General features: G+C 35.3%; 3 protein-coding genes across 3 annotated transcripts; 1 reads left to right on the forward strand and 2 right to left on the reverse strand.

The window, feature by feature from the left end:
* Window positions 1-6,652: 6,652 nt before the first annotated feature.
* LOC101085895 (olfactory receptor 4K15-like) lies at window positions 6,653-7,627 on the reverse strand. The gene has a single exon (XM_006932705.4). The coding sequence runs from the start codon at window positions 7,622-7,624 to the stop codon at window positions 6,653-6,655; it is 972 nt and encodes a 323-aa protein (XP_006932767.2). The 5' UTR covers window positions 7,625-7,627.
* A 28,246-nt stretch (window positions 7,628-35,873) lies between these two features.
* On the reverse strand, window positions 35,874-36,824 carry LOC101086151 (olfactory receptor 4K2). Its single transcript, XM_023256232.2, has one exon. It carries the CDS (start codon window positions 36,822-36,824, stop codon window positions 35,874-35,876), a length of 951 nt encoding a protein of 316 aa, XP_023112000.2.
* Window positions 36,825-54,360: 17,536 nt separating this feature from the next.
* Window positions 54,361-55,867, forward strand: LOC101098543 (olfactory receptor 4K3). Its single transcript, XM_003987370.3, has one exon. It carries the CDS (start codon window positions 54,479-54,481, stop codon window positions 55,424-55,426), a length of 948 nt encoding a protein of 315 aa, XP_003987419.3. The 5' UTR covers window positions 54,361-54,478; the 3' UTR covers window positions 55,427-55,867.
* Window positions 55,868-60,948: the final 5,081 nt, after the last annotated feature.

Consider the following 60,948-nt stretch of genomic DNA (forward strand, 5'->3'; position numbering starts at 1 on the left):
GGTAAAGACTCTCAAGGAACGAGCTCTGGGGTAATCTAAGAGGTCAGAGAAAGGAGGAGGGATCCAAAAGAGATTCAGAAAGCACTTCCAAAAATATATAAAGGAAGCCAGTGTTCTAAAGGCCAAGTGAAGAGTGTTTCAACAGGGAGAGTGTGAGCAGGTGTATCAAATATTGTACAACTGTGATAGATCAATTAGGATGAGGATTGGGAATTGATCTCTGGATATAGCAATAGAGAAGTCACTAGTAACCTTGAAAGAAGCAGTTTTAGTGGAATGTGGAGATAAAAGCCTTACTGAAGTAGGCGCAAGAGAGAAAAAGAAGAGAACTATTGGAGGTAGCATGAACAAGTCTTCAGAGGTTTCCCCATAAATATTTTGTTTATGGACAAGGACAAAGTTGAGAAGTGGATCAAGAGCTAGAGAAGAATTGATAACAAAAGGTTTTTCTTTTTGGCTGTTTCTTTTTATTTAAAAAATTAACTGTAAATGGTGAAAAAGTTCAAGAAGGAAAGCAAAATTGATTACATAAAAGTGAGGGAAAAAATAGTTGAAACCTTGAAGCCCATGAAAGAAAACGATGAATTAAAAAAATCATCTGGGTTGTTTTTGTTTTGTAACAAATGCAGAAGACAATGAAAGTTACGGAGATGCTGAAAAAAATCATGTATATGAAGGAACTATCAAATTATGTTAGCCTAAAGAAAGACTAAAGAAAATCTTCAACACCTGCCCAAATATGTAATGACCTAATCAATGATTATAAATTTTAAAATTTATTCTGGGAAGCTACTCTAAGACTGGTTCTTCTATATGAGAATTTTAGTTAATTTAAAATTTATCATTGTCAGTGACCTAAAGTAATAAGTAGGTATTTAACATGTATAATTTGAATTAAAATCTTACATCTCTTGGAAAAAGTTGATGAGGAAAATATAATTCTGAGTGCTCTTTGGGCATTTGCAATATAAGTCATGATCCTAACTTGTGTTTGATACACAGAATCCATTGAATATACTTTCAAATTAATAGATGTAGAATACAATAATGAACAATTAATGGGTTTTTTTCCATTATGGTTAAATTCTTATTTTCTCATCTCCTTTAGTTTACTTATCATAATTGAATGAGTAAATAATTTAGTAAAAGAGGACATTATATTGTAGAAGTACATGTATAGAAAATTAAATACTTTTCTGTAAGAGAAAATCAGACCTCAATAAATAGATTGTCATATTCCAGAGTGGAGAAACTGAATATTATATAAACAAAATTCACGAATAGTTTCAAATAATTATGCAATCCAAACTGAGCCACACTATGATACTGTGCGAAGTATATGAGGTATATTGACAATTTGTTTCCAAAATTAATTAATTTACTTATTTATTTATGTAAAATATGTTTATTGGAGTGTTGGTGTGTAACAAAACAATAGGGGGACCTCAAAATACAACAGCAGAAAGTTATTTAAATTAGGAATCCCATTACAATTTTGTAACAACTCTGAGGTTATGCTATGCTCGCCACAAGCATAGCTACCATTTTTACCATGCGACACTATTTCAATATCATTGACTGTATTCTCTATGCTGTACCTTTTATTCCTGTGACTTATCTGTTCTATAACTGTAAGCCTTTATTTCTCACTTCCCCTTACCCATTTTGCTCATGCCTCCATCTTTTCCCTATGGCAACCATCAGATTGTTTTTGTATTTATAGGTCTGATCATACACTTTGTTTCCTTATTCATTTGTTTTTTTATATTCCACATAGAAGTGAAATTGTATGTTGTTCATCTTTCTCTCACTTATTTACTTAATATTATACTCTCTAGGTCTATCCGTGTTGTCACAAATGGCAAAAATCTCATCTTTTTATGGCTGAATAATATTCCATTGTGTATATACCGTATCTTCTTTATTCATCTATCAATGAGCACTTTGGTTGCTTCCTTATCTTGACTATTTTAAATAATGCTGCATTTAACATAGGGGCGCACATATTTTTTCAAATTAGTGGTTTTGTTTTCTTTAGGTGAATAGCTACTGGCAGAATTATTGGATCATATAGTATTTCTATTTTTTTATGTTTTTGAGGAACCTTAATACTGTTTTTCACAGTATATTAACTTACATTCCCACCAACAGTGCACCAGGGTTCCTTTTTTTCCACATCCTCACCAACACTTTTTATTTCTTTCCTTTTGATGCTAGCCATTCTTACAGATGTAAGATGATTTCTCATTGTGGTTTTGATTTGCATTTGCCTGAAGATTAGTGATATCAAGCATCTTTTCATGTATCTATTGGTCATCTGTATATCTTCTTTGGAAAAATGCCTATTCAGGACCTCTGCCCATTTTTCAGATTGTTTGGGGGATCTTTGGTGCTGAGTTGTATAAGTTCTTTATATATTTTGGATATTAATCCCTTTTCAGATACTTTTAAATTAGGACTTTTAAATATCTGAGAAAATGTTTATGATATAAGGTATGGAATACACCAGTATACTTACAATATTAAACCTGAGTGACCACAGTTGACTCCAGTGTTGCTGCAGAAATGAGGTGTTTAGGCCAGTTGTCACCTGTCTGTTGCTGTTACCTGGCTGTGTAGCCTGGGTAGGGACCTGGCTCAGTGTTCCTGCTGCCTTTATCCCCTTGGCCACCTCCATCTGTGCTGGTAAACCCCCATCTGCTCCTGATCAGCTCAACTGTACTTTTCTTATTCACAATGTGAGCTATACTTCATACTCTAAATGACAGAGTTCCAAAATGTCATGCCCAGCATCCTAGTCCAGGATTTAAGGTTTTTCCAAAACCAGAGGAATACACATTCATTGGAATATATGTTCAGTGCATCTGATTTAAGTTCCTGTGATGGGTTCATGGCAAACTTTAATAATTTTCCAAAGATTCATTGTCTGCCCTGTACTTTTTGAACAGAAGGGCTCAGTTTATTATGCATGTTGTTTCCTGCTACTTTACTTGAAGCGTGCAGTGGTATGGATGATCCTGATTTGGGTGTTTACAAAAGAAACCCTTGTATTGTGAAATGAGCAGAATAATTGGCATAAAGCCTCAAGAAGAACCAAGGATAATATGTGATTTTAAGGAAGAACACAGGGGTTGCCTGGGTGGCTCAGTCAGTTAAGGATCTGACTCTGGCTCAGCTCATTATCTCACAGTTTGTGAGTTCAAGCCCCGTGTTAGACTCTGTGCTGACAGCTCAGAGCCTGGAGCCTGCTTTGGATTCTGTGTTCTCCTCTCTCTTTGCCCCTCCCCTGCTCATGCTCTATCTCTCAAAAAATAAATAATAAAAAATGTTTTAAATAAAAATTTTAAAGAGGAAGAACACAAGGCAACTCCAATAACTTTTCCTTACTATGGAGTTATAGAGTTAATACAGTTTTCACAGTATGACAGAAAAGATACTGCATGTGGCATATCCATAGCAGTCATTGCTGTCTGGGTAATCTTTGATTACAATGATAATACCAAGAAAGAAGCAACAGTACGGCACAACCTAAAAATGACAGTGACAGTGTCCCATGATGAAGTTCTTGGGACAGGATACACTCACAGTCCCAGTGACTGCATAGCATGAGTAGTATACCTCCCCAGAGTAAATGTTAGACTGTATTTTTTTTTTATCAGTTGAGGCTACCATTCTAGAGTGAGACCATCTTGGAGGAAGTTGGGGTGGTACATGACACTGGGGCAACAAAATATGTTTCCACTTCATAATGTTTAGTGATCTCCAAAGTAACTACATTTGCATTTCCTGCCTTCCCTTTAGACTGGTGTGCCCCAAAAATACCCGATACAGAGCATGTATGATGGGAGTCTCGTTCTGTTTTCACAGGGTCTTATTGTCAGATGTCTAAAGCTTCGTGTGCTCCCATATTTTGATGTCAACACAATTTTACAAATAAAATGGTAAGAAGAATAAATGGTACCAGACCAACATCAAGTGATTTTATAAAGCTGTACAAAAATGTGTGTGAAGACTCTTAAGTTCTGTATGAGGGGCAGAAAAGATGAAGGTGAATTTTAAAAGTATTACCTTGAGGGGCACCTGGGTGTCTCAGTCAGTTAAGTATCCTACTCTTTTATAAAAGAGTATATAAAAAATTTATACATAAAATATATTGATATATATATATTTATATATATATAAATTATATATAAAATTTATTGTCAAATTGGTTTCATGCAACACCCAGTGCTCATCCCAAAAGGTGCCCTCCTCAATGCCCATCGCCGACTTTCCCCTCTCCCCCACACCCCATCAACCCTCAGTTTGTTCTCAGTATTTAAGAGTCTCTTATGTTTTGCCTCCTTCCCTCCCTGTAACTTTTCCCCCCTTCCCCTCCCCACTGGTCTTCTGTTAAGTTTCTCAGGATCCACATATGAGTGAAACCATATGGTATCTGTCTTTCTCTGCCTGACTTATTTCGTTTAGCATAATACTCTCCAGTTCCATCCATGTTGCTACAAAGGGCCATATTTCATTCTTTCTGATTGCCACGTAGTACTCCATTGTGTCTATAAACCACAATTGCTTTATCCATTCATCAGTTGATGGACATTTAGGCTCTTTCCATAATTTGGCTATTGTTGAGAGTGCTGCTATAAACATTGGGGTACAAGTGCCCCTATGCATCAGCACTCTTGTATCCCTTGGGTAAATTCCTAGCAGTGTTATTGCTGGGTCATAGGGTAGATCTATTTTTAACTTTTTGAGCAACTTCCACACTGTTTTCCAGAGCAGCTGCACCAGTTTGCATTCCCACCAACAGTGCAAGAGGGCTCCCATTTCTCCACATCCTCTCCAGCATCTATAGTCTCCTGATTTGTTCATTTTAGTCACTCTGACTGGCATGAGGTGGTATCTCAGTGTGGTTTTGATTTGTATTTCCCTGATGAGGAATGACGTTGAGCATCTTTTCATGTGCCTGTTGGCCATCTGGATTTCTTCTTTAGAAAAGGGTCTATTCATGTCTTCTGCCCATTTCTTCACTGGATTATTTGTTTTTCAGGTGTGGAGTTTGGTGAGTTCTTTATACATTTTGGATACTAGCCCTTTGTTCGAAATGTCGTTTGCAAATATCTTTTCCCATTCAGTCAGTTGCCTTTTAGTTTTGTTGATTGTTTCCTTTGCAGTACAGAAGCTTTTTATCTTCATGAGGTCCCAATAGTTCATTTTTTGCTTTTAATTTCCTTGACTTTGGAGCTGTGTCAAGTAAGAAATTGCTACGGCTGAGGTCAGAGAGGTTTTTTTCCTGCTTTCTCCTCTAGGGTTTTGATGGTTTCCTGTCTCACATTCAGGTCCTTTATCCATTTTGAGTTTATTTTTGTGACTGATATAAGTGGTCTAGTTTCATTCTTCTGCATGTTGCTGTCTGTTAAAGCACCATTTGTTAAAGAGACTATCTTTTTTCCATTGGATATTGTTTCCTGCTTTGTCAAAGATTAGTTGGCCATACGTTTGTGGGTCCATTTCTGGGTTCTCTATTCTATTCCATTGGTCTATGTGTCTGTTTTTGTGCCAATACCATGCTGTCTTGATGATTACAGCTTTGTAGTAGAGGCTAAAGTCTGGGATTGTGATGCCTCCTGCTTTGGTGGTCTTCTTCAATATTACTGTGGCTATTCGGGGCCTTTTGTGGGTCCATACAAATTTTAGGATTGCTTGTTCTAGCTTTGAGAAGAATGCTGGTGCAATTTTGATTAGAATTGCATTGAATGTGTAGATTGCTAAGAGTATCCTGCCCTTAATCTTGTCTCAGGTCATGATCTCATGATTCATGAGTTTGAGCCCTGTGTCAGGCTTGGCACTGGCAGTGTAGAGCTGCTTGAGACTCTCTGTCTGTCTCTCTCTCTCTCTGCCCCTCCCCTGCTCGCTCGCTCGCTCTCTCTCTCTCTCTCTCTCTCTCTCAAAATAACTAAAAGTTAAAAAAGAGTATCACCTTGAATTTTTGTGAAATTATTTTTAATGCTAAATGGATTTTTTTTGATGGATTGCACGAACTTTTTTATGTTAAATGTGTGAAAACAGGAATACTCATAGGATTGTTTTTACTACTGGAACTAGATTAGAGATTACTTGGAATATTTTAGACCATAAAAGAAACAGCATTTTTTGGGCACCTGGGTGGCTCAGTCAGTTAAGCATCCAACTCTTGATTTCGGCTCAGGTTATGATCTCACTGTTCGTAAGTTCAAGCTCCACTTCAGGCCCCATGCTGACAGTGTGGAGCCTGCCTGGGATTTTCTGCCTCCCTCTCTCTCTTTCCCTTTTTCTCTCTCTCTCCCTCTCTCTCAGTAATAAATCAACATTTTTAAAAAGAAACAACATTGTTTTGTTTATCCAATATGGATATCCACTGAAATTTTTATGAAATTATTTTCATAAAATTTAAATTACATAATAATCTGTGAAACATCCTGTCACTGATTTTAGGTAGCATATATAGGCAATTTATTAGATTAGAAACTGCATAATCATGTGAGATATCTTTACTATAACTATATAACAAAGAACATACATTACATTTATCATTTCAAACAAATAAGGTAACTTTTAAAACAATGGTAACAACAAGAGAAAAATAAGTCAATGTTTTCTCAAGTTTCTTCTTGTCTGCTCAATTCAGCAAATCTAGTCTTGTGAGAGACAGGTGGGAAAGCAGCCTGTAACTCACATACCTGGTCTTCAGCTTGTGCATTGCTGATTTCACCTCTTTGTTTCTCAATGTGTAGATAATGGGGTTCAATATAGGTGTGAAGACCGTAGAGAATACAGAAAGGACTTTATCCACTGGGAAGTTGCTGAAAGGCCAGGCATAGATGAAGATACAGGGCCCGAAAAAGAGGGTCACTACAGTGACGTGGGCAGTCAGAATACTGCGGGCCTTGGCCCTGCCCACTGAGGAATGATGTTGTACAGTGATTAGGATGACTGTGTAAGAGATCAGCAAGAGTAAGAATGAAGTCACCCCCATGAGACCACTGTCCAAAAGCATCAACAGTTCAGGAACATAAGTGTCTGTGCAAGCAAGTTTAATGACCACGGTAAGGTCACAGTAATAACTGTCCACTATGTTTGGGCCACAGAAAGGCAAGTTTATAGTGAAAGCTAACTGGCTCAGGGAGTGCATGATCCCAATGACCCAAGAGCCTACCACCAGGCCTGTACACTTGTACAAGTTCATGATGGTTGTATAATGGAGAGGTTTGCATATGGCTACATACCTGTCATAAGCCATGGCTACAAGAAGCACCATCTCACCACCAGCAAAGACATGGAGCAAGAATATCTGGGCCATGCAGCCCTCAAAGGAGATAGTCTTAGATTCATAAAGGAAGTCATGAATCATCTTGGGGGTTGCATAAGTGGCTAGAAATATATCAAGAACAGAAAGGTTACCAAGCATGATGTACATGGGTGTGTGCAGGGCAGGTTCAGAAATCACAGTGAGGACAATGAGGAGGTTGCCGAGTACAATGGCAATATACAAGAAGTTAAACAACACAAAGAAGAAATACTGGAGCTTCCATGAACTACAGAGTCCCAGCAACACAAACTCAGCCACCCTAGAATAATTTCCTTGATCCATGGTCTCAGGCTACAAGAGAAGTACCTACAGAGAGAAACATTAATAGATTATTATCAACAGCAAGAAAAGTAGACCACAATACTGAAGGGTTTGTCTCAACATTAAAATGATTTAGAGCTAGTCCTATTAGGAAATAGTTTATCTGTAATTTTGACAGATATTTCTTCTGTCAGTTGTCCTTACTAATGAAGGAAAGCTATGAGGTGCAAAGGTAGTAAATCAACAACTCCATTTCATATATTTGTGGGTTAAATCTGATGCTAAGCAAATAACAGATCAGTATTACAAAACCACCTTCCTTCCTAGTACTACCTTCCTTGCCCTGCTTCTGTTCATTATCCACTTGGGATTACCAACAAGCAGCTTCGAGTCTTAGAGAATTCTCAAGAGACCAAGTTTGCATTTACTTATCTTTTTCACTGTGGCTTTTAATATGGTTCTCCTTTGCCTCTGTCCTTTGTCTACTATTTAATCTCAACAACTACACCATTAAAAGTGTTTAATACATATTTTCTCTGAAGTTGTGATAGCTGTTTTGAAGTCAACTTCCTTGAAGCTAACATTGTATTATATGAAAATAAGTAAACAGAGATGGCAAATACATCAGAACAGAACATTGATATATAAGGTAATTATAGCAATGAAATGCAAAGATCTGATTTAGTTAAGGTAGTTGAAAAGTAGACCACTTGAAGGCCAACTATAACATGTTATTTTTCACTGCAGAAAACTTCCAAAGGAAGTAATTATATCCAAGATATAGAATTTGTAGGCTTTGATTAGGATTTCTCTAACTTACTAAAATAAGGTATATTATTTGAAAAATATTCAACAACACCATACTTTCTCATTAGGCAAAAATTGAGATAATTAACAATAAGAAATAATAAATAATACACAATTGAGATAATAACTTGCTGATAGATTATAAAATAATCAATTCTGCTTCTGTTCTGTCTGCAACTTCTTTGGAAGAATGGAGAAAACACTTCCAAAGATACAGGAAAGGATTTGAGATTCATTTTTTTTTAATTTGTGTTTAGAAACACAAGAATATTTTAACTGAAAGGAAGACAATTTTTTTATATATTTTTAAGAAAGAAGACTCTCACTTTTCAATTTTTGTGTTATAATTAAAAATGATAAGTGTCAATCTCTGTAAAAAAAAACTGGTAAAAAAAAGTGATGTCAGTGAGAAAAACTATTTAACTTGAAAGTGTTTTTACATGCAGTACGTGAGCATCAAACTTTTCACAACAATCTGGTGAGGAGGAAGTCTTTGTCCTTAGTTTTCATATAAGGAAATTGAGACTCAGAAAGGTTAATGATCAATATTATACAACTAGCAAGTAACAAATCCAGAAACTCATTCCAGTTCTTCAAAGTTCTTTTCACAGTCCCTGATAGTAGAATCTCTAATGAAACCTTAAGAGTATGGTTTAAGAATAGACAAGTGGAATTATCAAGATTGGAAAATGAGAAATTAGTTTAAGAAGTTGATGCAAAACCCTATTAAATATTTCTAAATGTACCATAAATGCACTTTGTGATAACAGCACTTTCTAGTTACAAAGATAGGAGGGGGATATGTATTTTGTTTTCCAAAATGGTTAATGCTTTTTGCTTAAAGGGATAAATTCTAGCTTAAAATTTATTAACCTGGAAAACCTTATTCCCTGGTAATATTTTCTAACTGGGTTATTGCTCTATTGAACTTTACAGAGATTCTCCCCCAAAGAGCATGAAAAAAAAACAGTCAAGTGAATGAAGAATGAATGCTGTGACAACATAACTAAAATGGAACCATTCCAAAGAATATTTAGATCAATAATTATCACTTGGAGTGAGAAGGGGCATCTTCCCTGGACCATTCTCTTGTGGGGAAGGGAATTCATATTCAAAAGGATAAAGTATGGGTTTAAGAAAAGATTGGGAGTAAAACTCTTCTTGACCATATTTTTTTAATTTTTTAGTCAGTCACCTATGAAATGACAACTTTATTTTAGTGAAAGTGAATGAGAAATAGATATGGGAGACAGGAGAAGAAAAATGTCAGAAATCTTCACAGAGAGTGACACTGCATCCTTCTACTGAATGCCAATTTTGTCTAGGTGCTGGACTGGGCTGGGATGAACTAGGATAAATATAAAGTGATGTTAGTATGTTTTTGTAGAGTCTCCTTTACTCCATTTTTGGAAGAAAAAAAAAACTTAGAACCAAAACTATCAGCTCAAATGTTACAGAACTTGATCCTTAAACCATTTTCCATTATACCCAAGTGAAATTTTCTGTACCACATTAACATGGATGTAAATATTTTGCAGTCAGGGCGAAGAAATTTTCACAAAACTGTAAGTCCAAATATTATAAGCCGTTGCTCTAAGTTTCTCTCTGTAGTTAAAGGTCATATTAATATTTTCCAAAGAGAAAATCCCAAGCAAATGGATCAAGAAAATTGTTGATATAAAATAAAGAAAACATACCTGATTTAATATCTGAAGATTTTTAAGGATGTTGAAATAAGTGTTGGCTAGTTTCGAATCAAATTCTCTTATAAGAGAGCTGTATGAAATGTGTACATATTTTTGAGCTGAGCTATCATAACTATAATAAATATTGACTTAGGCAGACTTCCTCTCAGCTCTCTGTTTCACCCTTTTTCCTTTTATCATTTCTCTATTTCATTCTAGACTGGGGATTGAACTGGGACTATGGGAGGATAGATGTGTCCCATGGTAAATGTTTTTGTCATTAGATATTCACTAGCTTGTTGAACAGGGAAAATGGCATAAGTCCGAGAACCAAACCACTTTTTACCTTTCTCTCAACAACAACACAGGCATTTCCCCTGTGTCTTTCTTATTAGCAATTAAATGCACTATGTTCTAATGGTTTTAGGGAAATTTTGACATGTAGGGATTTCTGAAATACTTCATCAAGAATTGAATTTTTAGTGATACTCCCCACCTTAGTGGGAAAAATAGAAAAACTCAGAGAATATCTAATCCCCCAAAATGGGGATGTATAATGAATTCCTCTTTTAATCTTTCTGTTAAACACCATTAATAGAGTATTCAGCGTGGATATATTTGTATTCTTAGCATAAATTCTACTTAATTATGATGTGTTATATGAGAATATCATAGCCTGTGTTTGATATGCTAATTTTTATGTAGGATTATTGCATATAGTTTTACAAGTGACATTGGCCTGTAGTATTTTGGAGTTATTTGTGCTACCACATCCAGTTTGGTATTGAGACAACGATAGGTTCATAAAATAAGTTGGAGTAGTCAGAAAAGTCTTTTTATACCCTAGTCTTATCTGTTCTTTGAAGGATTGGAAGACATTGTACATAAACTTGAGTTTGTCTTGTGACATTGTAGATTAACTTTTTTATTTTTTTCCTCTGAGACTGAAATGTTTTTATTTTAATATATCATAGGAAAACATTAAACAGCAGATGCATGGCTATTTTCATTTGATGTTCTCCAGATTTTTCCTTGTCTATCTTATAATTGGTGTTTTAGGATATTTGAGTATTTGTTAGAAGCAGAATTGGACAGATACAGCCCTACAAAACGGATATGTCCTCCCCTGAAAAAAGTTGGATGAAAATCTTCACAACAAATTGAAATAGACAGATAACAGGGACAAAATTTAGTTTCCACATGCTAAACATAATACATGAAATCTCTTCATGTTTGCAGTATCTGCGAATGTAATCAAGGTATAATCTTTGGCTGGTGTTATATGCCTGTATTTTTTTTCAATGGTACACCAGAAAAGGACTGGCATTCTACTTCTACCATAGTTAAAGTTCACCCTATTAATTTCTACAACATGTTCTCTGGAAGTAGGAGGAAAACGAGAAAGAGGATCAGATCTTTCTATGAAACTGGTATTTGGTGCCATATGTAAGCCTGACTAATTGGTCTTCTAGAAGCTGTAAAATAGGACATTCTGTGAAAGGTAAGCATGGCAACTGATTATCATGAGTATAGCCATCAAGCCAGCAGGGTCTTGAGCTCTCTTTGAAGCTTATTGTGCTGGGCTGCCCCAGAAGATGTCTGCATTACTCTTTTTGCTCAAGTTGTTGTGTAGCACAGGACTGCACTAGGATTAATCTGTTTACAAGAAGAAATTAAAACTACATTTTATTTTTACATGTAGGGGCTCTACTGAATAACACGCATCTGAATTTTAAGTTGCAAAGGTGTCTGAAAAGTTAATTTTTCATGTGTACCTTTTTTTGAATATTTTGGTTCAAGAAAGAATATTTTAAGCTTTTAAAGTACTTCAGCTCTTAATGTAACTGTACCCATCTGCATTGAAAATCATAACCAATATGGCTGCAGTACACTTCTTAGTAGTATCCAGCACCACTTGCAGAGAGATTCTTTAACATTTTAATTGTACTTGGGTATAGGACTCTAGTGTACTTGGGTGTACTGCATAGCAATATGCAAAAACAAGTAGAAGAGGCATTATATTGATGTTTGTCTGATAATATCACGTCTGTGTTAATGGAAGGTTTTGTCATGTATGAAACTTGTGTTTTTATATATAAGTGAATATGGTTACATTAGTGTTGTAATGCTTAACTTTAGCTATAAAGTTATAGCACATGAGGGACTTCTGATTTATTGCAGTGTGCAGTCCTAGTTTTTACTTGCATTAAAGCATTCTGTTTAGTTTTCAATTCTATGTGCCTTAGTTCTCAGTTAGATCTTCAGATGTGTACAGATAGTTCATATTTATGTGTTGCATGTAATCATGCTACTTAGCATTAATGCTTTTTTGTATTATATAAACAACAAAAGCTATGTACAGAGGGAAACTTTTACTTGTTTGAATTGGTGTTTTCAAAATCCTTGGGTAATACCCAGTAGTGAAATTACTGGATTGTGTGGTAATTCTATTTTTAATTCTTGAGAAACTTTCATACTATTTCCCACAGTGGCTGCACCGATATGTATTCCTACCGACAGTGGCATGAGATGTTTCTTTTTCTCTACATCCTTGCCAACACTGTTGTTTCTTGTGTTTTTTATTGTAGGCTTTCTGACAGGTGTGAGGTGGTATCTCATTGTGGTTTTGATTTGCATTCTCCTGATATTTAGTGATGTTGAGCATGTTTTCTTATGTCTGTTGGCCATCTGATCATTTTCCTTGGAGAAATGTCTATTCATGTCTTCTGCCCATTTTTAATTGTATTATTTGATTTCTTGTGTATTGAGTTTAAGAAGTTCTTTATATATTTTGGAAACTAACCCTTTTTCAGATAAGTCATTTGCAAATAACTTCTCCCACTCAGCAGCTTGTCTTTCAGTTTTGTTGGTTGCTTCCTTTGCTCTGCAGAAACTTTTTATTTTGATATAGACCCAATAGTTTTTTTTAATTTTAATTTCCCTTGCCTCCGAAGTCATATCTAGGATACTGCTGTTACACCCAGTAAGAGAAATTACTCTCTGTGCTCTCTTCTGGAACCGTTATGATTTCAGGTCTCATATTTAGGTCTTCAATCTATTTTGAGTTTGTTTTTGTGTATGGTGTGAGAAAGTGGTCCAGTTTCCTTTTTTTGCACCTAGGTGTCCAGTTTCCCACCACCATTTGCCAAAGAGACAATCGTTTTCCCATTGCATATTCTTGCCTCCTTTGTCATAGATTAATTGACCATATAATTGTGAGTTTATTTATGGGTTCTCTATTATGTTCCATTTCTATGTGTCTATTTTTGTGCCAGTACCATAGCATTTTGATTATTGCAGCTTTGTAGTATATCTTGAAATACAGGATTATGATACCTCCAATTTTGTTCTTTTTCAAGATTGCTCTTGCTATTCAGGATCTTCGGTGGTTTCATACACATTTTTGGATTGTTCTAATTTTTTGAAAAATGCTGTTGGTACTTTGATAGGGATTGAATTAAATCTGTAGATTGCTTTGGGTAGTATCGGTGTATAAACAATATTTGTTCTCCCACTCCATGAGTATGGAATAGCTTTCCATTGGTTTCATCTTCAATTTCTTTTATCAGTATTTTGTAGTTGTCACAGAACAGGTCTTTCATCTCCTTGGTTAAATTTATTCATATGTATTTCATTCTTTTTGATGCCATTGTGAATGGAATTGTGATTTTAATTTCTCTTTCTGCTACTTCATTTTAAGTGTATAGAAATACAACAGACTTCTGTATATTGATTTTGTATCCTGTGACTTTACTGAATTTATTTAACAGTTGTAGAAGCTTTCTGGGTTTTATGTGTATAATATCATGTCATGTGCAAATAGTGAAAATTTACTTCTTTATTACCTATAATGATGTCTCTTATTTCTTTTTCTTGTCTGATTGTTGTAGCTAGAACTTCTAGTATTATGTTGAATAAAAGTGGTGAGAGTGTACATCCTTATCTTGTTCCTGACCTTAGAGGAAAAGTTCATAGCATTTAATTATTGAGTATGATATTAGCTGTGGGTTTTCATTATAGCCTTTATTATGTTGAGGTATGTTCCCTCTAAACCTACTTTGTTGAGGGCTTTTATCATGAATGGATGTTGTAATTTGTCCAATGCTTTTTCTGAATCTATTGAAATGATCATTTGGTTTTTATTCTTTCTCTTATTGATGTAATGTATCACATTGCTTGATTTGCAAACCACCCTTACATCACAGGAATAAATCCCCATTGATTGCAGTGAATGTTTTTTTTTCTTTTTGATATATTGTTGGTTGTTTGCTAATATTTTGTTGAGGATTTTTGCATCTATGTTCATCAAAGATATTGGCCTGTAGTTTTCTTTTCTTGTAGTGTCTTTATCTAGATTGGTATCAGGGTAATGCTGGTGCCCTACAATGAATTTGGAAGCTTTCCTTCTGTTTTTTGGAATAGTTTGAGAAGAATAGATATTAACTCTTCTCCAAATGTTTGGTAGAAATCACCTGTGAATCCATCTGGTCCTGGCCATTTGTATGTTGGGAGTTTTTTGATTACTGATTCAGTTTCATTAGATAACCAGTCAGTTCAAATTTTCTGTTTCTTCCTGATTCATTCGGTTATATGTTTCTAGGAATTTTTTCATTTCTTCTAGGTTGTCCCATTTGTTGGCATAAAATTTTTCATAACAATCCCTGTAATCCTTTGTATTTCTGTTTGGTGAGTCGCTGTTCATCTCTTATTTCTGATTTTGATTGAGTCCTCCCCACCCCTCAATGAGTCTGGATAAAGGTTTATCAATTTTGTTGATGTTATCAAATAACCTACTCCTGGTTTCATTGATCTGTTCTATTGTTTTTAAATTTTTTTTTAATTTATTTCTTCTCTAATCTTTATTATTTCCTCGCTGCCAGTGTTTTAGGGTTTTGTTGTTCTTTTTCTAGCTGTTTGCTATAAACTTTCCTCTTAGAACAGCTTTTGCTGTATCCCAAAGACTTTTACCATTGTGTTTTGATTTTCATTTGTTTCCTTGTATTTTTTTTAATTTCCTTTTTGATTTCTTGGTTGACTTGTTCATTGTTTGGTAGTATGTTTTTTAACGTCCATGTATTTGTGTCCTTTCCAGATTTTTTCTTGTGTTGATTTCTAGTCTCCAAGCATTGTGATTCAAAAGGATGTATGGTATGACTTCAGTCTTCTTAAATTCATTAAGCTTTGTTTTGTGGCCTAACTTGATCTATTCTGGAGAATGTTCCATGTGCACATGAAAAGAATGTGTATTCTGCTCTTTAAGGATGGAATGTTCTGAATGTAAAATCATTCTGATCCAATGTGTCATTCAAAGCCACTGTTTCCTTGTTGATTATCTGTTTAGAAAGTCCCCTTTATAATTGTATTACTATTGATTACTTTCTTTATGTTTGTTATTAGCTGCTGTATGTATTTGGTTACTCCTATTTTGGGCACATAACTGTTTACAATTGTTATATCGTCTTGTTAAATTGTTCTTTTTATGATTACACACTGTCCTCCTTTGTCTTTTGTTACAGTCTTTGTTTTAAAGTCTATTTTTTCTGATATAAATATTGCTACCCCAGCATCGTTTTCACTTCCATATGCATGATAAACGCTTTTCCATCTCTTCACATTCAATCTGTATGTCTTTAGGTCTGAAATTAGTCTCTTGTAGGAAGAATATATATGGGTCTTGGTTCTTTATCCATTCTGTCACTCTGTGTCTTTCAGTTGGAGTATTTAGTCCATTTACATACAAAATCCATTTATATACAAAGTAATTTAAGAGTTCTCTTGTTCCTTCTCTTGCTCTCTTTCATAATTTGTTTGGTCTCTTTAATGATATACTTGGATTCCTTTTCCTTTCATTTTTGTATATATATTACTGGTTTTTGCTTTGTGGTTGCCATTAGGTTTATATATAACATCTTATGCATTTAGCCATCTGTATTAAGTTGATGGTCACTTAAGTTTGAGCCCATTCTAAAAGCACTAAATTTTCACTCCTTTCCCTGCATGTTTTAGGCATATGGTGTCATACTTTACATCCTTTTATATTGTGAATCCCTTGAATAGTTTTTATAGATATACTTAATTTTACTGCTTTTGTGCTTCTTATTTTTATTCCTGCTTATAATCTTTTCTTTCCACTCAAAGAGTCCTCTTAAACATTTCTTGTGAGACTAATTTAGTGGTGATGAATTCCTTTAGCATTTTTATCTTTTCCCTTTATCTCTCCTTCCATTCTGAAAGACAGTCTTGCTGGATAGAATATTCTTGATCATAGATTTTTTTTTCTTTCAACACTTTGAATATATCATATTCACTACCTTCTGGCCTGAAAAATTTCTGCTGAAAAATCAGTTTATAGCCTTATAGGTTTTTCCTTGTATGTAACCGTTTTCTTTTCTCTTGCTGCTTTCACATTCTCTCTTTATCACTACTTATTGCCATTTTAATTACTGTATATCTTGATGTGGACCTCCTTGGGTTGATATTGTTGCGGGCTCTCTGGGCCTCCTGGATCTGATATCTATTTTCTTCCCCAAATTAGGGAAGTTTTAAGGAATTATTTCTTCAAATAACTTTTCTGGCCCATTTTCTCTTTTCCTTCCTCTATAACTTGAATGTTTTTATGCTCGATGGTGTTGCTGAGTTCCCTTAATCTATTTTCCTTTTTTAATTTTTTTTCTCTCTCCTGGTTAACTTGATCACTGTCTGTAACTCTTTCCTCCAGCTTGCTGATCCATTCTTCTGCTTATTGATCGTTTCTAGTGTATTTTTAACTTCAGTTATTGAGTTCTTCATCTCTGATTTCTTATTTATGTTTTTTTATCTCTTTGTTGAGGGTCTCACTGAGACCACTCTTTTCTCAAGTCCAGTGAATATCTTTATGGCCATTACTTTAAATTCTCTATCAGGCATATTACTTCTCTCCATTTCATTTAACTCCCTTGCTGTGATTTTTGTCCTGCTCTTTCATTTGAAACATATTCCTCTGTCTCCTCATTTTGTCCAACTCTCTGTATCTGCTTCTATGTGTTAGGAAAGTTAGCTACATCTCTAGCTCTTGAAGACAGTGGCTTTATGAAAAAGAGGTCCTCTGGTGCCCTGCAGTACAGTGTTCTCTGTTCACCAGAACCTGGCACTTCATGGGTATCTCCTGTGTGTGTTTCATGTGCCTTACTGTTGTGGCTGAGCCATGCTTGCCTTCAGTCCAGTCATCTGCAGTTGTTCCCTTTGCTTGTTGTGGGAAAGTTTGGTCCCTTTGTTGTTAGTGGGCCAGTCTGGGGCCACCTTGGGCTTGAGTTGAGTCTGACCAGGTGTTTGCCAGAAATGTAATAGCACTGAACTTCGGGGTACTTTACCTGTGTTGTCTGTTGAGAAGCTTTCATTGAGAAGCTTTTGTTGGTGGGTGGGGCCTATAGTCAGACCTCATATCAGCCCCCAGGCCACTACTGAGCTGGTAGGTGTGGTTTTAACTCTCTCTTGGGGCAAGTATCACCTTGGGGTGTTGCTGGCCCCTGTGAATGTTGTTTGCATATCGCCAGGCTTGTGGCACTGTTTTGGATGGATTTTTGTCAAGGGTCTGCTGTAGTGGGCAAGTCTGCATGAAACCACCGTGTGGCGGGACACTCAGTGACAACAAGATCTGTATTGGTGCTCTGGAAGGGACCTTCTGCCACTCTGGCGAACTTCAGCTGTGACTGGGCACGAGGGGGTGGGTCTGCAAAAGAGCATAGGGGTGGAGAGTGCTGTTAGCAAGCTAGGTGGAGAGTATTTGCACTGCACTGCTCTCCAAAGGTGTTGTGTATCTAGGCTGGAAGGAAATGATACTTGCCACTTCTTTTGTTCTTGGGAACATCTCCAAAGATTCCTGTGCCTCCAGCACACACTCTCAGATTAGTAAACAAGTCCCCCCATATGTCCCATTTTTTCCTTCCTTCCTTCCTTCCTTCCTTCCTTCCTTCCTTCCTTCCTTCCTTCCTTCCTTCCTTCCTTCCTTCCTTCCTTCCTTCCTTCCTTCCGAAAGAGACAGCAGTGTGGGGAGGGGCAGAGGGAGAGGGGAGAGATAGAATCCCAAGCTGGCTCTACACTGTCAGCACAGAGCCTGATGTGGGGCTCAAACTTATGAAACCATGAGATCATGACCTGAGCTAAAACCAAGAGTTAGAAGCTTAACCCACTGAACCACCCAGGTGCCCCTATACCCCAGTTTTTCAAATGGCTGCTGCTTTGCTGTATCTCATTGGGGCTGAATGTTGTGCTGTCTCTTTAAGGATGGGGACTCGATTTCCTGTCAGAGCTGAACCCGTTGATTTTTAAAGTCTTAAGTGTTAAGCCACACTGAGTGTAAGAACTTGCAAGGTTTGGGGCGCCTGGGTGGCTCAGTCGGTTGAGCGGCCGACTTCAGCTCAGGTCACGATCTCGCGGTCCATGAGTTTGAGCCCCGCGTCGGGCTCTGTGCCGACAGCTCAGAGCCTGGAGCCTGTTTCAGATTCTGTGTCTCCCTCTCTCTGACCCTCCCCCGTTCATTCTCTGTCTCTCTCTGTCTCAAAAATAAATAAACATTAAAAAAAAAAAGCATTTAAAAAAAAAAAAGAACTTGCAAGGTTAGGCCCCTCTGGTTTTCATAGCCATATGTTATGAGGACTCATCTTCCCAGTGCAGATTTCCTGTGCTTGGGGTGCCTGGTGTGGGGTCTGCTCCCCTCCCCTCCTGTGCCCATGGTGTCCCTCCTTCCCACAGACAGCTCCAGGGGTCAATTTGACTCTCTGCCATTCTTATCCTCTTTGATGTGGCCTCTTCTCTACATTTAGTTGTGGAGAGTTGGTTCTACTAGTCTTTGGATTCTTCTCTGGCTTATTTACTCTGATATCAGTGGGATGAGGTGAACCTAAGCTCCTCCTACTCCACCATCTTCCCCAGAAGTCTCTTTTTCAATGTATGTTATTATAGTTATTGTTGATTTCAGTTTTCTTTCTCTTATTAAGCAAGTTTGGCAATTTATTCTTTCTTAGGAAATAAACAAATTCATCTGGATGAACGTGTCTTCTGCTTTTACATAGCATTCTTTAATTGATCTCCTCAACATATGAACTTATGGCCATTTTTCTAATCTTCAATGATAACTTCTATGGTTCCCTTTTTACTTTGACAAATACTTGTCCTATTAGTAGTATTACCTTCCAAGAGCTGTATTTCTGGTTTCACTGGTAAATACATTATTTGTTTTTATTTCGAGAGCTCCTCTTTTGAAAACAGAACTATACTGAAATACATTCTCCAATATATCATATTAGTAAAAATTCAAAATTTCATACTGTACTGTCTTATAGGCTATGAGGGACTTATGTATTGCAAATGGTAATGCAAAATGTAGCAATTGTTATAGCAATACATTTATCAATGGCTAGAGAATTATATATACAATTGACTCTTGTACTTAGCAATTTTACTTATATGAATAGGGAAAAAGATGATTATACATTTGTTGATAACTGTTGAAGCTGGGTAATAAATGCATAGGGGGAACATGTGAGCATTTCCTCATCTTTTGTATAAATTTTTTAAATCTAAATAAGTTTAAAAATCACTTCTGATTTCAACAGTAGTTATAATGTCTTCATATTATATAGCTTATTTTGTAGTTTTATTATAAGCTATCAAATCAAATGCCTGGTTAATATGAAGTCATTTATTAACAATATATTACTGCATTCATTCACTCAATAGTTGTTGAACACTAATTATTTCCCAGTTACTAAAGTAGGAGGTAAGAATGCATTTGGAGTACATGGTCAAATAGTTCCCAACTTCAAAATATATATTCTAAGATAGAAAGCAGATACCTTGACAAATAAAGTAAAATTGGCAAGTAAAATTACCATAGAGAGTTAGGGAGTGGTATGAGTAAATTATGGAAGGCTTTAAGCTTATATAAAAAATTTATGGAAGGTATTGGCTAGCACATAATAGATGAATCAGAGTTATCCAGGTTAGTGGATGTTCATATTTCTAGATGGGGATATTTTTAAATCAGGAAAAAAGAAAAAGCACTAGAAATCTAAAAAGCACTGAAATCTAAAGTATATGGGATTTATCTAGATAGGAAATATTACATAGTGTCAAACTTCCTTTAAGAACAATAAAAAGCCATTTGGTGGGGGAAAGCAGTTAATTATTAAAAGGAGTTTTATGGGGCACCTGGGTGGCTCAATCGGTGAAGCATCTGACCTCAGCTCAGGTCATGATCCCATGGTTTGTGGGTTTGAGCCCACATTGGGCTCTGTGTTGACAGCTCAGAGCCTGGGTCCTGCTTCAGATTCTTTGTCTCCCTTTCTCTCTGCCCCTCACCTGCCTGCATTCTGTCTCTGTCTCTCAAAAACGAATAAAAATTAAAAAAAAATTTTTTAATAGTAAAAAAAGTAAAAGGAGTATTATGTCAAGATTTGTAGTTTAGAAGCTTCTCTGTCTGGAGTATACAAAATCAGTTCTAGAAAGCAAGACCTACTTACGCAGAGGAGAGTAGGGATAACTCAAAAAATTAAAATTGAAAACCAACAAAGAAATTAGAATAGCATGCTAGAGGGGCACCTGGGTGGCTCAGTTGGTTGAACGTCTGACTTCGGCTCAGGTCGTGATCTCACAGATCACGAGTTCCAGCCCCGCATCAGGCTCTGTGCTGACAGCTCTGAGCCTGGATCCTGCTTCGGATTCCGTGTCTCCCCCACCCCACCCTCTCTCTCTGCCCCTCTCCCACTTGCGCTCTGTCTCTCTCAAAAAATGAATAAACGTTAAAGAAATTAAAAAAAAAAAAAAGAATAGCATGCTAGAAAATATCTATTTCACAAGAAAGAAAGTAGTAGAAAAAGTAACAACAACAACACTTAGGACAAATAGAAATCAAACTTGTAGATGTAAATCCCATCATTTCAATAATTACATTAAATGCAATGAAACTGAATAGCACAAACAAAATGAAGCAATTATCAGATGAGAAAAAAAAATCCAGTTTTATGCTGGCAACAGAAGACACACTTCAGATTCCACATCCAGCTTTTCTTCTCAATTCCCAGTCCTGCTGACATATATCGATTTCAGATTCACCACCAGATTTTGAAGCAACAACCTTTCCCAGTATTCTCCTCTAGTTCTCATTATTGTGTAAAATCTAACCTTTATAATACATCCCTTACTCCATCTCACTCTTGTGGTTCAAAGTCCCTTATTAAATCCTAACTGATATATACACCATGTTCAAAACCAAAATTGTCCCAAGCCTCCCCTTCTTCTAGTATCCTCATTGGGTTTTGATATTAAGTGTACGCTAAATTTATAGAAAAAGTGAAAGAAATTTTCATTATTTTCTGCTCTTTATAATTTTTATCCTCATACTGTTTTATCTTTAGGGTTTTTCCCCTTAATTTCTTATATAGAATGCCAAACATTATTTTTTCTTACATTTTAAAATACTTACTGATTTATTTATTATTTACTTATTTATTTATCCTGCTCCACTACCTACTAACCATACAACCTACCCAACCAAAGTTTGTACCCCCCAGCATCACTGTGTAAGATTTAATAAATTAATGCTGCCCAAATGACAAGCCTCCAAGCTTTTATGCCTGTAAAAGAGGGAATCATCCCCCTCTTGCTCACCTACACTCCATGGTCCTTGCAAGGATCTAATGATACTGATAGGTAGATGAAAACACTTTCATACTCCATAGTGCTGTTACAAGAAAGATTATCATTATGATGACAGGAACGGGGGATGACTAGTGGGCATTTTGGCCATCCTGGGTTCCTTCCATCTTCATAGAAGCACGCAGATTTCATTTAAGAGTTTATTTCTTCCTCACTGGATACTGTCTTGGTGGGATGGTGAGCTCAAGTAAACATCTTTGTACTACACAAGCCAGCAGCAAAAGGAGCTTTCTGGGACCCTCCTATATTGAAATAAAAAAAAAAAATGAGAATATTGATATGTCATGGAGGATGTACCTGATTGGTCATTCTCATGTCACATTTTATCTCAGTATAGTTAACACACGATGTTACATTGGTTTCAGATGTACAACACAGAGATTCAATTTATGTAATACCTACCTGATACTATGTTCACCTATTTGTCACTATTTGTGGCTATTCAATGTTATTGTAATATTATTGACTATATGCCCTATGCTGTGCCTCTTATTCCTATGACCTACTTCATTCCATAACTGGAAGCTTGTATCTCCCACTCTCCTTCACCCATTTTTCTCATCCCTGCACTCTCTTCCCTCTGACAACCACTCATCTTTTTTCCATATTTATTGGTTTAATTCTGCTTTTTGTTTATTCATTTGTTTTGTTTCTTATATTACGCATATGAATGAGATCATATGGTATTTGTGCTTCTCAGTCTAATTTCACTTAGCATAAACCCTCTAGGTCCATCCATGTTGTCACAAATGGCAAGATCTCATCCTTTTTCATGGCTGCATAATATTCCTGCTGGGTTGGGTGTGGGTGTGTACAAACCACATATTCCTTATCCATCCACGTATCAGTGGACTCTTAGGTGGATTCCATGTCTTGGCTATTATAAATAATGTTGCAAAAAACATAGGGGTGGGTGTATCCTTTCAAATTAGTGCTTTTATTTTCATTGGGTAAATACCCAGTGGTAGAATTATTGGATCATATGGTATTTCTATTTTTAATATTTTGAGGAAACTCAAAACTGTTTTCCACAGTAGTTGAACCAGTTTTATTTTCCACTGACAGTATGCAAATGTTCCTTTCTCTCCATATCCTTGCCAACACTTGTTATTTCCTTTTTATTGTAGCCATTCTGACAGGTGTAAATTAATATCTCATTGTGGTTTTGTTTCCCTGATGATGAGTGATACTGAGCATTTTATCATGTGTCTGTTGGCCATCTGTATTTCTTCTGTGGAAAAGTGAGTCTTTAGGTCTTTTGCCCATTTTTTTAATCAGATTTTTTTGGTGTTGAGTTGTATGAGTTCTTTACCTATTTTGGATACTAACCCTTATCAGACATATCATTTGCAAATACCTTCTCCCATTCAATAGGTTGCTTTTTTGTTTTGTTTATAGTTTCCTTCACCATGAAAATGCTTTTTATTCTGATGTAGTCCCAACAGTTTATTTTTGCTTTTGTTTCTCTTGCCTGGGATGACATATCTAGAAAAATGTTGCTGTGACAGATGTCAGAGAAATTGCTACCTATGTTTTCTTCTGGGAATTTTATGCTTTCAGGTCTCATATTTAGGTCTTTAATCCATTTCAAGTTTGTTTTTGTTTGTGGTCTTAAAAAGTGGTCCATTCATTGTTTTGAATGTAGCTGTCCAGTTTTCTCAGAACCATTTATTGAAGAGTCTGTCTTTTCCTCATTGTATATTCTTGTCTCCTTTGTCATAGATTAACCATATAAGTAATGGTTTATTTCTGGGCTCTCTATTCTGTTGATCCTCATGTCTATTTTTGTGCCAGTACTGTACTGTTTTGATTACTGCAGCTTTGTAGTATATTTTGAAATCTGGAGTGTTTTAGCTCCAGTTTTGTTCTTTTTCAAGATTGACTTGGCTATTTGGGGTCTTTGGTAGTTCCATACAAGTTTTATGATTATCAGTTCTAGTTTTGTGAAAAAATACTGTTGGTATTTATATAGGGATTGTATTGACTCTGTAGATTACTTCGGGTACTATGGACATTTTAAAAAATAGGTGTTCTCCCAATCCATGAGCATGGAATATCTTTCCTTTGTGTCATTTTCAATTTCTTTCATCAGTGTTTTACAGTTTTCAGAGTACAGATCTCTCAACCATTTGGTCAAGTTATTTCTAGGTATGTTATTATTTTGTACGATTGTAAATGAGGTTGTTTTCCTAATCTCTTTTTCTGGTACTTCATTATTAATGTATAGAACCACAACTTGATTTCTGGGTATTAATTTTGCATTACTTTCCTGAATTCATTTATCAGTTCTAGTAGTTTTTTGGTGGAATTTTTAGGTTTTTTGTATATAGATCTGCAAATAGTAACAATTTAACTTCTTCCTTACCAATATGGTTGCCTCATTTCTTTTTATTGTCAGTTTGCTGTGGCTAGGACTTCCAGTACTATGTTGAGTACAAGTGGTAAGAGTAGACATCCTTGTCTTGTTCCTGATCTTAAGAACAAGTTCTCAATTTTTCCACATTGAGTATGATGTTAACCATGGGCTTTACATTATGGCTCTTATTATGTTGAAGCACAAATCCACTCTAAATCCACTTTGCTGAGAGGTTTTATGAACAGATATTGAAACTTGGTAAATGCTTTTTTTTAATCTGCTAAGATGATCATGATTTTTACCTTTTATTTTGTTGATATAGTTTATCTCATTGAATGATTTGAAAATATTGAACCATCCTTGTATACCCAGAATAAATCCCATGTGATTGTGGTGAATGATCCTTTTAATGTATTGATGAATGTGATTTATAATGTTTTATTGAGGACTTTTGCACCTCTATTCATCAGGAATATTGGCCTGTAGTTTTCGTTTGTTTGTTTTTTGTTTTGTTTTTTTTGTTTTTGTGTCTGTGTCTGGTTTGGTATCAGAGTAATGCTGGCCCCATAAAATATATTTGGAAGCTTTCCTTTCTGTTTTTTTTTTTTTTTTTGTAATATTTTCAGGAGAATGGGTATTAACTCTTCTTTAAGTGTTTGGTAGAATTGGGGACACCTACATGGCTCAGTCAGTTAAGTGTCCACCTTCAGCTCAGGTCATGATCTTGCAGTTTGTGATTTCCAGCCCCACATCAAACTCTGCTGACAGCTTAGAGCCCAGAGTCTGCTTTGGAGTCTATGTCTCCCTCTCTGTCTCTCCCTCACTCATGCTCTGTCTCTCTTTCTCAAAACTAAACATTAAAATTTTTTTAAAAAATTAATAAATGAGTAAATGGTAAAATTTACCTGTGAATTCATCTGGTCTCAGAATTTTGCTTTTGGTAGTTTTTTAATGATTTAATTTGTAAATAGTAATTGGTATAGTCATGTTTTCTATTTCTACCTGATTCAGTTTTGGAAGCTTGCATGTTTCTAGGAATTTATCCATTTTTTATAGGTTGTCCAATTTGTTAGCATAGGGTTTTTGTGGTATTGTCTTACAATATTATGTATTGATGTGGTGTCAGTCATTACTTCTGATCTTTCACTTCTGAGGGTTTTTTTTGGGGGGGAGACCTCTTTTTTCTTAATTAGTCTAGCTAAGACTTTTTATCAGTTTTATTTATCTTTCAAAAGAATCTGTTCTTGGTTTCACTGGTTTATTTTTGTTTTGTCTCTCATTTATATCCACTCTGATCTTTATTATTCCTGTTTATATTCATCTTGGGCTTTGTTTTCTTTTCCTAGTCCATTAGATGTAATGTTAGGTTGTTTAAGATTTTCCTTGTTTCATGAAGGAGACCTGTATCGCTATATTGTCCCCTCTTAGAACAGCTTTTGCTGTGTCTCAAAAATTTTGGACCATTGTGTTTTCATTTTTATTTTTCCTCCTTGTATTTTTTTCATTAATCCATTGCTTGTTTAGTAGCACATTGTTTAGTATCCACATATTTGTGGGTTTTTTTTTCCAGTTGCTGTGTTTGATTTCTATTTTCATATGTTGTGTTTGGAAAAGATGCAGGGTATGATTTTAAATTTACTGAAACTTTCTTTGTGGCCTAATGTGTAAAACATTCTGTAGAATATTCCATGTGCGCTTGAAAAGAATGTGTATTCTGTTGTTTTAGAATGGAATGTTCTGTATATATCTGCTGTTTTGATCTGGCTTAATGTATCGTTCAAATACACTGTGCCCTTATTGATTATCTGCCTGGATCATCTATCCATTGGTATAAATGGAGTTTTAGGGTCCTCCACTACTATTGTATTACCAACAATTTCTCTTTTTATGGCCATTTATATTTGTTTTATGTATTTAGATGCTCTAATGTTGGGTGCATAGATATTTACAATGGTTATGTCCTCTTGTTGGATTGACCTTTTCATCTTTATATTGTATCCTTCTTTGTCTCTGGTTACAGTCCTTATTTTAAAGTCTATTTTGTCTGATATAAGTATTGCTACCCTGGCTTTTTTTTTCACTTGCATTTGCATGATACATGTTTTTCCAACCCTTTACTTTCAGTCTCTGTGTGTCTTTAGGTCTAAGATGAGTCTCTTGATGGTAGAATATAGATGGGTCTTGGTTTTTTTTAATTCATTCTGTCACTGTTTGTCTTTTGATTGGAGCATTTAGTTCGTTTATGTTCAAAGTAATTATCGATAGATATGTACTTAGTACCATTTTGTTACCTGTTTTCCAGTTGTTTTTGTAGTTCTTTACTGTTCCTTCTTCTCTTGTTCTCTTTCATTGTTACTGATGAGTTGCTGTAGTGTTATGTTTTGCTTTCTTTATTTTTTCATATCTATTATAGATTTTGAGTTTGTGGTTACCATGAGGTTCATAACATCCTAAGTATATAGCCAAATATATGTGTTGATAATCATTTAAGTTTAAACATATTCTTTAAAAAAAAATTTTTTTTACTCCATCCTCTACATTTTATATAAATGCTGTCATATTTTACATCTTTTTATTTATAGTTTTCTGACATCTAATTATGGCCATTCACTTTCCACTTAAAGAAGCCTCTTTAATGTTTCTTGTAAGGCCAGTTTAGTGGTGATAAACTCTAACTTTTGTCTGGGAAACTCTTTATCTCTTCTTCAATTCTGAATGATAACCTTGCTTAGTAGAATATTCTTGGTGTAGGTGTTTCATTTTTCCTTTCAGCCCTTTGAATATATAATGCCATTCCCTTCTAGCCTACAGATTGCTGCTGAAAAATCATCTGAGAGCCATATATGGTTTCCTGTATACAGAACTTTTTGCTTCTCTCTTGTTGCTTTTAAAATTCTCTTTATCTTTAACATTTGACCTTTTAATTATTATGTGTTAATCTCTATACCGCCTTGGGTTCATTTTGTTTGGAACTCTCTGTACTTCTTGAACCTGAATATTTATTTCCTTCCCGAGGTTGGCAAAGTTTTCAGCTATTATTTCTTCAAATAAGTTTTCTGTCATTTTCTCTCTCTTCTTCTGAGACCCCTATATTGTGAATATTTGTTTTCTTGATGTTGTCCAAGAAATCTCTTAACCTATCTTAATGTTTTCTTTTCCTTTTTGGCGTGTGCTTTACTAATGAGATTTAGGTAAAATAGACCCTCAGAAAGGGTAGCCTCTGTTCCCCTTGAGCTACTTCGCAATATATTAAAGTAAGAAATAGCCATGTAATCTCTTTGCATCATAATTATTTTAGTTGTTGCACTGCAAAATTCTCTTTCTTCATGTGTTAAAGCCTGTGTGATATGAGAGATGGGGATCGCAGATCCAAAAGGACTATAGGATTCAAATGGGAACTCTATTTTATAACAATCAGGACACATATAAATCTATACCTTTCTTGAAAACAATTAGAAACCTTAAATAGGTATACTGATGATAACTCATTTGCATGCTCCTCTTGAAGAACATCTTCATTTAGGTAGAGTTAAGATTTTTAAGTGTCCCTACAATCTCACAAATGCAATGGAATCCTGTTTGGTTTAGAGAGGCCACTAATAACTACCAGGATGGGGTGTTAATGCCCCATTGGGTTAAAAGATTAGTCCCAAACTCCTAACTTGTAGTGTTCTCAGGTAATACAGAAGAATATAGGTTTTTCAGGCTTCAGCACGCTTACAAAAAGAGTCATAATTTAAATTTAACATACTCAAATAAATAAAGGGATAGCTAAGGAATTTACAGCAAAACTTCCTTCAGAGTTTAAAGAACCAGAGAAACTATGGTCAACATGCCAGAGTTTATAGAGTTTGGTTCTCAAGAAATAATCCTGAGGAATCCAATAGGAAACATGCTTTTGACAAGAAAAATGACTACAGACAGTGAGTACAGGCTGTGGCATTGAATAACAATAGCTGCTATTATTCCAAAAAGAGAGGAAGATATCAGTGTCCTCCACATGGAAGAACATAATACCATCCCTAGTCTGTCTTATAAAAGGTGCCAAACTAGATATGATTAAATCTCTGGATTTGTAATTTGCGGAAAATATGAAGGACAGAGGTACATGTTGAAATGTACTATATGCATGCAATCATGCATTCCAGATCAGGGAGCACCCTGCCCAGTAAATAGATGTGATTATTCAGAAGATAAATTATACAGAAATGTAAGAGATGATGAGAAGGATACTTGTATGTTAAAAGTAAAGGAAGAGGGGCACCTTGGTGGCTCAGCCAGTTAAGTGTCCGACTTCAGGTCAGGTTGTGATCTCATGGTCCATGAGTTTGAGTTCTATGTCCAGCTCTGTGCTTACAGCTTCGTATTCCGTTTCTCCCTCTCTCTCTCTCACCCTCTCCTGCTCACTCTCTACCTCTCTCTCTCTCTCATATAAATAAACATTTAAACATTTTTTTAAAAGAAAAGTAAAGAAAGAAAATGTGGGCAAGATGAAATTTGAGTGTCTCAGGATGCATACTTGGGTATACATGAATATATAAAACTGTAAAGAAATGCAAAGAATTTATTACTATAAAAGGAAAGTGGTTAATTTTGGAAGGGAGAGAGAGAAAGATGTGTATTTGAGATGAACAAATGCAAGAGCTTCAGGAGTGACTGGCAAAGTTCTATTCTGTGACTCGAGATGTGTTTATAATGGTGTTTGCCTTCTATTTCATTACATTGTACGTTCTGTGCGTTTTTACCTTGGCTTTACTCTACAATAGAAAGGCTATAATAATGAAAAATAAATGTTAATATAATAGATATTAGTGATGGCTCAGCCTCTAATCTGTACTCCTTTAGGATTTTTTCCACTGCATAAAAAACTTGATATCTGAGAAGTGCTCTTTTTTAGCCAAGGTTTTCTTTGCAAATTATGTTCCACCAATTAGATGCACCAACAAGAGCTTCAGAAGTTGGATTGAGGCAGAGGGTATGTACTGATGTAATTGCTGCTGGTGAGCAAGATGATAAGATGTGAGGGAGAAGCAATTGCATGAGCCAGACCTATATTCCAGTGACTGTGCACAGCCACAAGGGGACTAAGGATAGTGAGGCAGTAGTAATAGAATCAAGATTCTTTGACCTTAAGAGCTTACTACTGGGGTCTATTCTGGACCCAAGCAACTCTAGTAGGGGCCCCCAGAGTGCTACTTTTTTAGTTCTTTGGATGATTTTATGAGCATCCAAAGCACTGTATTAAATCTGCTTAATATATCCAGTGGTTTCTGTTTTCATTACTGAAGGCAACCCATATAATTATACTCTGATAGGAGAAATAATTAAAAGTAAATACATAATTATGTAAAATCAAATTTCTATTTTAAATGCTATTTCTAGCACTAGCATTTCAGTCTAAAATACATTTTCCCCTTTAAATTTCCTCTAGTGGGTGTGGATTGAGGAAACTGAGAAAATCTAGCTTTTATTGATGGCTTTAGAGTCCTAGCAAAGTTACAAGGCAAAAAAAACAAAGATAGGCAAATTAATAATAGGCTAGCAATTAGTAGTCAAAGAACAGCTACTAAGAAAAAAACCTGAAACCTCCAGCCTTAAGAATTTTCTTTAATAAAAAAGTAAATTTTAAAGAGATAATAAAATGTAAATAGGTATACATCTCCTTATGTTGGCAGTATAAATTACCAGAGTAAAAATAAATATGCAAACATGATATTTTAGTACATGCTAGATGTTGGGATGTATGTATGTATTTAACAAAAAATAATAAAGAAAAAGATTAAATGTCAATTAAATTATACTGACAACCACAAAGACAGAATAATGAACCCATAATCTCAATCACAGTCCTGTCTCATTTGGATGTTAGGCCTTCTGACTCCAGCTTAAGTTGTGCATATTTACCTCTTAGGTATAACTAATAGCACTAGAAATAATTGACAACAAAAAAACTATTCTGACCTTTATAAAATTAATCATCCTAACAGCATATACTGAAAGAATGTCAAATTGCTCAGTGTATTTCAGTGTACTCTGAGAGTATATGCAAAAAGCTCACATGAATTAGGTTTCTATGGTTGTTTTTTTCACCTAGTTTTCAATCTGCTTAGATGCATCCAAAAATCTCCATGCAAAATAGTAATAGGGAATAAATGGGGAGAGAAGAGAGTTTATTCAGTTCTCTTGCCAACTTTGCTTTAACTGTTTTGTGTAAAAGCTCCTTTGAAACTAGTTCTCAGTTTATTTTTGTGTATGGTATAAGAAAGTCATGTAGTTTCATTGTTCTGCATGTTGCTGTCCAGTTCTCCCAGCACCATTTGCTAAAGAGGCTGTCTTTTTCCATTGGATACTCTTTCCTGCTTTGTCAAAGATTAGTTGGCCATACATTTGTGGGTCCAGTTCTGGGTTCTCTATTCTATTCCATGGGTCTATGTGTCTGTTTTTGTGCCAGTACCATACTGTCTTGATAATTACAGCTTTGTAGTAGAGGCTAAAGTCTGGGATTGTGATGCTCCCATTCTGCTTTTCTTTTTCAACATTACTTTGGCTATTTGGGGTCTTTTTTGGTTCCATACAAATCTTAGGATTATTTGTTCTAGCTTTGAGAAGAATGGCAGTGCAATTTTGATTGGGATTGCATTGCATGTGTAAATTGCTTTGGGTAGTATTGACATTTTAACAATATTTATTCTTCCAATCCATGAGCATGGAATGCTTTTCCATTTCTTTGTGTCTTCTTCAATTTCCTTCATAAATTTTCTATAGTTTTCAGCACACAGATCTTTTACATCTTTGGCTAGGTTTATTCCTAGGTATTTTATGGTTCTTGGTGCAATTGTAAAAGGGACTGATGTCTTGATTTCTCTTTATATTGCTTCATTAGTGGTATATAGAAATGCAACGGATTTCTGTACATTGATTTTGTATCCTGCAGTTTTTGTATCCTGTGCCTGAATTTATGCTCAACATCACTCATCATCAGGTAAATACAAATCAAAACCACACTGAGATGCCACCTCACACCAGTCAGCGTGGCTAAAATGAACAACTCAGAAAATAACAGTTGCTGGTGAGGATGTGGAGAAATGGGAACCCTCTTACACTGTTGGTGGGAAGGCAAACTGGTGCAGCCACTCTGGAAAACAGTGTAGAGGTTCCTCAAAAAATTAAAAAGTAGAACTACCCTATGACCAAGCAACAGCACTACTGGGAATTTATCCATAAGATATAGGAGTGCTGATGCATAGGGGTACACATACCCCAATGTTTATAGCGGCATTTCCAACAATAGCCATATTATGGAAAGAGCCTAAATGTCCACCAGCTGATGAATGGATAAAGATGTGGTTTATATATACAATACTACTGTATATATATTAATATATATATTACTACTGTATATATATTAATATATATAATACTACTGTGTATATATTAATATATATATAATACTACTTGGCAATGAGAAAGAATTAAACCCTGCTCTTTGCAGCAACATGGATGGAACTGGAGGGTATTATTCTAAGTGAAATAAGTCAGAGAAAGACAGATACCATGTGTTTTCACTCATATGTGGAACTTGAGAAACTTAACAAAAGACCATGGGGGAGTAGAAGGGGGAAAAATAGTTACGGAGAGGGAGGTAGGCAAACCAGAAGAAACTCTTAAATACACAGAACAAACTGAGGGTTTAAGGTGGGGGGAAGGGAAAATAGGTGATGAGCATTGAGGAGGGCACTTGTTGGGATGATCACTAGGTGTTGTATGTAAGCAGTGAATCACAGGAATCTACCCCCAAAACCAAGAGCACACTGTATACACTGTATGTTAGCCAACTTGACAATAAATTATATTAAAAACAAAAAACAAAAAAAATTTTCATTGGTCATTGTTTAAATTTGAAAACACTTCTATGAAGAGTCTGATATATCCAAATGATACTGTCTACACCAAGAACTTCTTCCATTTGGCAGTAGAGTCCAGTGATCACATTATCCCAGGACCCTATCAGTTTAGAAAAATACTTCTCATAAGACTGTCCATATCATAAAAAATTTTCCTTGTCTAAGAAACTATTTACTAATCTATGCACCTATCTATGTCTGCACCTTAATAATGTGGAGGTTCAAATATCATCATTCTTATTCTGACCAAAATTGTAGTGAAAATCCATTCTACAATTAGTAAATCATTTTAATAGTTACTCATTGTAAAGAAGTCATCACATACTAATTAACAATTCAGAATTTTCCTTGATTCATTAAAAATTATGAGCAATGCGGAAAACGGTCTCTGGAGGCTGGAATAAGTATAAGAACCAATGTAGTTTTCTAGGGGAATTTACTGTTTTAAAAAATATTTTTTTAATTTTTTAAATGATAAAGTGAAAAACAGAAAGTGGAAGTTACTTTTAATTTTCCTAATTAATCCTGATACACATTTTTTATTCACTCATACACAAATACAGAAAATTTATAAAATAAAACTTTAATTTTCAAATTAAACATGTCAATTATTAGCTCAGGAGAGTATCAAGTCCCTTAAACAAAATACCCAAAGTTGATGAGAAGAGTATTACAATAACATTTGTTGAACATTTGTTATGTGCTTTATATAAATGAGTTCCTTTATTTTTCAAATAACTCTGCAGTGTAAGTGATATTATTATATCCTTTAACAGGTGTAGAAACAGGTTAAGTGTCTTGCCCAAGTTTACACTACTAATAAACAGTAGAACTGGCCTTTAGCAATGGTAAAAACATACCTGAGTCTAAGACGTTTACCCCTACACTCGGGGTGGATCCAGGTTCAATAGGGTCTAACGTCTGTATAATCTAAGGGGACTTCTTTAAGAAAAAAAAGAGTCAAAACTGTGACTAAAAACTTGTTAGGGTCCATTCCAGGACCTTGGAGGAAACCCATACAAAGAAGAGGGTCTAAAATGGGCTTCAATATAACACTACATAGTATTCTGAAATTTTCCTCAAATATTTTTGGAAATGTACATTATGTACAGTTTTTATTGCCATTACATATATTCAATTCCATCACATACTACAATTTATATTTTATCATTTCATCCAAACCTAATTTTGAATTTTTTTATCTGCAATTGATTACTCTGCTTAATTTTATAAGACAGCTTTTTAAATTTTTTGAAGGCTCATAAGTTTGTCATTGCCCAGCTTTCCAAACACCTAAAGAAAGAGTGAGTGCTTATCAATGAAGTCTTCTTAATTATCGTAATAGTAATACTCTTTCAGTTGTGTTATTGGAAATTAAGACCACTTAAAGCCACCTTCGACCTGGTATGTTTACATGTTTATATTAGCTGGCTTCTGTTCATCTAGAATGCTTTGAAAGTATTTTTAGATTTGGACGCCCTAGTGGCAAATGGCACCATCTTTACTACTGCATAGGGAGCCTGTGTCCTGTCACTGTACTTACCCTTGTATAAAAGAGTGTCAGCAGCATGATGAGGAGACAAGGTGATAAAATAATCCACCTGTAGCTCCTAATTAAGATTTATGTAATACATAGAGCTAACTTGTACATTTATTCTTTACACTGAACCACAAGGGAAGGTAGTTGTAGTTGCCTTTATTTATGGAAGTCCTTCAGAGGCTGTGGTCCTTTTCATTCTCAGCTGCAGAATCTTACTATAATTCCAACTAATCAGTCTCATTATTGACTTGTTTTGCAGAGTTGTCTGCTGATCAGTTGTACCTTTAAGGGTTTTGGCAAATGTCCTTGAGTTTTATAATTCTCCACACAAGTACTGAAGATTGATGACATTCTTTTGAAAAGGCTCAACACTTTAATCTTGCAAAAACCATTTCATTACAAAATATACTCCCTATTCAAATAAATATATTATGTGAAAGAATTATTTGGGGCATTAACAAAATACCAGTTAGAAAATTTCTACATAAATTAATTCATTGATCCTGAACACATTTGCGTATTTTCACACGTAAGTGAAAGTTCACACACCACATGCACACACACCCTAAATTGGCCCATTTGTATTCCCATTTCAAATAGAATTATGCTATTATTTGGTGGATGTAAACACATTTCAGATTAGTGTTAATACTATAGACATTTTTACCCAACAGTTTCAACCATTCCTAGGGTTTTAACACAATATCACACATTTTTAACTGTAAATTTTTTCCCCATTGGGAAAATCACTAGGTGTTATATGTAAGTGATGAATCATAGGATTCCACTCCTGAAACCAATATTACACTATATGTTAACTAACTTTAAATTTTTTAAAAAATGAAGAAAAGAAACACACTCTGATGAAGAAAAAACACATTTCTGCTGGCATTTGGCTTAAAATTAACAGTTAGGAATATCCTTTTCTTAACTTCTCTCTCATCAGTGATAATTAGTGCATATGTAATTCTTGGTTATTATTTACTCAATAATGCCAGAAAAGAACAACTTGATATTTATCAAATACTGTGGTTGTAACAGATAATTTCTTGTACATAAAAGTTGGATAATATGCTGAACACTATAAATATCATTTACCCAGTTTCAAATAGCAATTAGTTCTTTCATGTGTGCCATAAATTTAAACAAGATGATTTGCAAAGCAAGGTACGCAGAATTCTTTCTTCTGGTTTTCAATTATTGCAATTCCAGTAACAACCAGCAGGTGGTAGAGATACCTTGTGTACCTTAAAGCTAATATTGAACCTATTTAACACTTAAAAAAAAAAAAAAACACCATTTGTATAAAGAAACATACTTATTACATTGACAGTGTATTACTAAGCCCATATTTCTTATTTTTTCAACCATATATTAAAAGGAAAAAGTAATTTAACTAAACTGTAAACCAGTCCAGTACTTTAAAATGAAATCATAGGTTGTCCATAAACTGTTATTATAAACTGTATCTCTTATTTTAATTCCAGTTTTAACTTCTCAGCCATTAAACTGACATAGTACCTGTATGAAACAAAATGTACTGCTTTGAAACTCATTTGTAATATTTTCTAATTTGTGGAATACTTCAGCCTCTTTATTCATAATGTATTATCAGAAGTTATCATGGCTGTATATCTTTGCTTATTAGCTAAAAGTGAGTGGTGGAGACTCTTCTACTTATAGCATTTTCTTTGGACCTCATCAGCATTTGTAATGAAATATATCTAGGGTTTTCTTCAATTAGAAGAGATTACAAATTGTTTTAAATGTTAAGTAGGAATGACCCAGGTATATATGGAAAAATCACTGCTTGTCAGAGCATAATCCTATAGCAGTATGGAGTTTCTAAGGCTTATAGAAATCTTACTAATTTGACATACTTTAGGGACAATTCTCTGAGTAACTCGGTAACGAGTTGTATATAAATGTCATTACCTTCTAGTTCCCTTTTAACCTATATTTCCTCTTCTCATTTTTTGTTCATCTTTTCCATTGAATAGATTGTTAATGTTGAATTTCCTAACTGGAGCAGGAACTCTTGGCATTTTTATAGATAGTCTTTGCTTCTGGAAGAAATTGTTCCTGTCAACTTGCTTTTGTGAAATATAACATGTATTTTAAACATATGACTAAGAGTAGTTTTAATATTTATGATTTGATTGCAATTTGATTTGATTACAATTTGAGGGGAACTCGAGAAATAAGAGCCTAGTCATAATTCTGGTTACATAAAAACTGTGCCATGTAATGCCTGGGAAGTTAAAACTAGAACTAGAATTTAAAATTAAAAATAATGCCAAGGAGTTGTCTTGTTAGGATTTAGAAGCCTATTTTTCAGTTTCTTCATGGCTGTCTTCACTTCTTGATTCCTTAAAGTATAAATTACTGGGTTCAGAATGGGAGTAAAGATGGTATAAAACACAGACAGGATCTTGTCTGTAAGAAAACTGCTTAGTGGCCACATATAGATGAAGATGCATGGCCCAAAGAACATGAATACAACAATGAAATGAGCTGTGCAGGTAGAAAGGGCCTTAGATGATCCTTTTGAAGAATGATGCTTGATAGTAACAAAGACAATAACATAAGAATTGAATAAAAGAATAAAGCAGGACAATGCAATTATGCCACTTGTTGAGATCATAAACAGGCCCAGAACATAAGTATCTACACAAGCTAGCTGGAACACCACAGGAAGGTCACAGAAAAAGCTGTCTACTTCATTGGGACCACAGAATGGTAATGTGAGAGCAAATATGACCTGGCTCATTGAATGCATGACTCCCACAACCCAGGAAGCCACCACAAGGGCAGCGCACACCCAGGGTCTTATGACTGAAGTGTAGTGGAGAGGCTTGCATATTGCAATATACCTATCAAGGGACATGGCCATAAGTAAAATTATCTCAGTACCAGTAAAAAGGTGTAGGAAAAATATCTGGGTGATACAACCATCAAAGGAGATGGTTTTGTGTCCAGTGAGGTAGTCTGCAATCATCTTAGGGGTGGCAAAGGAAGCAAGGGACATATCAATGATGGAAAGGTTGGTAAGTAGAAAATACATAGGAGAGTGTAGGTGAGAGTCAGCCATAACCGTGATGACTATGAGACTGTTACCAACCATTGTTGCCACATAAAACAATGAAAACACTATGAAGAAAAACAGCTGTAGTTCCCAGGAATTAGAGAGTCCAAGCAAAACAAATTCAGAAACAGACTTATTGGCCACATCCATTGTCCTGATTGATAGGTGGAAACCTGTATCAAAGGAAAAAAGAGACAGAAAATACAATTCTATTTAAACAAAAGCTCTAAGAATCCACTTTCAAAGATGTTGTTTCCTCTATGAAAACTTATCTTTGCTATTCTTTCCATCTTCATTTGTATGTTAGTTTGAAAGATAATTATAGGGTATTAGAGATTATAGTGAAATAAAGCTTAAGTCATAGATATTGAAAATAATATCTGTTATTTGGTACTATATAGCAATCAAATTGAGAATATGTCATTATAATGTATCTACTTAACTACATATTTGTCCATCTATTCATCTATATAATCCTAAGGATAATAGCTAACATTAAGGAAGCACCTGCTCTGGGATGGCTGCGTGTTATACACACGCACGTGCATGCACACACACACAGAAGTCATTTAGAATTCATCACTAAGAATACCCTTACTGAAAGAATATATAAAAATTATATATATATATATTGCATTATAGACAGGCTTCAGTGAACAGTTGCAGAACGCTTGTAAATTTGCAGAGAAGATTTTCAACATAATCACAGATATCAGTTGAACCCATCACAAAGAAAATTAGTTTTGCTGATCTTTATCAAATGGAAGAAGACTGCTTTATTATCAGGTTTACTACAATATAGCCATACAGCCCAGAGAAAAGCATTTACCTTTTCTTCACAATTTCTTTTCTGTTAAAATACGAATCTCTTCCTCCTACAAGTATTTATAGTTCTATGATTTAAAAATGTACCTTTATCTCCTAAAGACTACTATATCACATCCTTTTTATGGGAAAGAGCTCCAAGATTAAGCTCTTTAAGCCCTCCCCTGTTGAATTGTCCTTTCATATATGCTAATATATGTAAACTATTTTATTGATCTCAGCTCCATGAAATCAGGGTTAGGAGATGGAAGTAGGAAGGGCAGAGATTTAAAATCTTTCAGTAGAAATAATTTTGTAAAACACTTAAACTTACCAGATCTACAGCAGAATCAGGGCTTGAGATTATTCAGTGTTAGGTAGGCTCTGACAGAGAACATATAGGAGGTAATTTTATATATAAATAAATGACCTAGTTGATCATTAGTTGTTTAGCAGCTGTAGATAAAATGGATATTGTAGAAACTTGGGGCTTGACCAAGAAAACATCTTGCAATGGGATTCATTAAATAGCAAAGATGGTATTATTTGGCTCACAACAAGAATATATGTCAAAAGTCCTATGGGAATTTACAATGATTATTTTCATCTGGACCAGAGAGATTCATGGAATGGAAGTTAGAACAGTCATCATTTAAGAGTTAGCTAGAAATATCAAACCAGTGAGCTTTAATAAGCACCTCTGAATAAGCATGTTCTACAGGCAGTGGAGAATAAAACCCAAAAACATTCACCTCTGCTTCAAGTCATTTATTATTTCTTTGGATATATTGAATACCTATAAATAAAAAATTAGTGAAAAAAATACAGTCAAATAAATCTAATGTTCACACAATTCTCAGAGATCATTAGTGAACTGAATTTTAAATAAAATTTATAGAATTTTAATCAAGAAAGTGGTCTTGCAGGGACAGGGAAATGATGCATTTTGCTATTTATATGTATTTGAATATTTTTCACTTCTTACTATTTTTTTACTGTTTTGAGTCAAAAACTTATACACAAGTATTCAGAGCTGTACTATTTACAACAGCCAAAAGGTAGAAAAACCAATCAACTGATAAATGAATGAACAAAATGTGCTAGAGCGATGCAATGGATTATTATTTAGCCATAAAATGAAATGACATATGAAGACTGATAAAATTACAGCATAGTTGAATCTTAAAAACATTTTAAGTGAAAATAGTTAGATATGTCTACCTTTTAGTGTGTGTGTGTGTGTGTGTGTGTGTGTGTGTGTGTGTGTGTGTGAAAGAACAAAATCACAGCAAAAGAGCTTAATTAAATGGAGATGAGTGATATGCCTGATAAAGATTTCAAAGTAATGGCCTTAAGTATATTCACTAGACTTGAGAAAAGTGTGGAGAATCTCACTGAAATCTTCAACTAAGAGAAAGAAAATATTAAAAACAATCAGAGATGAAATTCAATAACTCAAAAATACACTAAAAGGAATAACTAGTAAACAAGGGGAAGCAGAGGAATGAATCCGTGAGCTGGTAGATACAGTAACGAAAAGCACCCAAGCACAACAGCAAAAAGAAAAAGAACAATAAAAAAAATGAAAATATGTCAGAGGAACTCAGCAATGTCATTCACATTATAGGGATCCCAAAAGGAGAAGAGAGAGAAAAAGGGCAGAAAATTTATTTCAAGAAATAATAGCTGAAAACTTCCCTTATATATATGGAGAAAGCAAACATCCAAATCCAGGAAGCATAAAGAGCCACCTAAAAAATCAACCCAAGGAGGTCCACACCAAGAAACATAATAAGTAAAATGGCAAGAAGTAGTGATAAAGAGAGAATCTTAAAAGCAACAAGAGGGGAGGGGAAAAAAAAGTAGTTTCATACAAGGGAAACTCCATAAGGCTATCAACTGATTTTTCAGCAGGAATTTTTCAAAGTGCTGAAAGGTAAAACATACAGCCAAGAATACTCTATCCAGTAGGCTATCATTCAGAATAGAAGGAGAGACAAAGGGTTTTCTAGGCAAATAAAAGTTAAAGGAATTCATGACCACTAAACCAGCCCTACAAGAAATGTCAAAAGGGACCTTTTGAGTGGAAAGACCATAAGTAAGAGTAAGCAAAGCGGGAAGCACAAAAGCAGAAAAAATATATCTGTAAAAATAAGTCAATAAGGGACTCACAAAATGAAAGAATGTAAAGGACACCATATACCTAAAATGTGGCAGGCGGGAGGGAGAGAAGAATGGATACAAGCTTAAGTGACCATCAATTTAATATAGATGGCCCTATGCAGAAGATGTTGTATATAAAATTGATGCTAGTTACAAATCCAAAACTAGTAATAGATATGCAAAAAATAAAAAGAAAGGAATCCAAGTCTATGACTAAAGAAAGCCAAGTTTTCATGAGAGAAGAGAACAAGGGAATAACGTAAGAGAAGAACTATAAAAACAACCATAAAACAAGTAACAAAATAACTATAAATACATACCTATCAATAATTACTTTAAATGTAAACGGCCTCAGTGCTCCAGTCAAAAGAAAGAGGGTGATGAAATGGATTAAAAAAAATCCATATACTGCCTGCAGAGGTTCATTTCAGAACTAAAGACACATGCAGATTGAAAAGGAAGTTGAAGTAGCAATACTTATATCAAACAAAATAGACTTTAAAACAAGAGACAAAGACAAGAGACAAAGAAGGACACTATATAATCATTAAGAGGACAATACAAGAAGATATAACAGTTGTAAATATTTATACATCCAAAATTAAATCACCCAAATACATAAAACAGTTAATAAAGATAAAGAAGCTAATTGATAGTAATACAATAATAGTTGAGGACTGCAACATCCCACTTATATCAATGAACAGATTATCCACACAGAAAATCAACAAGGAAACAGTAGCTTTGAATGACACATTGGACTAGATGGATTTAACAGATATATTCAGAATATCCCATCCTAAAGCAGCAGAATACACATTCTTTTCAAGGGCACACAGAATATTATCCAGAATAGATCACAAAACAAGTCTACAAAACAAGTCTCAATGAATTCACAAAGACTGAAGTTATATCATGCATTTTTTTTTACCATGAATCTTTCTGACCACTAGCTATGAAACTAGAAATCAACAAGACAAAATCTGGAAAGACCACAAATTCATGAAGGTTAAATAACATGCTACTAAACAATGAATGGGTCACCCAAGAAATCATAGAAGAACTCAAAAAACATATGGAAACAAATGAGAATGAAAACACATTGGTCCAAAACTTTGGGATACAGCAAAAGCAGTTCTAAGAGGGAAGTTTATAGTAATATAGGCCAACCACAAGAAGCAAGAAAAATCTCAAATAAACAACCTAACCTGATACGTAAAGGAGCTGGAAGAATAGCAAACAAGACCTAAAACCAGCAGAAGGAAGGAAATAATAAAGATTAGGGCAGAAATAAATGATACAGAAACTAAAAATAGAATAGATCAATGAAACCAAGAGCTAGTTCTTTGAAAAAAATAATAAAATTGATAAACTTCTAGTGAGACTTATCAAGAAAAAAAAGATAAAGGACTCAAACACAATCACAAATGACAGAGGAGAAATAACCAACACCACAGAAGTACAAACAGCTGTAAGAGAGTATTATAAAAAACTATTTGCCAACAAATTAGACAACACAGAAGAAAGGGAAAAATTCCTGTAAATACATAAACTCCCAAAATTGAATCAGGATGTAATAAAAAGTTTGACCAAACCAATTACCACTAAATCAAAATTTAAAAAAACTTAGAATGAGTAAAAGTCCAGGACGAGATGGCTTCACAGGCAAATTGTACCAAACATTTAAAGAAGAGTTAATACCTATTCTTCCCAAACTATTCCAAAACATAGAAGAGGGAGGAAACTTCCAAATTCATTCTATGAGGCCAGTATCACCCTGATACCAAAACCAGATAAAGACACTGCAAAAATAACTACAGGCCAATGTCTCTGATGAACATAGATGCAAAAATCTTCAACAAAATATTACCATACTGGGGCATCTGGGTGGCTGAATCGGTTAAGCATCCAACTCTTGATTTCAGCTCAGGTCATGATCTCACAGTTTGTGAGATTGAGCCCTAGGTCAGGCTCTGTGTTGACAGCGCAGAGCCTGCTTGGGATTTTCTCTCTCCCTCTCTCTGCCCCTCCCCCACTCACTCTCTCTCAAAATAAATAAATTATATATATATATATATATATATATATATATATATATATATATATATTAGCAAACCAAATCCAACAATACATTAAGAAAACCATTCACCCCAATCAAGTTGCATTAATTCCCAGGATGCAAGCATGGTTCAATATGTGCAAATCAATCATCATGATACCTCACATCAATAAAGGAAAGGATAAAAACCATATGATCATTTCAGTAGATTTAGAAAAAGCATTTGACAAAATACAACATTCATTCACAATAAAAGCCCTCAACAAAGTAGGGTTAGAGGGAAAATACATCCACATAATAAAAAATGCCATATATGGAAAACTCACAGGTAACATCATACTCAGCTAAGATCGGGAACAAGACAAGGATATCAACTCTCACAACTTTTATTCAAAGTAGTAATGCAAGTCCTATCCACAGAAATCAGACAACAAAAAGAAAAGGCATCCAAATTGATAAGGAAGAAGTAAAACTTTCACTATTTGCAGATGACATAATCCTATATGTAGAAATCCTATATATAGAAAGCTACCGGGGTGGCTGGGTGGCTTAGTCGTTAAGCGGCTGACTTCGGCTCAGGTCATGATCTTGCAGTTTGTGAGTTCGAGCCCCGCATCAGGCTCTGTGCTGACAGCTCAGAGCCTGGAGCCTGTTTCAGATTCTGTGTCTCCCTCTCTCTGACCCCCCTCCGTTCATGCTCTGTCTCTCTCTGTCTCAAAAATAAGTAAACGTTAAAAAAAATTTTTTTAAAAAGAAAGCTACCAAAAAATTATTAGAACTGATAAATGAATTCAGCACAGTTGCATGATACAAAATCAATGTGCAGAATGTGTTGCACTTTAAACACTAATAATGAAGCAGCAGAGAGAAAAATTAAGAAAATAGTCCCATTAACAATTGTACCAAAAATATGATACCTAGGAATTAACCTAATCAAAGAGGTACAAGACCTGTACTCTGAAAACTCTAAAACATTGATGACAGAAATTCAAGACGACACAAAGAGATAGAAAGACACTCCATGCTCATGGATTGGAAGAACAAATATTATCAAAATGTCTATACTACACAAAGCATTCTACAAATTTAATGCAATCCTATCAAAATACCAACAGGAGTTTTCACAGAACTAGAACAAACAATCCTAAAATTTGTATGGAACCACAAAAGACCTCAAATAGCCAAAGCAACCTTGAAAAAGAAAAGCAGAGCTGGAAATATCACAATTCCAGACTTCATGTTACATTACAAAGCTGTAGTAATCAAAACAGTATGGCACTGGCACAAAAATAGATCAATCAATGGAATAGAGTAGAAAACCCAGAAATAAACCCACAATTATATGATCAATTAATCTTCAGTGAAGCAGAAAAGAATATCCAATGGGAAAAAGTCTCTTCAAAAAATAGTGTTGGGAAAACTGGTCAGCTATACACAAAAGAATGGACCACTTTCTTACACCATAAACAAAAATAAACTCAAAGTGGATTAAAGACCTAAATGTGTGAAACCTGAAACCATAAAATTCCTAGAAGAAAGCACAGGCGGTAATGTCTCTTACATTGGCCATAGTAACATTTTTCTAGATATATCTCCTGAGGCAAGGCACATTAAAGCAAAAATAAATTGTTGGGACTACATCAAAATGAAAGCTTCTGCAGAGCAAAGGAAACAATCAAAACTAAAGGGCAACTTAAGGAATGGGAAAATATATTTGCAAATGACATATTCATAAAAGGTTAGTATCCAAAATATGTAAAGAAATTATAAAACTCAATACCCAAAACAAATAATCCAATTAAAAAATGGGCAGAAGATATGAACAGACATTTCTCCAAAAAAGACATTCCAATGACCAACAGACACATGAAAAGATGCTCAACATCACTTATCTTCAGGAAAATCCAAATCAAAACTACAATATCACCTCACACCTGTCAGAATAGCTAAACTCAAAAACACCAGGGATAAGTGCTGGCAAGGATGTAGAAAAAAAGGAACCCTCCTGCACTGTTGGTGGAAATGCAAACTGGTACAGCTACTGTGGAAGACAACGTGGAGGTTCCTCACAAAAGAGAAGAAGAGAAGGAGAAGGAGAAGGAGAAGGAGAAGGAGAAGGAGAAGGAGAAGGAGAAGAAGAAGAAGAAGAAGAAGGGAAGGAAGGAAGGAAGGAAGGAAGGAAGGAAGGAAGGAAGGAAGGAAGGAAGGAAGGAAGGAAGGAAGGAAGGGGTTAAAAATAGAACTACCCTACAATCCACAGTAATCTCACTATTAGATATTTACCCAAAAGATACAAGAACACTTATTCAAAAGGATACATGCAGCCCTAGGTTTATAGCAGCATTATTTACAATGGCCAGATTATGGAAACAGCCAAAGTGTCCAATGTTTGATGACTGGATTAAGAAGATGTCGTATATATACAGTGGCATATAATTCAGCCACAAAAGGGAAAGAAATCCTGTTATTTGCAATGACATGGATGAAACTAGAGTATAATATTAAGCAAAATAAATCAAAGAGTGACAAATACCATATGATTTCACTAATTTGTGAAATTTAAGAAACAAAACAAACAAGTAAAGGGGAAAGAAGAGAGAGGGGCAAACCAAGAAATAGGCTCTCAATTGTAGAAAACAAACTGATAGTTACCAGAGAAGATGTGGGTGGGGGGATGGGTTAAATGGTTGATGGGGACTAAGGAGTGCATGTGTGATAAGCACCAGGCATTATAGAGAAGTGTTGAATCACTATACTGTATACTTAAAGCTAATATTACACTGTATGTTAACTAACTGGAATTTAAATAAGAACTTTTTAAAAATAAATTCTTCCCTTGGTGTAAGTTTAAAAAAAATAATTTAAAAGACTAAGGTAATAATTGTAACAGTGTACTATAATAATTATAAACATAATACGTGTAACAGTAATATCACAAAATAGAGGGAAAGGGAATAGAACTATATAAAAGTACTGTTTCCATTTCTCACTAGAATCAAGTTAATATAAATCTGAAGCTGATGTCCATAAGATACACAGTAAGAACTGGAAGTACTAAGGAAATAATTCAAAAAGATAACAAAAAAAATCATTAAAGAAGGTAAAGGACTACATTAAAAATATTTATTCAAGGGGCGCCTGGGTGGCTCAGTCAGTTAAGCATCTGACTTCAGCTCAGGTCATGATCTCATGGCCTGTGAGTTCAAGCCCCATGTCGGGCTCTGTGTTGACAGCTCAGAGCCTGGAGCCTGCTTCAGATTCTGTGTCCTCCCTCTCTCTCCGCCCTACCCCTGCTTGTGCTCTGGTCTCTCTCTGTCTTTCAAAAATGAATAAACATAAAAAAAATTAATAAAAATATTTATTCAATGCAAAAGAAAATAGTAAGGAGAAGGAGAAGAATTAAGAAAACATGACATATAGAAAATAAAAGCAAAATAGATGTAAATCCAATAATATCAATATCAACATTAAATGTGAATGTATTAAAAATAACCCAATAAAAAGTCAGAGATTGTCAGACTGTAAAAAACAAAATAAGATACAACTATACTCTATTTAAAAGAGACACATTTTAGGGGCGCTTGTGTGGCTTAGTTGGTTGAGTGTCCAATTCTTGATTTCAACTCAGGTCATGATCTCAGGGTTTGTGCAATTGAGCCCTGTGTCAGCCTCCTCACTGACAGCACGGAGCCTACTTAGGATTCTCTCTCTTCCTCTCTCTCTCTCTTCCCCTCCCCCATTCTCTCTCTCAAGTTAATATTTTAAAAAATAAAAGTAATAAGAGACACATTTTAGATTCGAAGATAGAGATTGAAAGCAAAAAATTGAAAATGACATATCATGCAAAGAGCAACCACAGAAAAGTTGGAGTGATTAGACTATCAGGCAAAATAGACTTTAAGACAAAAATACTACTAGAGACAACAAGAGGCATTTTATAATGATAAAGGGTCAATCAATCAGGAAGATATAACAGTCATAAAATATAAGAGCCTAATAACAGCACCAATGTACATGAAGGGAAAAGTGACAACAATGAGGGGAGATACAGACAATTCAACAATAGTAGTTGGATCATAGTTGGAGACTTCAATACCTCACTTTCAATAATGGGTAGAATAACTAGGCAGAAGATCAACAAGGAAATAGAAGAACAGTCCTGTAAACAAACTAGGTCTAGTAGACACCGATAGAATAGTTCACCAAACAAGCGCAGCATATGTATTCTCAAGTGCAGATGTCTCATTCTTTAGAATAGACCGTATACTAGTCCTATAAAGCAAATATCCATAAATAGATTGAAACATAACAAGTGTGTTCTCTGACCTTGATGGAATGAAGTTACAAATCAATAAAAGAAATTTGGTAAACTCACAAATATGTGAAAATTAAATGGTATACTTCTAAGTAACCAACTGGTAAACGAAGTTATCCAAAGAAGATTAGAATATACTTGGAGGTGAATTAAAATTAAGACACACCTACTATTCACCTACTGGAGGTGAATTAAAATTAAGACTGAGGTCCTGGGTGGCTCAGTCGGTTAAGCCTCTGACTTCGGCTCAGGTCATGATCTCTCAGTTTGTGAGTTCGAGCCCCACATCGGGCTCTGTGCTGACAGCTTGGAGCCCGGAGCCTGCTTCAGATTCTGTGTCTCCCTCTCTCTCTGCCCCTCCCCTGCTCACACTCTGTCTCTCTCTCTCTGTCTCTCAAAAATAAATAAATGTAAAAAAAAAATTATAAAAAAACACAACATACTAACACTTATGAGATGTAGCTAAAGTAGCAGTGTTTAGAGAGAAATTTACAGCTCTAAACAATTACATTAAAAAAATAATAAGGATTTCAAATTAATAACCCAATCTTCCACCTTAAGACACTGGAAAAAAAAGATAAAACTTAATGCAAGGAAAAGGAATAACAAAGATTAGAGTAGAAACTGATGAAATAGAGAGTAGCAAAGCAATAGATAAAATGAATGAAACCACAAGGTTCTTTGAAAAGATTAGCATGACTGACAAACAGAAAAGAAGACTCAAATGACAGCATCATTGCAGCAGGGGTCACCACTACTGACCTTACAGAAATTTAAAAAGATATAATAAATACTCGGAATAATTATATGCCAGTAAATTACTTAGGTGAAATGAACAAATTCCTAGAAATATACAAACTACCTAAACTGAGTCAAGGATTTGCAAATGACATATCAGGTAAAAGGTTAGTATCCAAAATCTATAGAGAACTTACCAAACTCAACACCCAAAAAACAAATAATCCAGTGAAGAAATGGGCAAAAGGCATGAGTAGACACTTTTCCAAAGAAGACATCCAGATGGCCAACCGACACATGAAAAAATGCTCAACATCACTCATCATCAGGGAACTACAAATCAAAACCATAATGAGATACCACCTGGCACCTGTCAGAATGGCTAACATTAACAACTCAGGCAACAACAGATGTTGGCAAGGATGTGGAGAAAGAGGATTTCTTTCACATTGTTGGTGGCAGTGCAAGCTGGTGCAGCCACTCTGGAAAACAGTATGGAGGTTCCTCAAAAAACTAAAAATAGAACTACCCTATGACCCAGCAATTGCACTACTAGGCATTTATCCACGGGATACAGGTGTGCTGTTTTGAAGGGACACATGCACCCCACGTTCATAGCAGCACTATCAACAATAGCCAAAGTATGGCAAGAGCCCAAATGTCCATCGATGGATGAATGGATAAAGAAGATGTGGTATATATATATATATATATATACAATGGAGTATTACTCAGCAATCAAAAAGAATGAAATCTTGCCATTTGCAACTACATGGATGGAACTGGAGGGTATTATGCTAAGTGAAATTAGTCAGAGAAAGACAAAAATCATATGACTTCACTCATATGAGGACTTTAAGAGACAAAACAGAAGAACATAAGGGAAGGGAAACAAATAATATAAAAACAGGGAGGGGGACAAAACATAATAGACTCTTAAATATGGAGAACAAACAGAGGGTTACTGGGGGGTTGTTGGAGGGGAGATGGGCTAAATGGGTAAGGGACATTAAGGAATATACTCCTGAAATCACTGTTGCACTATATGCTAACTAATTTGGATATAAATTTAAAAAAATAAAATTTAAAAACAATCTGAATAGACCTTAAAAAATAAAAAAAGATGATGAGAAATGTGAATTGAAATGGGATGCAAGAATTGCCACTTTTCTTTGATAGTTCTCCATTACTTGCACTAGGTTCCTGGTTAGCTTCTTTTTGACCACTGTATTTGTAATTACTGGTAATAAAAGGCACACACCTTTCATACTTGGGGTTACATTTTGCAAGATAACAATCTTTGAATACAATTTTAAACTTATAAAATATATTTTGGGAAGTAGTGTTATTCATGAACTACTCTTGCTGCCCTGGCCTTAGCTCTAAAAGTTCACCTTGTGGTAGAACTTTAAAACCCACATCTAAAACCCTGAACATTACACTACAATCCAGAGAGTTTTAGGTTAGTAACTGTATTTTACTCTTTGCTTCCTCTCCTCCTTTCCCCAATGCTGTGCACATTTGATCTATCATTTCACTTTATCCATCTTGTATACCATCTAGTACATTGAGAGCCCACAACGTTTTGAAAGATATGTTACAAATGGGAATCAAGAGAGATCTCTGGGGCTCCCAATTTTTTGTAGATCTGAAGTAGGCCGAGGGAACTATTCAGCAGAAAACATAGTCTGTCACCTATGGAAAAAGAAAAATGACTCTTAGGTTGTGGCCAAGAGCTACCTAGATCAATGGATTAGGGAACTACCTCGGGGAGGAGGGGGCAGAACCAGGCCAGAGTCAAGGAACATTCTCTGCCCTCTGGAGTCAGGGAAGTTGACGAAATACCCAGAAGTATTTCAGAATAACTGTGGGCCAGGGCCTGCTGTGTGTTACCTGCTTTTTGCATTGGCTGACCCATCACAATTAACTGATCATAGTCTCATCATTGTATATTGTGTGGAGAATAGAGCAAATGGTATCTTTTTCGGTTCAGAGATATCCATACTAAGAGGATCTGTACCCAAGGGGCTGCATATATATCTGGAACTGGTACAGAAGAAATGATTCTGGACCTTAAGCCAAAAGCTGTAATTGCCTGAGACTTTGGGTATCTCGCAATTGAGTGGACATGTTTTCTATCTGAGAGAAATGTAAATAATTCATTTACAGAATTCATATCCAGAGAGTGGATAGCGACATATTAAAAACAATAACCAGAATATTTTATATCTCCTTCAAATAAGAAATGGATTTTTGCCTAATCCCTTGAATCTTGGTTGGCCTTGTAAATTGCTTAGCACTATACAATGTGGCTGCAGGGTTGTTGTGTGAGTTCCAGAGCTGAGCCCTTAACAGTCCTACAGCTTTGATTTTCATCATATAAAATAAAAATTTCATCATATAAATAAGCTCAGGCTAGACTATTGGATGTAAGATACTGTGTAGAAAGGAAGAGACCCCCAGCCATTTCAGCCACTCAAGCTGAGCAACAAAAATGTAAGGAAACCCATCCTGGATGTTCTAGCACCAGCCAATCTCCCAAATAAATTTAACTGAGTCTCTCCTGTGGATTGTGGGGAGAAGTGAACAGAATTTTTCTGTTGTGGACATGGTTACATAAGAACTGCCTTTTCCCTAATCCCCTACCCTGCAGGTTTCTGGGTTAGTATTGTTTAAAAGAAGTTTGTTTGGGATGTGAGAGGAGTCAGCATAAAGCAGTAGCCATTCCCCTCTGATCATTATGGTTAGATTAGATATCATGCAGATGCAGACATTCCAAGAGGTTCTGGTTCTGGCTTGTTTTACTCCAACTCTGTATCCCAATTCTTTTTCCTGTCTTATTTGAGTATCTACAGTAGCCACAGGCCATGACAGATGCACACAACTAACAGATGCAACTGCCTATGCACACAACTAACAGTTTCACATCTTTCTTTCTCATTCTTTTTCTTCCTTCCTTCCTTCTCCTTCCTTCCTTCCTTCCTTCCTTCCTTCCTTCCTTCCTTTCTTTCTTTCTTTCTTTCTTTCCTTCTTTCCTTCTTTCCTTCCTTCTTTCTTTCCTTCTTTCTTTCCTTCTTTCTTTCCTTCTTTCTTTCCTTCTTTCTTTCCTTCTTTCTTTCTTTTCCTTTTCCTTTTCCTTTTCCTTTTCCTTTTCCTTTTCCTTTTCCTTTTCCTTGTACCAGCTTCCTTTTATAGCCCTACTTCATTGGCTAGATGAGCTTGCTTTCTTAGATTGACTCATTGGTGTTGCCTCTGATTCTGCAACTCCTCATTTTATATTTTTACTTCTGCAGGTCTTTCCACAATTGTTCAGGGTCTGATTTCTATGGTTGAATCCTTATCCCATAATGCACAGTGGCTCTGCTTTCTAAACTGAACTCTGACTGACAGAATTCAACCTAAGTAAAAACTAACAACCCAGATATATTCAAAGAAGTTTTTTTAAAGAACTGAGATTTTGATTTATTACTAAATTCTACTTCTTGGGGCACCTGGGTGGGTCAGTTGGTTAGGCGTCTGACTCTTGGTTTTGGCTCAGGTCATGATCTCACAATTTGTGGGTTCAAGCCCCATATCAGGTTCCATGCTCACAGTGCAGGGCCTGCTTGGGATTCTTTCTCTCCTTCTCTCTCTCTCTCTCTCTGCCCCTCCCGCTCTCTATGTCTTTCAATCTCTTTCTCTCTCAAATAAGTAAACTTAAAAAAAATACTAAATTCTCCTCCTCTTAGCTACTTCATTAATTTCTTTAGCCTTATTTTGGCTTCTGCTATATTCTTTTCCTAAATTTTTGAGTTGGGAATCTAATTCACTTATTTTTGATAAATGTTTAAAGCTATACATTTTCTTCTAAATGCCATTTAAATATTCTTTGTAGATTCAAAAATGTCATATATTTATTATCATGAATTTTAAGAAAATCTATAATTTGGTTTGTAGTTTGTTTTTTAGCCACCAGAGTTTAAGAGAAGATATTTAAAATATTTAAATTTCCATGTGCAAAAACCTTTAAAAAATGCCATTATTTTCTAGTTTTGTTGCATTTGATCATAGAGTGATTGTAACATTTCTACTTTATGGAACTTAAACCTGTTGTTTTCTCGACCAAAAATCTACATGGTTCGTATCATTTTTATTTTTTTTTAATTTTTTCCAGCTTTATTGCAATATAATTAACATATACATTTAAGGTGTACAGCATGTTGATTTGGTGCATTTATATATTGTAAAACGATTACCACCGTAGAGTTAGCTAACATCTTCATCACTTCATCCAATTAGCATTTCTTTTTTGTGGCGAACACATTTAAGATCTATTCTCTTAGCAAACTTCAAGTATGTAAAACAGTATGGTTAACTATAATTACCATACTTTACATTAGATCTACAAAACATATTCATCTTGTAACTGAAAGTCTGTACCCTTTTACCAACATCTCCCCATTTCCCCACTCTCAAGCTTCTGGTAACCACCATTCTACTCTCTGTTTTTATATGTTCAGCTTTTCTAGATTTCACATGTAAATGACTCTCTGACTTATTTCACTTAGCATAATGTTTTCATGTTATTGCAAATGGCAGAATTTCCTTCTTTCTCATGACTGAATGATATTCCACTGTATGTAATACCACATCTTCATCCATTCATCTGTTGACTGACACTTTGATTCTTTCTATATCTTGGCTATTGTGAATAATGCTACCTTGAACAGTGCAGATATCTCTTCAAGATCTTGATTTCATTTCTTTTGGGTATATTCTCAGAGGTAGGATTTCTGGATCATATGTGGTAGTTCTATTTTTGATTTCCTGAGGAGCCGCTGTCCTGTTTTCCAAGTGACTGAACCAATTACGTTCCCACCAGAGGTGTGCTAGGGCTCCCTTTTCTCTGCATCCTAGGCAACACTTGATATCTCTTATCTTTTTTATGATAGCCATTCTAACAGGTGTGAGGTGATCTCCTATTGTGGCTTTGACTAGCTTATCTTTTCAAATTAGTGTTATCTCATTTAAAATTCACTACAAAAAATTGAGTATTTTTGTGAAACTGAATATGTTTTATATTTCTCATTACAGATGAGGACATTAAAGTTCAAAATGATAATGTAATATTCTCAGGGTAATATAGTAAAGTCTTGCCCTGTGATGTGAACTCAGGCCTCCAAATCTAATATCCAATGTTCTTTATTACCCCAGCTGTATATAATGTAGTTTCATCAAATTATTTCCTTTTACTTGATGAGTACAAGTCAAGCACAAGGTAGATATTTCAAAATTTCTCAATAGAGAAATACTTAATTTTCATCTAAATTTTATTGGTTGTTATTCTGATTATGTAGAGATATTAAAGACTTAATGATCACTTAACATCTTTTATGTATTTAGAATGTGTCATATATTTCTTCACTTTTCATTTCTCTTTTCTTCCCCTACTCTATAATGATTCAAGTGAATATTATAAAATCTAAACTCTCAACCATTCATTGATTCTATTATTCACAGTATGAATTTTTCTCTGAGCAGGGAAACACAGGCCTTATTCTCAAAAATTAGTGGAGGAACTGAGAGATGACATTTGTAATCCCACAAGTCAAATAATCTTATTTTTCTTACCTTTGCTATGGTCCAAGATAAAAGTTAAAAGCCTACTGGCTTCCCTTATCCCACAATATCCATACCATATACATGAAGCACTTAAGAACAATCATAACATTTTGTGATTCATCTTTAACTGTGGCCAAATTTGAATGTTTTAATAACTCTCACTGCAACTTGAACATCTGTTTATTCCCCAAGCAGCAGCTGGTCTTTTTCATGCCATGTCATTTACTGAATTGATTCCTACCAATACGGACATTATAAATACAAAGGTCCCAAGAATTGTGAGCCTCCTTGACTTAGAAATTAGGCATAGTATTGACATAGGTCACTCTCAAGCAATTGTCACTGCTTTCAGGTACTAGTTGAATGTTGCAATATTAATATGTGTGTGGAAAGGATCTTAAAATCATCCAGTTCAACCAACTTGTATTATTTATGAAGAATCAAGGCACCAGATGATTTAGTAAATTATCCAGTCTCACATATGTAGGACAAGATTTAATTCACATTGTCTGAATCCTGGGCTGCCACTATTTCTGCTACACCAATCTAAGTAAGAGCTGTGACACCCATTTTAATATCAGGTATGTGGGGCCAGAAACAAATCTAAAAGTTTCTGGAATGGATAAAGTCAGAAGAACAACGTGGAGTTAAGGAAAGAGCACCCAAATTTCAGGGAGGGGGGGAAAGCCAATAAATATGGGTAATTGTGTGTATAAATAGGATTTAGTCTTCGAACAATTCATTTAAAATGTGTACTTGTAGCAGAGTTTTGAGAAAGAAAAAAGCTTAGTTTAGTGGCAAGAATAAAGGAGTTTGGAGTTTGTCGTGAATTTTAAGTACATATCTTCTCAATTGGCTTTCAATGCAGTTTGTAAAGTCTTTTCAGATCTCAGTGAGAGCTAGATAACCTAAGAAGTCTAGTTTTAACTTTTAAGGCATATGGTATTACCTAACGTGTAGGTTCACCATCACCATCTTCTGTCTGTACTTAAATCTGTCTCCTATTTGTTCCAAGTGAACTCCTGAAACACGAAGAGTTTTCTGCTTCAAACTGCTTCAGTGAAAGTCTATAAAAGCTAGCAGTTAAAAAATATTTAGGTAGCATGCCATTTAACAGTCTTTCTGTTTAAAATATACATGGCGGGGGGCACTTGGGTGGTTCAGTTGGTTAAGTGTCTGACTTTGGCTCAGATCATGATCTTGCAGTTGGCAAGTTTAAGCCCTGCATTAGGCTCTCTGATGTCAGTGTGGAGCCTGCTTTGGATCCTCTGTCCTTCTCTCTCTGCCCTTCCCCGACTTGTGCTCTTTCTTGTGCTCTCTCTTGTGCGCGCTCTCTCTCTCTCTCAAAAATAAAATAAACATTAAAAAATAAATGAATAATAAAATATACTAGGAAATTTATAAAACCTTTACACTCTAGCTACATCCTGTTCACCAGCCTTTGAAAAATGCCTGGCCTTGGGTAGTGTAGAAAACAAATGTTATTCATATCTGCATGACTGAAATGAACTAAAAATGAGAGGCTATTTCATTTTGATTCTGGACAATCTCCATCTGAAAACTGGAATAGATTATGTTTCTCTGTAGCTCTTTCCCCTCCTTATGTTCTATTCCTTTACTCTACCCACTGTAAGAGACAGTGCCCACATTCCTTTCCACTTGTGTGTTCCCACTTACCATCTATCATGATTCTCAAACTTTGTCCACTCCAGTCCTTCAGTCATCATGATATTTTGAAAAAGGTTACCATTCTTTCCCTTCAAAACTTTTTGGAAGTTAAGAAAAATTTTTTAAGTACTTCACAACTGAGGAGTAAATCTTCAAATAGCTTATTTTTTATTTCCTGTTACGAAGACTTATATCTTATTTTTAAGCAAATTTCTAAGTCATAAGATTTAATCTTGAATTGAACCAATTTAGATACCTGGAAAGACCATGGTGAAGTATTTGACCACTGTGATCAGTGATAAAACAGGGAACTATCTGGTAGTGGGATGCCACTAAATTATGTCATGCCAAAACAAAACAAAAACAAAAACACCTTACTTTTAATTTGATCACTGTATTTTTTCCTAGTTATCCTCCCATCTGGAAATGTCAGAATCCTTCCAGAAATCAGAGTGAATGGCCTGGAATAATCAGTCAGTCGTAACTGAATTCATACTACAGGGTCTCTCCGGTTCTTGGGAACTCCAGATCTTCTATTTCCTGTTTTTCTTCATAGTCTATGCAGCCACTGTACTGGGGAACCTCCTTATTGTGCTCACCATCATGTCAGAGCCACGCCTTCACTCCCCCATGTACTTTTTGCTGGGCAATCTCTCCTTCATTGACATGTCTCTGGCCTCATTTGCCACCCCCAAAATGATTGCAGATTTCCTCAGTGAGCACAAAGCCATCTCTTTTGAAGGCTGCATCACTCAGATATTTTTCCTGCATCTGTTAGGGGGTGCTGAGATTGTACTGCTGATATCCATGTCTTTTGATAGGTACGTGGCTATATGTAAACCTCTAAGTTATTTAACCATTATGAGCCGAAGAATGTGTGTTGGGCTCGTATCACTTTCCTGGATTGTTGGCATCTTCCATGCTATGAGTCAGTTAGCATTTACTGTGAATCTGCCCTTCTGTGGACCCAATGAAGTGGACAGCTTCTTCTGCGACCTCCCCTTGGTAATTAAACTCGCCTGTGTAGACACATACATTCTGGGAGTATTCATGATCTCAACCAGTGGCATGATTGCCCTGGTGTGTTTCATTCTTTTGGTGATCTCCTATACTATCATCCTGGTCACTGTGCGGCAACATTCCTCTGGTGGGTCCTCCAAAGCCCTCTCCACTTGCAGTGCCCACTTCACTGTTGTGACCCTTTTCTTTGGCCCATGCATTTTCATCTATGTATGGCCTTTCACAAATTTCCCAATAGACAAAGTGCTCTCAGTATTTTATACCATTTTCACTCCCCTCTTGAATCCAGTGATCTATACCCTTAGAAATAAAGACGTCAAGGATTGCATGAGAAAACTTAGCAGCCATATCTTTAAGTCTAGGAAGACTGATCATACCCCTTGATTTCCTTATACAAAAATGAAATACCTGTTTGGCATTTACCTTCCTCATTCAGTTGGTCAACAAAGTGATGCTACTTCGAGAAACCAGTAAGTTCCTGGCAGAATTATTTATGTAATCAGTCTTAGCCCTCACTGAGTTCTGTTCATGTTAATTGTTCTCCACACAATGTAACATTTACAACAGGGCATCATCACATCTATACTCAGCATTTTACTGCCCAGAGACCCACTTTTTAGAATATCCAGCTTTTGTCAAATATAAACAGTTTATTTGAGTATTCCTCCCCCTGAGACATTTGCATGTTTTAAGAGTAAATTTGCTTGTAGTCTCTTGTAAGTAGCCTCTAAGCCAACACCCAGTATACTACCCTGTACACTGAAGTAACAATGAAATTATTTATTGCTGACAAAGGTGCTGATGCATGAATTATTTTAGTTCAAAAGTCGGGAAAAAAAAATTGAAGATTCTTATGAATTAAAAATATGTGGTATTTAATATTTTGAAACCAAAAATAAGAATGTACCTTATTTATATTCTGTCCCTAAGTTCCCTAGAGTGGATTTTCCAATTTTAAAACAGTACAGTTAACTCCAGAAAATTCTGGTAGCCTTATATATTAAAGATTGATATGTAGTATATAGCAAATTCCATCCACACTCCCATTCTAGAAGCTGAAACTAGAGACCCAAGGACACTGTAGCTTTTTCATGGTAATGCTAATTAGAGGCAGAATCTAGGTCATTCACCTCCAAAGAGAGAAATATGTTTGTTTTCTAAACAGTAACAAGTTATTTTGGTGCTATAACATTTATTTTATTGTTTTTATAATCAAAAGATACCTGTAAAGAGTAGTGTCCTAACGGATCTGAACCAGTTTCCCCCCTGGTTAGACACAGTATTTGACTTAAGGGAGCTATGAAACAGTGGTCTTTCAACATATTTGATATACCTAATAACTAAAGTTTTTAGAATATAGAAACCATCTAGAAATACCTATTTATTTTACAGATGATGCAGTTGAGAATCAGGGAACAAGTAACTTTCTCAAGTTCATACATCTGTATGACAAAGTCTAGCCTAGAACATGCCTCTCCTCTCTCTCTCCCTCAACTGAACAAGGGCTAGGTTATGTTCAAGAGCATTTGGTCATTGTCATTCTGAGAGTTACACATAGAAGAAATGTCAGTGCATATAAGTGGACTAACTGTAACCCTAAATAATTATCCAGCTTCCTGGCATTGTCAAAGTTTGCATAATATTGTAATATTCGTTTGGCCTTAGGTAAAGACAGGTGAATATCTAGAGATGACTGATGGGAAAAATAGATTGTAAAGAGTGGAAAGAAAGATAAACCAATCATTAGCTGAATGGATGAACAGATAAATGGAAAAGCAGATAGACGGGAGACGGCTGTATAGCAAGATACAGATAGATACATACATACGTAAGAAATGCTTGTAATCATAAATAAATGAATAAAAACTTTACTATATTGACTCAGTAGTCTGTGTGTTGAATCTGTACAATTGTGAATTGCAACTATCACTTGTTTAAAATTATTTGAAAGGTTATTGAATTTAGTAAAGTTGAAAAGGGATACTCTTTTAATATTTATTTATTTTTGAGAGACAGAGTGTGAGTGGGGGAGGGGCAGACAGGGAGACAGAATCTGAAGCAGGCTCCAAGCTCTGAGCTGTCAGCACAAAGCCCAACATGGGGCTCAAACCCATGAACTGCAAGATCATGACCTGAGCAGAAGTCAGATGCTTAACTGACTGAGCTACCCAGGGGCCCTGAATAGGGAAACTCTTAAATACTTCTTGTGATGAAGTACAGCTAGTTCAGTTTACTAATGTGTTTAATGGTTACTTGAGAGATCTACCAATGAATTAATATTAGTGAAAAAAGTAATTTAAAATCCTTTTGTTTATTTGTGACTCTGGATATTATAAATCTGTTCTCCCACCTTCTCAATTCTGTTAGATCAAGTTTCCAGGTTGTTCATATTTCATTTTGATCAATAGCTTATGATTGGCTGATCAGGGTAAGGAATATTGCATTTTTTTTCTGTGTCAGACTATGTATTTTCTGCTCCAGTTTAGCATCTTAACACACACACTAATAGAATTACTGCCAAATAAGTATCATGGGTTCCATTATATGGAAATTTACATGTGCTTTAAAATAAAGTTCCAAGTATTAGGAATGCAACATGGTAAATTAACCCCAAAGACAAAATCTAGATGGTTAACATAAGCACCAACCTAAGAAAATTTGAATAAAGGACTCTCCCATTCTGCATTCTAAGCGCTCCACCTACAGGGTTCTCTCCCTCCCTGCCTCATATTCTCTACTGACACTTAATTATCTGAGCATGCTCTTTACCTGGTATTCTCATTACCACAAAGAAGCCTAACACTGAGTCTCAACAGTTTGCTGTAAAGGATAAACCTGACAAACAATTTCAGGAAATAAGCTAATTTTATGATGCCTTCTCTTCACCTGGAAGAGTCATTAGCCTAATTGAAACCACGACTACTGTGGTTCGTAGAGCAATTTTTTTCTTTTCTTTTTTTTATTCTTTAACTAGATGTTCTTCATTTATCTCTATTGAGCTTATTTTACAAATTGATCTCTTAATTATAGTCTAATAAATGAAACCAGGAATAAATAAATAAATATATATGTATATATATGTCAAAATACTTAATATTGTTCAAAAATTAAATGTGCACACATAAAATTGAGTTTGTCTCAGAGTGGATGATCTCAGCAGTGGGCCATCATCCCCAAACTGGGTTCCTAATATCAAAAATCCCTTTAGATATATTTCTCTCCCAGCAAAAAAAAATCATTGTTCTGCTTGAAAAACTGTCTCCTGCTCATTTGAGGAGAGAAAAATCAGCAAACTGGCCTTTCATCTGAGCTGTAGCTCAGGGTTTGTGATGCTTCATTATCAAAAACATGACCAAAAAAAAAAAAAAAAGATTTTTTTCTTGTGTCATTTTTTCTGGTCAGTTATCATTTTGCACCCCCCCCCATGATTTAGAAGATGATGTTACAATTTTCATTTTTAAAAATTTCAATGGTTTTATGGGGCACCTGGGTGGCTCAGTCAGTTGAGCATCCAACTTTGGTTCAGGTCAGGATCTCACACTTTGTAAGTTCGAGCCCCATGTCGGGCTCTGTGCTGACAGCTCAGAACCTGGAGCCTGTTTCAGATTCTGTGTCTCCCTCTCTCTGCCCCTTCCCCGCTCATGCTCTGTCTCTCTCTGTCTCTCAAAAATGAATAAACATTTTAAAAAATTCAAAAAAAATTTCAATGGTTTTAGAACCAAGACATAGTATGATCTTATGACATCCTCCTTGAAGGTTTAACCTAAGCCCCACCTCTTCAAAAACGGCTCCTCAAATTATTTTATTAACCTCTACTCTTTTCAGAGCTGATGTTTCCTGCATTATTAATTTTATACATTGATATATATTGTTGCCTAACCATTTCTTGAGTCTGTCTTTTCTTCTTGTAATTTATAAACATTTTGAGAACAGAAACTTTGCCCTTGCTTGCTTTTGTTGTTGTTATTCATTTGTTTGGGTAATTTGTTTTTAGTACCTGCCATAGCATTTGACTCCAGGCACAGTTACAAGTAGTGATTTGGTACAATTTTTAAAGTAATAATGTTTTTCCAAACACCCTTTTGTGTTTTCCTTGTTACTACCCCACCATTCTTTTACTGTGTCATATTAATCATAGAAATGTTCAGATAGAGAGCATTTCAGAGATAAATAGTTGCCCCTATCAAATTCTGTCCCCATCAAATTCTGCCATTAATTATGGGACCTTGTGCAAATCTCTGATCTGATTGAATCATCTGTGACGTGCTTTGGAGTACTTGTTGTGTGTAGGACCTTTGATTGTCAACTCATTTTATCATATGGTAATTCAATTATAAAACTTCCTAAAAGTCAGGAGAAATTGAGGTAGAATGTACAGGGAAAGGGACTCTGCTTTTCTTTTTTTAATAATAACTCCTATGCTTTTTATTTTGTATTCATTTCTGCATTTTTTTTCTTTTTTTAAATATAATTTATTGTCAAATTGGCTAACACCCAGTGTGTAAAGTGTGCTCTTGGTTTTTAGGGTAGATTCTCATGGTTCTTCGCTTACAAACAATACCCAGTGCTCATCCTCAATGCCCATCACCCATTTTCCCTCTCCCCGACACCCCCACCCCCATGGGACTCTGCTTTTATACTCTTCAAAATATCCTGGAGACCCAGGGAGGTATGCATCCCATAAATTTTGGTATGTTGTGTTTTCATTTGTCTCAACATATGTGCTAATTTCTGGTTTTATTTCTTTTTTGATACAGTTGTTCAAAAATAAGCTAATTTCTACATATTTGTTAATTTCCCCATTTTATTTTTGTCATTGATCTCTAATTTTTTATTCCACTCTGCTTGGAATAGATACTTGGAATTATTTCAGTCTTCTTAAATCTGTAATGACTTGTTTTGTGACCTAGCCTGTGATCTCTTCTGGGGATGTTTCATGCACACTTGAGAAGAATATATAGTCTGCCGCTTTTGGGTGAAATGTTCTGTATGTGTCTGGTAGGTCCATTTGGTCTGTAGTGTTGTTTCCACCTGCTGTTTCCTTATGAGTAGTTAGTCTGGATCATCTGTTCGTTATTGTATGGGGTATTGAAGTCTCTAACCCTATTGTATTGCTATCTTCTTTTTAAAGTTTATTTATTTTGAGGGGGAAAGAGAGAGAGGGTATGTGAGGGGGGAGGGACAGAGAGAATCCCAGGCAGGTTGCATACTGACAGCCTGGGGCTCAATCCCACAGACCAGGAGATCATGACCTGATCTGAAACCAAGAGTCAGTCGCTTAACCGACTGAGCCACTCAGGCACCCCTATTTTATTGCTATCTATTTCTCCCTTCAGATCTGTCAATATTTGCTATATATGTTTAAGTATTCTCATTTTGTGTACATGTATTTTTCTAATTTTACATCTTCCTGTTGAATTGACTCTTTAGCATTACATAAAGACCTTCTTTGCTTTTGTGACAGTTTTGACTTAGAGTCTATTTTTTCTTATAGAAGTATAGATACCCTTCTCTCTTTTGGTTACCATTTGAATGGAATGTATTTTTCCATTCCTTGACTTTGAGCCTGTTTGTGTGTCCTTAAATCTAAAGCAGATCTCGTACAGACAGCATATAGTTGGATCTTGTTTTTTATCCCTTAGCTGCCCTATGTCTTGTTTGCGTGGTGAGTTTATTTACATTTAAAGTCACTGTTTATAATAAGGACTTTTTATTGCCATTTTGTTCATTGTTTTCTGTTTTATAATTTCTTTTGTTTCCTTTCCAGTTTTGCCATCTTCATTTTTGATTTGATGATTCTTTGTAGTGCTATGTTTTGATTCTTTTCTATCTTGTATTGCTACAAGTTTTTTCTTTGTGGTTACCATGGGGCTTGCAAAAAAAAAAACTTATTATAACAGTCTATT

Source organism: Felis catus, chromosome B3, assembly GCF_018350175.1.
Source record: "Felis catus isolate Fca126 chromosome B3, F.catus_Fca126_mat1.0, whole genome shotgun sequence".
NCBI lineage: Eukaryota > Metazoa > Chordata > Mammalia > Carnivora > Felidae > Felis > Felis catus.

What these genes read in the sequence shown, in the direction of transcription:
- LOC101098543 (XM_003987370.3), top strand. Translation starts at nt 54,479, where the DNA reads ATGGCCTGGAATAATCAGTCAGTCGTAACTGAATTCATACTACAGGGT.
- LOC101086151 (XM_023256232.2), bottom strand. Translation starts at nt 36,824, where the DNA reads ATGGATGTGGCCAATAAGTCTGTTTCTGAATTTGTTTTGCTTGGACTC.
- LOC101085895 (XM_006932705.4), bottom strand. Translation starts at nt 7,624, where the DNA reads ATGGATCAAGGAAATTATTCTAGGGTGGCTGAGTTTGTGTTGCTGGGA.